Source organism: Mus caroli, unplaced genomic scaffold (assembly GCF_978045245.1).
Source record: "Mus caroli unplaced genomic scaffold, Mus_caroli_1 scaffold_9, whole genome shotgun sequence".
Lineage (NCBI taxonomy): Eukaryota > Metazoa > Chordata > Mammalia > Rodentia > Muridae > Mus > Mus caroli.
This window is the reverse complement of record NW_028227264.1, coordinates 89,025,414-89,079,410: the sequence shown is the minus strand read 5'-3', so window position 1 is coordinate 89,079,410 and position 53,997 is coordinate 89,025,414. Positions and strand designations below refer to the sequence as shown.

General features: G+C 42.8%; 1 protein-coding gene across 1 annotated transcript; it reads left to right on the top strand.

Moving 5' to 3' along the window:
• Positions 1–553: 553 nt before the first annotated feature.
• Slc17a8 (solute carrier family 17 member 8) lies at positions 554–52,049 on the top strand. Its single transcript, XM_021174719.3, has 12 exons — positions 554–995; positions 14,708–14,960; positions 28,317–28,435; positions 29,849–29,963; positions 31,062–31,149; positions 35,566–35,652; positions 36,357–36,496; positions 37,222–37,371; positions 38,899–39,031; positions 45,224–45,334; positions 50,126–50,253; positions 51,511–52,049. Exons 1-12 carry the CDS (start codon positions 895–897, stop codon positions 51,853–51,855), a joined length of 1,770 nt encoding a protein of 589 aa, XP_021030378.1. The 5' UTR covers positions 554–894; the 3' UTR covers positions 51,856–52,049.
• The last annotated feature ends 1,948 nt before the right edge of the window (positions 52,050–53,997 follow it).

Genomic DNA, 53,997 nt, shown 5'->3' with positions numbered 1-53,997 from the left:
ACAAGGGTCAGGGTCGTTGGAACTGTTTCAGGAGCCACAAATGAAGTTTTTACTTATCTTGAGGACAAGTGGTGAGGAGCTCAGAGCAGGTGGTAGGACAAGCTCAGATATCCTTGCTTGGTCCTAAAGGCATCTGTGTACCGTCCCTCCCAGATGTTGTGACCTGGGGTACACAGTCAGCTGTTTCTCGAACCACATCCATGCTTGTGCCCAACTGAAAAACCCCCTCCCAGTTACCCTGAAGGGACTAAAAGGCAGGCCGTGGTGACTGAGAGCCACTGGGGCTGGACCTTAGAAAAGCAGGAGACTTGTAAATATTTCATAAACTTCACTCTGGGCTCCTGCCCTGGCTGAGAGCCCATTCATAAGGCCAGGCTGCAGAAAGGGGCAGGTGTGCTGGTTTCTATAGCATCGCCCCTGGGAGAAGCTGACAGCGCCACCTGCAAGCTGAAGGAGGCAGGAGGGGCCAGGGCTGGCTTCAGAAGCTGCTGCTGGTATCAGGACCCCTCGTGCACTGAGCTCACTTTAGTTTCTCCCGCTGCAGCCAGGGATACAGGCTGTGCTCAGTCTGAGCTTGGCTGCCCGAGACAGCGGCCACAGGCTGCGGCTCAACCAGTAGCTTTTTGCAAGGGGCTGGATTCCTCCCCAGCAACTCCTCACTCAGCTTTGTTGATTCTGGATCGAGAGGAGAAGGGTTTTTCTCTTCTTGGAACCCCTGAGCTGGGGTTTTTACCTCCTTTCTGGTTTTAAGTAGTTCCCTCCATGAGAACTGAATTTCAAGTGTTCCTCAAGGGCAAACGCAGTGCCCGTGGGCTGGAGTTGAGAGAGGATGACAGCTTCTGAGGTTGCCTCCTAAGGGCTCTGAGGTGCCTCCTCCATCGCCCCCCGTTCAAAATGCCATTTAAAGCATTTGATACCTTCAAAGAAAAGATTTTGAAACCTGGGAAGGAAGGAGTGAAGAATGCTGTGGGAGATTCGCTGGGCATCTTACAAAGGTAAACTCTGAACTCAAACTTTAGGTTTATTTCTGAGTAGCGTCACATTGCTAATGTCTAAGATATTTTAAATCAGGTTTATAAAACCGCATTTTAATGGGGACGGGGTGGGTCACGTTAGACTGTTTCTGGAGCCTTTTCTAGAGCCAAGTTTATGTCTGGACAAAAGGATGGGTGGAAAGTGTTGGGTCTTACTAAGCATGCACAAGTTCCCAGGTTCAAACATCAGCTCCAGGATGTGGCGTGGAAGGGTTTCTTCAAGTCAGGAATATACCAAGGCTAACAGTCTGTTTTATCTGTTAGAATTACCACTTACCTGTTTATCTGTTAGGAATATCACTCACTGCTGGTGGTATTATTATACATATGGTTGTTATAGAATCAAAAAGAATTTTGGAGTCAGAATTTCAAGTTAATTCAGTAACAATGTTGTAGTTGTGCTTTGAACTGAAATAACTTAAGAGAGTTTGGCTATAAGTGATAACCAAATATTTGCAGTATTTTTTTTTTTAGTTTTAGACCCATATATATATATATATATATATATATATATATATATAATACATAATAAACCCAGATACATTTAAACCCAAATACATAATATAAAACAAGTGAAATGTCTCTTCATGATATCATTCTCAAAAAGGAGAGCGACTGCCAGGTAGTTTGAAGATGGTAACTTAATACATCAGCATTCTGTAAGGGAGAGAATCTTACTAGTAGCAGCAGGAAAATTCCAAGACCGTTAATGAATTCAAAGAGATATTTAGTCTGTGACAAAAGTCAACATTTTTAATATGAAATATATTACTAATAGCAGGAGAGTTTGCCATGTATGAATGAATTGGTGCCACATTTTAATTTGCTCCTTTTCTTAGACAATAGTAAATGTCTTCTTGGGTTTTGTGGGTGAGTTAGTCAGTAGTCATTACATGCAAGCTAACATGATTCTTTTATCGTCTCAGATACAGGAAATGTGAGCAACAGCCTTGGTATCTTTTGTGTGTGTGTGTGTTTGAATAATTATTTCTGATCCTAGTGTGAAAAACGACACTTGGCTTCCTCTTTGAGCTTTTTTTAAAAAACAAATTTCAAAGCATTAGTGCTCAAGAGACCACTTCTAAGTAACCTGGATGGTGTCTGAGAGGCTTCCTGGCTCTCGTCTTTATACCGCATGTTCCTCTTGATGCTGAGTTTTTCATTGTGTCTCTCCTGATGAGGGTTCATCCCATAAGAGGATAGAGTTAGCAACCGTCTCACTTTAGTAATTAGAAAGCTTCCCTCTGAGATGCCGGGTCATCACACGCAGGGGAGAACTCAGTGAGAGCACGTGAACCAGCCAAATATAGAAAACTATTATAATAGTTTTAAAATGAGTCTTCCATCCTTCTGCTGAGCACTCTCCAGGCAGCACCTCACTGCGGTGGCACTCACTTGATTATAAAAGCACATTAGTGCAATTGGCTGATCCAAGGGATAACAAAGAAATTTGGCAACGTCAGGAATGAAAACCCTGGCTTGGACCAGGGTCAGCACTGTCCTCCCAACCTCTGCTGAGTCTGTGAAGGTCTGACAGAAAGTACTTAGTCCTTAGAAATGGTAACTTTGAACTCCAGTTAAGTTGCTATCCATCATCTCTCCCATGATTCCATTCTTCCCATGAGAGACATATGGTCAGATTTTGTCTTCTATTACACATTTAGTTTCATCAATAAGAAGGAGGGGCATTTGTTTTTCATCTTATTATAAACATATTTAACCTTAAGCAAACTTCCACTTGATTGCTTTTGGTGGTGGTGGGGGGGAACTTTATAATTTTTGAAAATAGGAAACGTCAACCATGAGAGTTATTTCTACAGTTTGGTTAGATGATTTGTATCGAGAGATTTTTGTTTACGAAGCCAGTAGTCAGGTTCATGACTGAATTGGTAACTTCCAAGTCACACAGCCTCTACTTGAAATGAAACTATGAGTCTGGGGCTCTTGGACCAGCATCTGAAGCAGTGACCCTCAACCTTCCGAATGCTGTGGTCCTTTAGTACAGTTCTTCATGTTGTGACCTCCAACCATAAAATTATTTCGCTCATACGTCATAACAGTAATTTTGCTACTGTTATGAATTGTAATGTACATATCTGATACGGAAGGTATCTGATATTCAACCCCCAAAGAGCACAAAGATAGGGGGAGAGTACACTGAACATATTCTGGACGGCGTCATTGCTGACACAATACAGGATGGCTTTAGAGCAAACAAACCAAATCCAAGAATTGGTGTGTTCATTGGTGGACCTTAGGTGGATATTTCTGGCAGGGAAAGGGGGAAAGAGAGGAGGGAAAGAGAGTACTCCATCCTCAGTCTTAGCGATCCCCATGTCAGAATTATCCAGATGAGCTCTGCCACAAGTCTATAAGATGGTTACATGCAAAGTGTCTTACCGAGAGAGCCCAGCATACAAAGGGGCGTTTCCTCCTTATGTCTTGGCAACTAGGTGATAGAATCCAAGCTTAACAGTAAAACAAAGTATATTTTCTGTTTCCAAGGACACTGGAAGGCCAGAAGCCCTGCTTTTAACTCTGCAGGTGTAGGGAGCCATAGGTGTGGTACTGTCAGAATGTTTAAGACTGTGAGTGCCATCTCAATGGGGTTCTCAAGATTCTTCCTCCTCCTCCTCCTCCTCCTCCTCCTTCTTCTTCTTCTCCTTCTTCTTCTTCTTCTCTTCTTTAAATCATGCACTGCTCCTCCTGGTTCTGGGAGTGGCCATCAAGCAGGGAAGCCTTTGAGAATTAGCACTTGGGATTAATCACCGTCAGCTTTCGTGGAGAATGTTTTCTGTCCAGAAGCAGCTGAACAATTGCTCAGCTGGGGCATGATAAGAGTTTAGAAGTTTGGAGGGAACAAAGAGGCCCACACTTACAGTGTAGCCTTGGACTGTGTAGTTGACACAGAAGGCATTGAACTTGGGGGTGTGTGTGTCCCAAAATTAGCATGCAAATTTGTTCAGCTTCACTGACAATGAGGGCATTCCATGACTGTTCATCAATAAAAATATAATAATCATGGCCAGTGCATACCATATTCCAGACACTGTAATTTATTTAATATTATTAAAAAAAAACCACAAAGAGGAGACTACCACCATTGCAGTTTTATAGATGAAGAAATCAAGGCACAGAGAAGTTGAGTATGTTGTCCAAGGGCACATAGCTTACAGATAGCTTAGGTTTCAAACAAGAAGTTGTATGTCAAAATTCTTTCTTGCCACCTTATTTTTAATTGACACATAATAACTGCACATTCAGGGAGTACAGTGTGATGATTTGATGCATTATACAATGTAACTTTCATACCAAGATAATTAGCATTCCCATCTCCTTAAGCATCCTTTGCATTAGGAACTTTGGAACCCCTCTTTGCTTGTTCTTTATAAGATAGACAGTAAGCTGCTGTAAACTATGGCCGCCCCTTGGGCTGTCCACTACTCCTCCCTGTTTTCTCTTCCCTTTCTAGTTTCTGGTGAATATTATTCTACACACTGCTTCTGTGACATCACACCCCCTCCCTCCCATCTCCTCTCTCTTACTGTGTGTGTGTGTGTGTGTGTAGCGGGGATACTGGAACTTGAACCCAGGTCTTCACAGATGCTAGTATTGCATTTGTGTAATAAACAGATGTACCACACATACATTTACTGTCCCACCAGAAAGAACTCTGTGTTAAGGATGCTCTGAGATGACAAGAGCCTATGTCCCAACTACTGTGATAGTCTTCATCTGCATGACCTTAGGCAAACAACATGGACACCAGGTGATTATTCTAAGCCATGCCAGACCACACCCCATCAATGCTCACAACACTCCCCAAAGTTGGACTTCATTCCACCAGCGTCTTCTCAGTCCACTCTGTTCTACGTAGACTTGTTGGATATTTTTCAAGACAGACCTTCTCTGTGTAGTCCTGGCTGTCCTGGAACTCACTCTAGAGCAGGCTGGCCTCAAACTCAGAGATCCCCCTGCCTCTGCCTCCCAAGTGCTGGAATTAAAGGAGTGTGCCTCCACCACCTGGCTGACTTCCTGGTTCTTATTGGAGTTCCCCAAACCTATTTCTGTCCTGGCTTTCATAAGGCCCATTCCCAGGGAGAGCTAGTCTAGCTTAACCTCCTCTGTCACCCACTTCCCGGTGCCTCTTGCTTCATTTTACTTATTCTACCTTCATTAGGCAGGATTCTCTAAAACCAGAGTGTGAATCAGGGAGTTTGCAGGAGCCTGAACTATAATTCATGAAAACAAAACTAATTCATGAAACATGTGATGGAGGAAGTAAGGCAGTGCAGGAAAGCAGTGAGGACTATGCAGAGCTGTAGTCTCAGGCAATGGGCAGGGGCGGCTGGGGAACTTAACCAGCACGGAGGACCAACCTGGTATATCGTTGCATTAGTCAGTCAGTGGCTGTGGGCAGTTTTAGAAGGGACAGGATGTGTTCTCTTAGCAGCCCTGAAAGCAGGCATGTGCCGGCCTGATCATCTTGCTCATGCACCGAAATGCCTGAACAGCCAACCATCACATGACCCAGATCTGCTTGCTTCTCTCACGCTGATGAGTTCTTTCAGGTTCATCTGCATCCTGGCTCCATGCTCTTAATCTCTGAGATATCTTCCAGAGAAGCTGCCAGAACAAACCAAAGCTCCCACTGTCATGACTGGTCTTTCCTCTTCAATTATTTTGATTCTTTTCACTTCTTTTGGTTTCTCTTGGAAGTTGACCCTGACTGTCAGCCCCAAGGGATCTGAAAGGAAGTTAATATTTCCTTCCCTGGTCTTGGTTAATGAACCTAACCCACTTGTAGGCCTTACTTGACCAAAGAGCACCAGGGGATGTCTCAGTAGGTATCTGGGTGTCAAAATATTTCTTCTTTCATGATAAAGCCAAAGTCCTAATCTCTCCTCAGGACCAAGATCCATTCTGCTTGTTGCTGTGGTGATCTTTAGTCTTTCTGTAGTCTTTCATGAGGGCCTCAAAGTGACCAGGCAGTAGTCATAGCTCTTCATTTAATGAGAGGTCCTTTGTGTTCCACACATGATCTTAGCCAAGAGGTCAAGAAGCGATTCCAAGTTGCTGGAGAGATGGCCCAGTGGTTGGGAGTGTCTGCTGCTTTTGCAGAAGGACCCAAGTTCAGTTCCCTGCCCCCACATCTGGATGGAAGCTGCCTATAACAGCAGCACTAGGGGATCCAATACTCCCTCTGGTCTCTGTAGGCACTGCACACATGTACAAATCCACACAGACACACAAAAATAAAAATAAAATCTTAAAAAAGAAATGATTTTATTGAGTTCCAAATGGGGACGTTCTTCCTGATGAACCAGGATCTGTCAAGCCATGAGCTGAACTCTGAAGAGCTGAGTTATGTCCCAAGTGTGATTGAGGAGCAAGGGTAGACAAGGGCACTTCTCTCATTTTTTTTTCTCAGACTTACTCATTCCCATTGTTGTCTTAGTCACTGTCCTATTGCTTTGAAGAGACACCATAACCAATGCATCTCTTATAAAAGAAAGCATTTAACTAGGGTCTTGCTTGCAGTTTCACAAGGTTAATCTATGATTATCATGGTGGGATGCAGGCAGGCATGGTGGTGGAGCAGTAGCTGAGAGCTTTACATCCTGATCTATAGGCAGCAGCCAGAGAGAGAGAGAGAGAGAGAGAGAGAGAGAGAGAGAGAGAGAGAGAGAGAGAGAGAGAGGAACAGAGGAGAGGGGGGAGGAGGATGGAGAAGGAGGGGAAAAAGAGAGTTGGGGGAGATGGGGAGGGAGAGTGTAGGGAAGGGGAAGAGAGAAGAGACAGAGACAGAGAGAGATGGAGAGATGGGGAGAGGGTCAGGGGAGGAAGAAGGAGGGAAGGAGAGAGACACAGAGAGAGACAGGGATAGAGACAGAGAGAAGGAGAGAGAGATTGGGCCCGGTGTGAGCTTTTAAAGCCTCAAAGCCTGCCCCCAGTGACACACCTGCTCCACCAAGAACACATCTCATAATTCTTCCCAAACAGTTTCACCAAGTGGGGACTAAGCAGGCAAATATCTGAGCCTATGGGAGCACTTCTCACTCAAACCACCACACCATCTCTCCAGCCTCCCACATTATGTTTTCACAGCTTTGATCATGCCAGCTCATGAAAGCTACTTTTGACTACATTGTCTCTTGATATTCTGTGATGAGGTGGTCTATGTACCCTGCCCTGCCCTACCCCACTCAGTTGCATGCCAGGAGCTGGGCCTTATTTACTAGAGAGGCATGGCCTCATTCTAGAATGCATGTTCATTGAGATTTTGTTAGGAAGCTCATATGATACTTTCCTTCCTATGGAACCATAGGTGTGCTAAATAATATGTTTCCAGCAGTGAGATGGCTTTTACTGTATCCTGGGTAAGTTGTGGGACACTTTCTTGTTTTTGGATCTTACCTAAAACTAACAGTTTTTAGTGTGTAGATTGTATCATGGAATAATTATGTCAGAACAATATTCCCTAGTATTCAATACTGTGTGTCCAAAGCTCAAAGAAGGCCACTAGGCTTTGTATGTCTTTAAATAGTAGAAAATACTGAGTACAGCAATATTTCCTTTACTTGGGAGGGAGTATTCTGGAATGCCTGAACCAAATTTGTGTGTGTGTGTGTGTGTGTGTGTGAGTGTGTGTGTGTGTGTTTACGTGCATGTGTGTACACACCTATAAATTCTTGAAGCATCTATTTGTCATACTCAGAAGGACATGTATTTTATGAGTAATTGGCATCATTTTGCTAATGAGCTCTATAAAACACTTTATCCACTTGTCATAATGGACCACTGTGATATTCTATGGAAGGTCCTGCAGGTCTGTGACTACAAATCACCATGTAATCTCATAGATCCCACTGGGATTTGCCTCGGAGATGCATCTCAGGAGGCAGGTCCCAGATGTGAACCTTTAAGATTTGGACTCTCAGGTCTCTTTTCTAACCATAGCCAGGAGATAGATTCCCATTTCTTCCTCACGTCTCTCCCTTTTCCTATCTTCCTTCTCCTCTCTGCTCCACTCCCCCACTCCTCCTCCTTGCCCTTCCCTTCCTGTTCTTTTCTCCTTTCTCATCCTTGCTTTTCCTCTTCTTCATCCTTCTCCACTTCCTCTTTTCCTTTCCTCTCACCCACCCTCTCTCCTTCTTGGCCTCTAACCACCATCCTCCCAGCTCCTCCCCCTCCTCCTCTTACTCTCTCATTCCTCCCACCCTCTCCTTCCTCCTCCTCCTCCTCCTCCTCCTCCTCTTCATAGTAGATGGACCCAGGTCCTTGTTCTTGTGAAACGCGTGCTCTACTCTAGGGCTCTGGGCTAGTCCTGGAAGTTTGTTGTTGCTTTGTTTCTGAGACAAGGCTGACTTCAAACTCAGTCTTCTGGGTAGCTGGGGTAATAGGTTCAAATGATAGTACCTGCATCCCACCCCCACCAAATCTCCCTCTATTGCCAAGTCCTAGGCTCAGTTCTCCTACACTAGTCTTTCGAGTAGATGTTTTTATAGGTGCAGGCCACTGTCCCTGGCTTTATTTTCAGGTCTAAAGGGTCTTTTATACATTTTTCCAAATTCTCCAATACATATGTATAATAGCTAAATTCTTTAAATGCTTGGTTTAGGCACACTATGTAAAGAACCTGCAGAAGGTCATGTTTCAACTTTGGACATAGACATATGTAATGTACTAACAAATAGAAGCTCTCTTGGTTTCCTTGGAGCAGCACAATGCACCACTCAAAGGGCATAGTTACAATCAACAGATGAATAAAGGGTATCTGATGGATAAAGTGGACAGGAAGGCAGGGCCAAGCCTGGATGCTGGACCTGCAGAAGGAAAGGAGGGGAACATACTATGTGATGCCACTAGATTGTTCTAGAAGGAACGACATCACCCTGGCCATGTCTGCTGATGCCAGTTATGGTTTGCTGTGAGTCCTCTGACTGTGCCCGTAGGGCAACAGCTGCCTCTCCATTGCACAGCCACCATTGGCATTGTCCTTCCTCCTGCCTGTGTCATCCTCTTCCTCCTTTCTCTTCCTCTTCCTCCTTTCTCCTCCTCTTTCTTCTTCTTCTTCTTCTTCTTCTTCTTCTTCTTCTTCTTCTTCTTCTTCTTCTTCTTCTTCTTCTTCTTCTTCTTCTTCTTCCCCTCCCCCTTCAAGAGACTACCTGGGACTATGCAGATAGCTACCTGAGACTCCAGAAACAGCAACAGAAACAGGCAAGATCAGAGTCTTGATACACAGTTAAGACACCGGGCAGCTATGAATGCCATTTAATTACTGAATTTATTTGCTACTAACTAGGATTTTTATTTTTATATTTTTCATAATGACATGGGTAAAAATGTATTTTTTCCTTTTGACTTTTAACTGGAAGTATAGTGTGGCAATAAGGAATGGTGGGGACTGTAGCAAAAGGGAGAGTCATGTGTAGCCAGGAGAGAGTGTGGACTTAATAACACTAGGTATTCAAAAGTTTCAAAAGAAACGAAGCCTCCATTAATTTCTAGACCAAACTACGATTTTTAAATTCTGGAAATTAATCCAGATTCCAAATATACTCTCTCCACACACATCATACATGCCAGCTGTGACTGCTGAACTTGTTGGTGTGTCACCAGTGACCTAAGGTTTTAGAATTAACAAGGATAACAGCACAGAGATTAAAACTTGTACTGGGGCAGGAGCCAGCAAGTCTGCCTGAAAGACAGGGCAGGAAAGGAAAAACTACAAAACATCATGGACTGACCCCCAAACTCTGAAATCATTGGATGCTATGGTGGATCCTAATCCAGTGTGATTGTGTATGGTTGGTGTTCTTGTAAGAAGACATTTAGAGACACTCCAGGGAGCAGACCAGTGTTCCCCAACCTCCTTAACACTATGACCCTTTAAAACAGTTCCTCACATTGGGGTGACCCCCAACCATGAAATTATTATTATTATTTTTGCTACTACATAACTGTAATTTTGCTACCGTTTTGAATCCTAATGTAAATATCTGTGCTTTCCGATGGCCTTAGGAGACCCCTGTGAAAGGGTCATCTGACTCCCAAAGTGGTTGTGATCCACAGGTGGAGAACCACTGGTGTGGGTAACCAAATACTCACTGAAAAGCAATTTAAAGGGGGAGAAGAGTTCTATTTTGGGTCCTGGATTCAAGGTATAGTCTAGCATGGTAGGGAAAGCTTGGGGGCTAGAGTGGATTGTGGCTGTAGAAGTCCAAGAGCAAGGCTGCTTGTTCACATCTGGGTAGATCAGGAAACAGACATGGAGCAGGAAGCAGGAAGCAGGACTAGGTTATAAACTTCAAGGCTTAGATTGCCTCTTACTTCAACTGTACTATATAAATAATGTGTATATATATGTTATATGTAACATATTACATATATTATAAATGTATTATAATATACATTTACAATATACAATAATGTATATAATATAAAATGTAAATATGAAACTATATATATAATACAAATTACTCACATACACACCTATCTATCTATCTATCTATCTATCTATCTATCTATCTATCTATCTATCTATCTATGTTATCTTAGTCAGTGTTTCTATTCCTGCACAAACATCATGACCAAGAAGCAAGTTAAGGAGGAAAGGGTTTATTCAGCTTACTCTTCCACATTGCTGTTCATCAACAAAGGAAGTCAGGACAGGCAGGAACTCACACAGCACAGGAACTTGGGGGCAGGAGCTAATGCAGAGGCATGGAGGGAGGTTTCTTACTGGCTTGCTTCCCTTGGCTTTCTCAGATTGCTTTCTTATAGAACCTAGGACTACCAGCCCAGGGATGGTCTCACCCACAATGGGCCCTCCCCCATTGATCACTAATTGAGAAAATGCCTTATAACTGGATCTCATAGAGGTATTTTCTCAAGGGAGGCTCCTTTCTCTGTGATAACTCCAGCTTGTGTCAAGTTGACATACAAACCCAGCCAGTACATGTGTATTCCCTTAATTCACAGCACAGTCTTGAGAGGACTTACCCCATCTGACTTGGAATCTCACCATAAATACTAATCCAACACTGGCAAGTGAGTGGAGTTTAAGCACTCATAAAGTGATCTGTGGGCTCTGCTCATTGCATGTGACCCACATTGAGCTTGTTTCTTCTCTAGTGAAAAACCCTCTCCATAGTCCGTGGGGCATTTGGATTCACGGGCAAGCTAACTGTTCTGAAAATGCTTGAAGACTTCTCAGGGTATGTTCTCAGCCAGACCCTGGGGTACTTAGGCTCTTACTAGACAATCATACATATGAACAATGGAACGGACCTTTTAGTGTGTAAAAGGCCCCAGTCCACAGTCTGCAGCTTTCTATATCTGGAGAAACAACAATGCTGGCTGTCACCCTGGAAAGAACGAAGATTCTCTGAGCTAAACCAAGAACCACAGGCAAACATGGAGAGATGCCAGAGTGGTCTAAACAGCTATTATGGATAATTAAAGCCCTCAATTTCATAAGAAAGGAATTCTTTTTTCTCCCTTATTCGTGACCAAGTGTGCCCTCCATCCTTCATAGAGAGATTATATGGGGGTATGAAGAATATATTCTCACCCCATATATTCTCTAAGGGCAGCAAGTCTGGAGTGATGCGTGGACTGACCCCCGACCCCCAATTCCATTCAGTTGAATGAAGATTCATTGTCTACATGAATTGTGCTAAGAGCCCTGGGAACAAAGACGAGGTGAGGGCTTCTGCCCACCAGGGCAGGTCTTCAGTCATTTGTGCACACAAGCATGATGTGGGGGGATTTACTCTTTATCCCTACTCTGAAGAAGACAAAAAAAATTCAAATCTCTAACTTTCAACATGATGAGCATCCAAAGAGAGGAATACCAAGTCTCACAGTGGCATGGGATGCCTTCAGAGTCCTGGAATTAAAGGCATGTTTCACTCGGCCTGGCAAATTTAAGTTTTAACTGTATCACTGGTATGTTTCTGTTTTGTTTGTTGGTTTTTTTCTAGCATAGAAGATGAAACCCACAGCCTTGTATACACCAGGCATGTGCTTTCTCACTATACTACACCCTCCCATTATTTAAATATTTTTGAAATAAATCAATCTGAATTTTTTATTTCTTACCTGATAAAAATGAAACCTTCATCACTTTGATGTCTCCTCACCTCCATCCAGGGTGAGCAAATGCCTCACACACAGCTCAGGTTTCTCTAGGATCCACATTTGCTTCTGACTCTGTGGTCTCAAAGTGCTAGCTCAGCAAGGGAGACTGGACCTAGTACCCAGTGTCTTAGTTGTTCTGTTCACTCAGTCTCTGCCTCTATTATGGGGAAGTGGCTTCAGATTAGCCAGTTCTAGATCCTGTTGTTCAAAGAGTCCCCCCTTTCTTCATCTGGGGATTGTTACCCTTTTTACATTACTCCTGTGACCTCTATACTGTTGTGCATTTTCTTGGGAAAGTCTCAGGCTATCTTAGCAGGTACCATGAACAACAAGATGCTCATGTTGATCTCAGGATGTCTTAGCATGTACTGTGTACAAGAGGATGCTCCTGTTGATGTCTGGATGTCTTAGCAGGTACCATGCACAAGAGGATGCTCGTTTTGATCTCAGGATGTCTTAGCAGGGAGTGTGTATAAGAGGATGCTCCTGTGTTGCTCTCAGGATATCTTAGCAGGTACCATTCACAAGAAGATGCTTGTGTTGATCTCAGGACATTTTAGCATGTACTGTGTAGAAGAGGATGCTTGTGTTGATCTCAGAATGTCTTAGCAGGGAGTGTGTACAAGAGGATGCTTATGTACATTTGGGTTCTCTAGGCAGCAGACTGAAAGACAGGACTAGACATAGGAGACACATGCTGAGAGAAACTGAGGAGGCAGTGGGGCATGTCTGGGGAGCATCTAGACCACATGCTGTCTGTGGACAGAGAGGGAAGGGAGCCAGGTTAGGGAGAAGGGTTTCAGGTCACAGTACAAGGCTTCATCTAATGACTATGACCGTGTATGTGTGCATCTTCTTTCTCTACCAGCATAGAAGCTGGAGGAGAGTGGAGAACATACCACATTCATCACTGTTCTTTCTCAGCAGCACAGGGTCTGGCATGTAGTAGGTGCTTACTTAGTAGAAGTCTGCTGGGCTGATCTGAATTTAAGAACTGTATGTTTTTCTGTATATGTGCTTTAAACCTTATCAAAAGAAGCTGCCAAAATTATCTTCTGTATGGATTAGTAGGGAAAGGAAAGTACTTTGTTTTTTTTTTATATAAACTAACTGTTTTGTTAACAATTATATTAGCTACTTATATTAATCTAATATGTATGAAAACTGAGAATCATACTCAGAAGGGTTACAGTGTCACAGGATATAAATAGGTCTTCTTTGTGTTGTATGTGTGTGTACATATGTGTGTGTGTGTGTGTGTGTGTGTATGTGTGTACAAGTGTGCCTCTGTGTGGTGTGGGAGTGGAGGTCAGAGGTTGATTTTGAGTGTCTTCTTAGGTCACTATCCACTTTGTCCTTTGTTTTGTTTACTTATTTATTATGATTGTTAGAGTATGTGTGCACGTGTGTGTGCACATACTTGCATGTGTGTGTATGCACATGCATGCGACTGTGTGCATGTGAAGGTAAGGGGAGTTGGTTCTCTCCTCCTACTGTGGGACTTGGGGACTAAACCTAGGTCCCCAGGCTTGCCTGGCTTAGTACTTTTCCCTTCTGCAGTTTCTTGTCATTCCTCCGCCTTATTTTTGAGATAGAGTCTTCAATGAAGTGTGTGTGTGGGATCATCAATTTGTCTAGGTTGCCTTTATTCCCTACCCTAATGTTATAGTTACAGACATGCTCTACAATTTCTTGATTTTGTATGGATGCTGGGGATTCACACTAGGGTCCTCATATTTGTATGACAAACACTTTACTTACCGATTCATCTCTCCACTACACAAACAACTCTCTTTTCTTACTTGACACTGCATAATTTGCTCAATTACTTTTATTGCTTGAGAAGAAGGTAGTCAGCTACAAGGACATGCCATCACTTGAACCTATAGAAATTGGTGGAGATAACCTGCAAGTGGTTCCCCACCCCCTTGGATATAATCTTCACAAGCTTCAAGTGACTCTAAAATAAAGGTTTCCCATAACAGGTGGTTGGGCCACACCATGAGGTTGTCCCATCTCTCTTTCAGCAGGGGTTCTGTACGGTGTACTGTTAAGGACACAGACTCTGAATCTTGGTTTGCACAATGTCTCAAATGAGATCTTCTCTTCTATAAGTGGCACTTGGCTCTGTATGAAATTTAAGAGACATTTTTCCTTTGTCTATAGTGCCTCACTCTGCAGTCCAGATTGGAATCAGACTTGCTGTGGTGTTCAGGCTTATACTTAAGACCTTCCTGCCCTCACCTGCCATGTGCTGGGATCAGAGTCGTACGCCGCTGACCCCAGCAGATTTGGATGATTTCATACCTATGAAATTCCAACACAATATCCAAAGCATTAGTAATTTTAGTCACAATTCTCTACTTCAATGATGATAATGATGATAGTAACTTTTACAGCACAAGCTGAGCCCCTCTGTAGGTTTTCCTCTTTTTGTTGCTTGGTGCCATTTTTTATTTATACTTTGTACATCTTGCCTCACCTTGAATACTGGCTTTTATTCTCTGCCTGATCCTTTGGTGATGAAGAAAAATCGATGGGACCAATGAAGAGGAAGGTGCCATTGAGCTGAATGAAGAAGGAAGGCCCGTGCAGACGTCCAGAGCGCATCTCCCTGTCTGTGACTGCAGCTGCTGTGGCATCCCCAAACGGTACATCATTGCTGTCATGAGCGGCCTGGGATTCTGCATTTCCTTTGGAATTCGGTGCAACCTTGGAGTGGCCATTGTGGAAATGGTCAACAATAGCACTGTGTATGTGGATGGGAAACCAGAAATTCAGGTCAGTATGGAGCTACAGCAAGAGGGTGTGTGTGTGTGTATGTGTGTGTGTGATAGTTGTGAAAAAACAAACAGAGCCATTCATCGATTGATGTAAGAAACACACAACACACAGAGTGACACCCATTCTGGGTCCAGGACATGGGGATAGAGATAGAATGCTTCTAACACCAACTGGGACCTTGGACTCCAGGAGACATACAGCATAAGTGACAAACTGGTGTGCCAGCTGCTATGTGAGTATGGCTGTACTAAATTGTTGGGCTCCTCTAGTAGTAGGTATTCTATGATTTTGGTATTGTGACTTTCCAGAGGAAGTGATGGCTCAGCCAGACAGATATTTGGTGGGGCAGGATGAAAAACCTTTGGGGAAAAAAAAGGGAACATTGTATGTAAAGATCTGTAAGAGAGAGAGACAGACAGGCAAACCAAGATGTGTTAGGAACACAAGATCCTCACTTTTTGTGCATGTGTGTGCTATGAACCCCCTTGATCCCTGTGGATAAGTTGATGTGAACCTTTGGTCAAAGATGATGTTTGAAATTCTTAGTTTAATAGAAAAAAGGATTATACAGGAAGGCAATTATATTAAAATGTAGAATAAGTTTACAAGTCAAATTTATGGTGTAGAAACCTGGAGTTCCTTACTAGTACATCAGATGGCAAAACCTAGCAGAGTGCCTGAAATTGCTACAATTTTAAGATTAAAGTATAAACAATAGCTTCAGATCATGGCAACAACTATAATGTGATTTGAATGTGTTTCTGGCTTTTCCCTCATGACACAGTTGTGGGACAGATATTACCATGTTTTTAAACTATGTTTATATTCACAGACATTCTCACTTTCAGTCAGCAGGTAATAAAGAGAAAAATACTGACTTTTCTTATGGTTTATTAGAACACTCTACTGAAACTTGGAAAATGGCCCCCTGATATGGAATTGCAGAGGAAAGGAATGTTCTAGAAATGTGAACCAAAGCAACTCACCCCAGAGCATTTTATTCTAAAGTTTTACCCCAGATATTATACAAATCAAGGAGTTGTTTTGCCAAGTATTTTCATGAAAGCAGACTCTTAATAAAAATACTATATATTAAGCTTTAAAAAAATCCTGACTTTTCCCCATCCTAGTTCTCAGACACACAGGATCCCTCCACAGATCCCAGGATGATCCCTGCTCAATGGGAAGAGGCCCGTGGACATGCGATGTGCATGGGGACGCTTAGGTTCTGGTATTGGGCTGGCATTGTCATATGGAAGTATGTAGTTATTTAATAAACTGTTTTATGCATATTGGAAACATAAATCTAGTTTATTTTATACCTAGACTTCATAAATTATGGGATGAATAAATAAAAATGCCCCCCCCACCCCACCCCGCATGGACCATCCCATAACTGTCTGGTGCACTGAACTGAACACACACTCAGAACTGACTGTGGTAGAGATTGTTCATCTTATGGTTCTCTGGATGCCTGTGTTTACACGCATGCGTAGATCCGAGTTTCCCATGTTAGCGTCAGGGAAGCTGTGGATGCTGTGCTTACAGGGTTTCATAAGAAGACATTGTGTGACATGAAGCCTGGACTGTTCCTGAGTTCTGTGTGACTCTGAGGCGAGGACATGGGGTACGATTTCCTCAGCTGACAACACAGTAGTCTTCTCCTCTTTGATGTCACATCTGTTAGTATCACCTAGAATAGTCTCCTGCCAAGGACTGCCTTGGGGACGTTTGGTATCAGTTCATGAAAAAGAGGTCTTTACCTGGCACGCAGGCTTTCCCTTTTCTTTCTAAGAGATTGTTCTGTTGGGGGGAAACTGCACCATGGAGACGCTTCAGTCTGCTTTTGATGGCTCAGCTGAGCCTGGCTGAGAAAGATAGCCTGTTTAGTCTGGGGGATGGTGGTGGAAGAAGGAGGTGAGACAGAGGGAGAGGACATTGATGACTTTAAAATAAAGACTATGGATGGGGTTTCAGATGTGCCTCACATGCATTCTTTCAGCCTTTTGTGAGCAAGGCTAGCTGACAAGAACATGCCTGCAGAGACAAGTCCAAAAGGGACAATGTTCGAATTTGTTTGTTGCCTGAGAAGACAACAGGTCAACAGAGTCTGATTTAAGGCATATAAAAAAGACGTTTTGATAAAGGGAAGGATCAGTGCTCCTGTGTGCTCTCCAGTTCCTATGATTTTGCTTAGAGGGTCTGATTAAGATTTAAAATATGCTTTGTATCATTCTGTCTGGTGCCAAGGGTAGGAGTTTAGGAACTAGATATGGTGGCTTATACCTATAATCCTAGCACTCAGGAGACCAAGGCAGGGGAGCAGGGCTGAGCTCAGGCTGGCTTTAACTAAATAGTGAGTTCAAAGACAAACCAGGTTAGCGAGATCCTGTCTCAAAAAACTAACCAAAGAAAGAAAGAGAAATAAAAGGGAAAACATAAACCTAAAATAGTACCCCCCGAATAAGAAGAATAAAAAACTCACCAAACCCAACCAAACAACAAATGTATACGCTCTAGCAAGCAAAACTAGTTTATGGCCTACTCTTCCTCTCTTGTCCACACAGAATAAGTTAGGTATCAGGTGAGTGTGACCAACAGGGTGACAGGGCTCTGGATGGCTGACATTTCTGTTTCTGTGTTTTGCTTCATGGGAAAACGTAATTATTTTATGCTGAGTTTTTTTTTTTTGGAAGCCTCATTTGAGGGGCTGGATAAGTACCAGGAACAGAAGAGACCTATGTGGCATGCTTCCTGCAAGTGGTGCGAGGGATGGTTTAGCTGGATAGTCACGTTTTCAGCTTAATGCCATGAGTTACTGCTAGGTTAAAGCTCAGTGGAAAAGTGCCTAGCATAGGTAAAGCCCTGCATTCGACCTTGGCACTCCTCGCCCCACACTGATACGTTAAAGTAACTGTGGTCCTTAGTAGCTGGCATATGGTAAGCAAAGAGCAACGGAAGGTTGAGGAACTTTGCAATGATTTCTCACTATCCATGAGTCTTGCAGGGTTTTAGTGATGGACTTTAGGATTCTCCAGACCTGCTCTTAAACATCACTGCTCATTAGCTCTGAGACCTGGGAAAGGCATCCTTGTGTCCTGGCCAAGGATTGCTGGTTGCAAAGAATAGAAGTTCAGTGAGAGTTACTCAGACTAACCAGGATTGCAGAAGACTCAAGTAGAATCTCATGAAAGTGAAGAGCAGACAGCAGGTTGGGTGGGCAAGTTTGTGTGGATGATCGATCTATCTTGTGGATGGGGAACTGAGGTCCAGAATGCCCTATACCAACCTGGGAAAGGCATCTTTATGAGTTCTTGAGACAGGAATAGCCCCCCCCGCCCCCGTGGGAGATGTAGACTCTGCTTTATCCCAGGGGACCTGGAGAATACTTTGCTAAGGTTTCCAGCTTGCTGGTATCACAGGCTCTCTCATCTGCATCTTCTTGTCTGCTCCAGCTTTCCATGTCTCCTGACAGACTGCTTTCTGTCTTTTGCTGTGGCTTCTTCCTGCCCCCCATGACTAAATCCTGTGATTCCCATGGCTCGGCTCTCTATTCTAGTGTCCATCAGCTATGGTAGACACAGGGGGAATATCCTATGGCTGGGGAAACAGAAATCTCTCAGAAGGAGGCTGAACAGGACAATAGAAAACAGCACATCTAGCAGTCTTTTGTTAACCCTTATGTCCCTTACTGTATTGAAAGGAAAAGGCCTTCTTGCAGACCAAACAAGAGTGCTTCTATTAAGTACTCACATAAGCATCCTAAGACAGCATGACCAGCAACTTGGTATCTTAACCCTTGGTCTTTTCCCTTTTAAGGACACCTGTTTTTTGATTAAGGGTTTAGCTGGCTAACTCTGAATATTTCATTTTGAGACCCTTGGCTTTTTCACATTGACAAAGACATGTTTTCTAAATAAAGGAACATTGTCAGGGTTTCGACATGGGTGTGCTTTTGGGTAGATAAAGTACTCTACCTCCAAGCTATATTTCTGGATATATATATATATATATATATATATATATATATATATATATAATCACTCTTTATTGGAGACAGGATCTCACTAAGTTGCCCAGGCTAGCTTTGAATTTACCCTGTAGGCTGAGTAGGTCTTGAAACTTGATCCTCCTGCTTCTGCCTTCTGAGTTCTCAGCTGAGACTACAGGCCTGTGCTAGCTGGTCCAATTGAAAGCAACCCTCTTGATAAACATCTATCATTAGCTGTAGGTGCAGTACCGATTTCCAAAGCTTATTCACTAGACAGATGAGCCTATTTTACCCATTGATTAGTAATTCTCCCTTTCCCTCCTCCCAGCCCTCTTGAATTCTATTAATTTGACTATTTCAGGTACTTCATGTAAGAAAGATCATACAGCATTGGTTTTTCTATGGCTGGCTTATTTCTCTTGACATCTGTGTCCTAACCTCATCCAGGTTGTTGAGTGTTATGTAATATCTTTTCTTTTCATCGAAAGGACACATCACAGTGTTCAAGTTCATCTGTCAGTGGGCATCCGGCTTGCTTCCATATCTCAGATATTGTGACTGTGGGAATACAGACGTCCTTGAGATTCTGATATCTTTTTGGATAAATACTCCAAAGCATAAGTGTTGAGTCTTTTCTCGTTAAATCTTTAGCTCTGTTTTTTTTTTTAAGATTTATTTATTTATTACATGTAAGTACACTGTAGCTGTCCTCAGATACTCCAGAAGAGGGCCATCAGATTTCGTTACGGATGGTTGTGAGCCACCATGTGTTTGCTGGGATTTGAACTCGGAACCTTCGGAAGAGCAGTCGGCACTCTTTTTTTTTTTATTACATATTTTCCTCAATTACATTTCCAATACTATCCCAAAAGTCCCCCATAGCGCCCCCCACTTCCCTACCCACCCATTCCCATTCTTTTGGCCCTGGCATTCCCCTATATTGGGGCATATAAAGTTTGCAAGTCCAATGGGCCTCTCTTTCCATTGATGGCCGACTAGGCCTTCTTTCGATACATATGCAGCTAGAGACAAGAGCTCCAGGGTTCTGGTTAGTACATTATGTTGTTCCAACTATAGGGTTGCAGATCCCTTTAGCTCCTTGGGTACTTTCTCTAGCTTCTCCATTGGGAGCCCTGTGATACATCCAATAGCTGACTGTGAACATCCACTCCTGTGTTTGCTAGGCCCCGGCATCGTCTCACAAGAGACAGCTATATTTGGGTCCTTTCAGCAAAATCTTGCTAGTGTATGCAATGGTGTCAGCGTTTAGAAGCTGATTATGGGACGGATCCCTGGATACAGCAGTCTCTAAATGGTCCATCCTTTCATCATAGCTACGAACTTTGTCTCTGTAACTCCTTCCCTGGGTGTTTTGTTCCCAATTCTAAGAAGGTGCACAGTGTCCACACTTTGGTCTTCATTCTTCTTGAGTTTCATGCGTTTATCAAATTGTATCTTATATCTTGGGTATCCTAAGTTTTGGGCTAATATCCACTTATCAATGAATACATATTGTGTGAGTTCTTTTGTGATTGTGTTACTTCACTCAAGATGATGCCCTCCAGGTCCATCCATTTGGCTAGGAATTTCATAAATTCATTCTTTTTAATAGCTGAGTAGTACTCCATTGTGTAAATGTACCATAATTTCTGTATCCATTCCTCTGTTGAGGGACATCTGGGTTCTTTCCAGCTTCTGGCTATTATAAATAGGGCTGCTATGAACATAGTGGAGCATGTGTCCTTTTTACCGGTTGGGACATCTTCTGGATATATGCCCAGGAGAGGTATTGCTGGATCCTCCGGTAGTACTATGTCCAATTTTCTGAGGAACCGCCAGACTGATTTCCAGAGTGGTTGTACAAGCTTGCAATCCCACCAACAATGGAGGAGTGTTCCTCTTTCTCCACATCCTCGCCAGCATCTGCTGTCACCTGAATTTTTGATCTTAGCCATTCTGACTGGTGTGAGGTGGAATCTCAGGGTTGTTTTGATTTGCATTTCCCTGATGATTAAGGATGTTGAACATTTTTTCAGGTGCTTCTCTGCCATTCGGTATTCCTCAGGTGAGAATTCTTTGTTCAGTTCTGAGCCCCATTTTTTAATGGGGTTATTTGACTTTCTGGAGTCCACCTTCTTGAGTTCTTTATATATATTGGATATTAGTCCCTTATCTGATTTAGGATAGGTGAAGATCCTTTCCCAATCTGTTGGTGGTTTTTTTGTCTTATTGATGGTGTCTTTAGCCTTGCAGAAGCTTTGTAGTTTCATGAGGTCCCACTTGTCAATTCTCGATCTTACAGCACAAGCCATTACTGTTCTATTCAGGAATTTTTCCCCTGTGCCCATATCTTCAAGGCTTTTCCCCACTTTCTCCTCTATAAGTTTCAGTGTCTCTGGTTTTATGTGAAGTTCCTTGATCCACTTAGACTTGACCTTAGTACAAGGAGATAGGAATGGATCGATTCGCATTCTTCTACATGTTAACAACCAGTTATGCCAGCACCATTTGTTGAAAATGCTGTCTTTCTTCCACTGGATGTTTTTAGCTCCCTTGTCGAAGATCAAGTGACCATAGGTGTGTGGGTTCATTTCTGGGTCTTCAATTCTATTCCATTGGTCTATTTGTCTGTCACTATACCAGTACCATGCGGTTTTTATCACAATTGCTCTGTAGTAGAGCTTTAGGTCCGGCATGGTGATTCCACCAGAGGTTCTTTTATCCTTGAGAAGAGTTTTTGCTATCCTAGGTTTTTTGTTATTCCAGATGAATTTGCAGATTGCACTTTCTAATTCGTTGAAGAATTGATTTGGAATTTTGATGGGGATTGCATTGAATCTGTAGATTGCTTTTGGCAAGATAGCCATTTTTACAATGTTGATCCTGCCAATCCATGAGCATGGGAGATCTTTCCATCTTCTGAGATCTTCTATAATTTCTTTCTTCAGAGACTTGAAGTTTTTATTATACAGATCTTTCACTTCCTTAGTTAGAGTCACGCCAAGATATTTTATATTATTTGTGACTATTGAGAAGGGTGTTGTTTCCCTAATTTCTTTCTCAGCCTGTTTATTCTTTGTGTAGAGAAAGGCCATTGATTTGTTTGAGTTAATTTTATATCCAGCTACTTCACCGAAGCTGTTTATCAGGCTTAGGAGTTCTCTGGTGGAATTTTTAGGGTCCCTTATATATACTATCATATCATGCGCAAAAAGTGATATTTTGACTTCATCTTTTCCAATTTGTATCCCTTTGATCTCCTTTTGTTGTCGAATTGCTCTGGCTAGGACTTCAAGTACAATGTTGAATAGGTATGGAGAAAGTGGACAGCCTTGTCTAGTCCCTGATTTTAGAGGGATTGCTTCAAGCTTCTGACCATTTACTTTGATGTTGGCTACTGGTTTGCTGTAGATTGCTTTTATCATGTTTAGGTATGGGCCTTGAATTCCTAATCTTTCCAAGACTTTTATCATGAATGGGTGTTGGATCTTGTCAAATGCTTTTTCCGCATCTAAGGAGATGACCATGTGGTTTTTGTCTTTGAGTTTGTTTATATACTGGATTACGTTGATGGATTTCCGTATATTGAACCATCCCTGCATCCCTGGGATGAAACCTACTTGGTCAGGATGGATGATTGTTTTGATGTGTTCTTGGATTCGCTTAGCAAGAACTTTATTGAGGATTTTTGCATCAATATTCATAAGGGATATTGGTCTGAAGTTTTCTATCTTTGTTGGGTCTTTTTGTGGTTTAGGTATCAGAGTAATTGTGGCTTCATAGAATGAGTTGGGTAGAGTACCTTCTGTTTCTATTTTGTGGAATAGTTTGTGAAGAACTGGGATTAGATCTTCTTTGAAGGTCTGATAGAACTCTGCACTAAACCCATCTGGTCCTGGGCTTTTTTTAGTTGGGAGACTATTAATGACTGCTTCTATTTCTTTGGGGGATATAGGGCTGTTTAGATCATTAACCTGATCTTGATTCAACTTTGGTACCTGGTATCTGTCTAGGAACTTCTCCATTTCATCCAGGTTCTCCATTTTTGTTGAGTATAGCCTTTGGTAGAAGGATCTGATGGTGTTTTGGATGTCTTCAGGATCTGTTGTTATGTCTCCTCTTTCATTTCTGATTTTGTTAATTAGGATGCTTTCCCTGTGCCCTCTAGTGAGTCTGGCTAAGGGTTTATCTATCTTGTTGATTTTCTCAAAGAACCAGCTCCTTGATTGGTTGATTCTTTGAATAGTTTTTCTTGTTTCCACTTGGTTGATTTCACCCCTGAGTTTGATTATTTCCTGCCGTCTACTCCTCTTGGGTGAATTTGCTTCCTTTTGTTCTAGTGCTTTTAGGTGTGTTGTCAAGCTGCTAATGTGTGCTCTCTCTAGTTTCCTTTTGGAGGCACTCAGAGCTATGAGTTTTCCTCTTAGAAATGCTTTCATTGCGTCCCATAAGTTTGGGTATGTTGTGGCTTCATTTTCATTGAACTCTAAAAAGTCCTTAATTTCTTTCTTTATTCCTTCCTTGACCAAGGTATCATTGAGAAGAGTGTTGTTCAGTTTCCACGTGAAGGTTGGCTTTCTATTATTTATTCTGTTATTGAAGATCAGCCTTAGTCCATGGTGATCTGATAGGATGCATGGGACAATTTCAATATTTTTATATCTGTTGAGGCCTGCTTTGTGACCAATTATGTGGTCAATTTTGGAGAAGGTACCATGAGGTGCTGAGAAGAAGGTATATCCTTTTGTTTTAGGATAGAATGTTCTGTAGATATCTGCCAGATCCATTTGATTCATAATTTCTCTTAGTTTCACTGTGTCCCTGTTTAGTTTCTGTTTCCATGATCTGTCCATTGGTGAAAGTGGTGTGTTGAAGTCTCCCACTATTATTGTATGAGGTGCAATGTGTGCTTTGAGCTTTACTAAAGTTTCTTTAATGAATGTGGCTGCCTTTGTATTTGGAGCATAGATATTCAGGATTGATAGTTCCTCTTGGAGGATTTTACCTTTGATGAGTATGAAGTGTCCCTCCCTGTCTTTTTTAATGACTTTGGGTTGGAAGTCAATCTTATCAGATATTAGAATGGCTACTCCAGCTTGTTTCTTCATGCCATTTGCTTGGAAAATTGTTTTCCAGCCTTTCATTCTGAGGTAGTGTCTATCCTTTTCTCTGAGATGAGTTTCCTGTAAGCAGCAAAATGTTGGGTCTTGTTTGTGTAGCCAGTTTGTTAGTCTATGTCTTTTTATCGGGGAGTTGAGTCCATTGATATTAAGAGATATTAAGGAAAAGTAATTGTTGTTTCCTGTTATTTTTGTTGTTAAAGTTGGCATTTTGTTCTTGTGGCTGTCTTCTTTTAGGTTTGTTGAGGGATTACCTTCTTGTTGTTTCTAGGGCGTGGTTCCTGTCCTTGTATTGGTTTTTTTCTGTTATTATCCTTTGAAGGGCTGGATTCGTGGAGAGATAATGTGTGAATTTGGTTTTGTCGTGGAATACTTTGGTTTCTCCATCTATGTTAATTGAGAGTTTGGCTGGGTATAGTAGCCTGGGCTGGAATTTGTGTTCTTTTAGTGTCTGTATAACATCCATCCAGGATCTTCTGGCTTTCATAGTCTCTGGTGAAAAATCTGGTGTAATTCTGATAGGCTTGCCTTTATATGTTACTTGGCCTTTTTCTCTTACTGCTTTTAGTATTCTATCTTTATTTAGAGCATTTGTTGCTCTGATTATAATGTGTCGGGAGGTATTTCTTTTCTGGTCCAGTCTATTAGGAGTTCTGTAGGCTTCTTGTATGTTCATGGGCATCTCTTTCTTTAGATTTGGGAAGTTTTCTTCTATAATTTTGTTGAAGATGTTTGCTGGTCCTTTGAGTTGAAAATCTTCATTCTCATCCACTCCTATTATCCGTAGGTTTGGTCTTCTCATTGCGTCCTGTATTTCTTGGATGTTTTGAGTTAGGATCTTTTTGCATTTTACATTTTCCTTGATTGTTGTGCCGATGTTCTCTATGGAATCTTCTGCACCTGAGATTCTCTCTTCCATCTCTTGTATTCTGTTGCTGATGCTGGTATCTATGGTTCCAGATTTCTTTCCTAGGGTTTCTATCTCCAGTGTTGCCTCATTTTGGGTTTTCTTTATTGTGTCTACTTCCCTTTTTAGGTCTAGTATGGTTTTGTTCATTTCCATCATCTGTTTGGATGTGTTTTCCTGTTTTTCTGTAAGGACTTCTACCTGTTTGATTATGTTATCGTGTTTTTCTTTAAGGATTTGTAACTCTTTTTTCAGTGTTCTCCTGAAATTCTTTAAGGGATTTTTGTGCTTCCTCTTTATTGTCTTCTGCCTGTTTAGCAGTGTTCTCCTGCATTTCTTTAAGTGTGTTATTAACGTCCTTCTTGAAGTCCTCTATCATCATCAGGAGATATGCTTTTAAATCCATGTCTAACTTTTCCGGTGTGTTGGGGTGCCCTGGACTGGGCGAAGTGGGGGTGCTGGGTTCTGATGATGGTGGGTGGTCTTGGTTTCTGTTAGTAAGATTATTACGTTTACCTTTCGCCATCTGGTAATCTCTGGGGTTAGTTGTTATCGTTGTCACTGTTTAAAGATTGGAGCAGAAGCTGTGTTCCACTCACCAGCAGTCTCTAAATCCTGCAGCGGGGGTCGTGGGTAGCTGATGGTACCCTGGTGCTGGTCCAGCCGGAAGAGGCCTGTGGTCCTACTCAGGCCGTTTTTCTGCTTCCCTAACTAATGCCGTCTCTGGTCCCGCGTGCAATTGGATTGGAGCAGAAGCTGTGTTCCACTCTCCAGAAGTCTTAAGATCCTGTGGTGGGTGTTGTGGGTAGCTGGTGAGTGTCAGCCGACCCTGCGCCCCAGCTGCCCAGGTGCTTTTCTGACCGGAAGAGGGTTGTGGCCCTATGTAGGCTGGATTTCTCTCTCCCCAACCAGCGCAGTCTCAGGTCCCGCGTGATTGGACTGGAGCAGAAGCTGTGTTCCACTCACCAGCAGTCCCAAAATCCTGCGGCGGGGGTCGTGGGTAGCTGGTGGGTGTCAGGCAACCCTGCGCGCTCCTGCTACCCTGGCACTGATCCGGCTGGATGAGGCCTGTGGCCCTACTCAGGCCGGTTTCTGCTTCCCTAACTAATGCAGTCTCAGGTCCCGCGCAATTGGATTGGAGCAGAAGCTGTGTTCCACTCACCAGCAGTCCCAAAATCCTGCGGCGGGGGTCGTGGGTAGCTGGCGGGTGTCAGGCAACCCTGCGCTCCTGCTACCCAGGCACTGATCCCCAGTCGGCACTCTTAACTATTGAGCCATCTCGCCAGTCCCTTTAGCTCTCTTTTTAACTGTGTGAAAAAACTCTATATTGCTTTCATGAGTGACAGAGCCATCCTGCATTCCCATCCGTAGCATAAAACATTCCAGTTTCTCCACATCCTCGCCAACTCTCTTCTCCTCTTTCTATAAGTGTAAACACACACACACACACACCTGTGAGAGGATATACATGCCATCCTGATAGATATGATGAGCTGATTCTATTTCCCCTAATGTTAGTGATCTTTCCAATTTCCCAGTGGTTATCTGTATGACTATTAGCCATTTGCTTGTTTTATTTGGTGAAGTTTCTGTTCAAGCTGTCTTCGTGCTTATAGCTCAGTAGGGTCAGGTAATGCTGAAAGTCACTTCTTAGCAAGTCTCGGTGTGCTTTGTCAGGTATCAGTTCTTTCAAAGATGACAGAAGCATCACCTGCTCAGAGGACAGGATGGTGTTGCTGACAGCAGCTGGGTGAAGAAGGTAGAATGGGTTTTGTCTTTGGAGTGCTTGCAGACAGGAGCCTAGCATGGCTGCCCAACAAGAGAGGCCCAACAGGCAGCTGAAAGAGTCAGATGCAGATACTAGCATCCAACCAATGGACTGAAGCCAGAGACCCCTGTGGTTGAATTGGTGAAAAAGCTGAAAGAAGCTGAGGAGGAGGGCAGCCCCATAGGAAGACCAGCAGTCTCAACTAACCTGGACCCCTGAAATCTCTCAGACACTGAGCCACTAACCAGGCAGCATATACCAGCTGATATGACACATATACAGCAGAGGACTGCCTGGCCTGCCCTCAATGAGAGAAGATGAACCTACACCCTTAAGAGACTTGAGGCTCTAGGGAGTGTGGAGGCCTGGTGGGGTAGGGGTTGGGGGGTAGGGACATCCTCTTGTAGATATGGGGGAAGGAGGTATGGGATGGGGAGCAGTTGGGGGCAGACTGGGAGAGGGATGAAGTCTGGATTGTAGAAAAGGATTAAAGAATAAAAAGAAAAGAAATTTAAAAAACAGGAAAAAAAAAAAGAAAAAGAAAAAAAACGTGGGACTCAGCCAGACATGGCAGTACACACCTCTAACAGGAGTCTGAGGCTGGGGGATCACATATTTGGGGTCAGCATGGGTTACTCAATGAGACTCTATCTCAAAACAATGACAAAAGAGGATTTGTTTGTTCCTTATTTATCCTGAGAAATAAATCTAGGGTCTCACACAAGCAAGATAGTCACTCTACCACTGAGTTATATCCCTAGCAAAATACATTTGATCATACAATGATAACTTTGCTTTTTTTTTTTTTTTTGGCTATTCAGAGAAACCAGGCAGCATACACCAGCTGCCTGGTTTCTCTGTGTAGCCCTGGCTGTCCTGGAACTCATTCTGTAGACCTGGCTGGCCTCAAACTCAGAAATCTGCCTGCCTCTGCCTCCCAAGTGCTGGGATTAAAGGCACTGCCCCAGCTTTTTGTTGTTGTTTGTTTGTTGTTGTTGTTGTTGTTGTTTTTGGAGATTGAGCATAGGGCCTTCTTAATGTAAGGTGAGTGCTTTAACCACCAGACTATGTATGTAGCTCTTAAAAAGAAAGTAAAAAAGAAAAAAGGAAAAAGAAAAAAAAAGAAGGGCTTGAAAGACTTAAGACTGTAGTTATCTTTAGGCTGTCACTACACTGATATCTGAACAACTCAGGAAATTGCATGCTAAGTTCAGAGCTTGTTTGTTTTTATTTTTTGTTTTGTTTTGTTTCTTTCACAACCTGTTTCATTTTCTTCTTAGCACACATGGCCCTTTGGAATATCACATTTTACACAAGTATGGTATGTGTGTATACTTAAATTTGTGCATCTCTTTCCTCTCCCCAGAAGGTAAATTTGTAAGACCAGAGACCCCTTTGGTCCATGTTGCCATGGCTGCAACCCGAGTATTCAAGGTGTCTTCCAGAAATTTACCAGAAAGGGGAGGAGTGCTGTCACGTGGTGACACGTGGTGACACGTGGTGACACGTGGTGACACGTGGTATCAGCTGTCCCCTAAACACAGTTGCATCTGATTCTTGTTTCCAGACAGCGCAGTTTAACTGGGACCCAGAGACGGTGGGCCTGATCCATGGATCTTTTTTCTGGGGATATATTGTGACACAAATTCCTGGTGGCTTCATTTCAAACAAGTTTGCTGCTAGCAGGTAAGAGTGATGGACATGACAAATCCTGCCCAGGTTATCCTGGGGCCTTGTGCCTTTATTCGATCTCTGTACTTGTTCTCAGGGTAGGGGAGCAGAGAGGAACACGGGAGCCACACAGGCAGATGCAATTTGGAGATATTGATCCCCCATGGCGCTGTTTGTTAAGAGTCTCTCTGGATTTGCTTCTTTCCCCCCTCACAATATAATTTACCTTGTAGTGCATTAAGTGGTGTTGTAAACAGAGTAACTATTTGAGAGTCTGGGGAAGCAGTTCACAACCCCTCACTGGCAAACTGGGGAACAAAACCATCGACTCACTTCCCTTTTGGGGGCTCAGTTTCCTCATCTGAGAAATGAAACATTAGGTTAAGTTGTGGCTTAGAGCAGTGTTGGTTGGTACTCCTATGTGTTTATGCGAATATCAGCAGCACAATAGAAGTGCTGTCGTGTGAGCACTGAGGACTTGGCTTTAGACCACGGGATGCTTTCAATGTTCTTAAATGACCCAGCAGCTGTCAGAGGAGCTAACTCTTCAGAACAGGGTGGACTGTCACTAAAGGAAGTGAGTTTTCTGCCACTACTAGTATTTGATGAAGACAGTGTTCACTTGAGAAAGATGTTGTAGACTGGATCATATTGCAGAAAATGAGTGAGTCAAATCTCCAGGTCCTTGCCAGGATATTTGTCACGGGACATTGTATGAGTCAACTTTGTAAAAGAGATCAAAGTTTGCAAGGCAGCTTTTTTTCTCCCATCTCTGAAATCACAACTCACATGGTTGTGAAATCAGCATAGTGATTCACCAATGGGATTTTTATTTGAAAAAGAGAGGAACAGAAGGGAATGTAATTAAAGGGAATAAAGACAACGAAACATCAGAATATATGGCCTATAAGAGTAAGTATTGGTTTCTAAAACTGGTCTCATTTACATTTGTGCATGTAAGTATGGGCTGGGTGGTAATATGAAATATATATATATGTATACACACACACATACACACATATACACACAGCACATGTGTGTCAGGGCCTGAGGTTGATGTCAAGTGCCTTCTCCAATCACACACCATGGCCCTATTTTATTGAGACAGGGTCTCTCACTGAATCCAGAGCTGACTGATTGAACTAAACTGTGTGGTCAGCAAATTCCAGAGATTCTCCCATTCTCATCTCTCCAGGGCTGCACTTACAAGCTCACATGGCACTTGGCTTTTTATGTAAATTCTGCAGGATTGAATTCAGGTCTTTATGCTGCCTGAAAACACTGTACTGACTGAAGTGTCACCTCCCAAGCTTAATTTGAAATGTATTTTTAGGGGCCAAGATCAAGATGCTTGAAAGCCACCATCATAGGATCTGAATATTTAGCCAATGTCATCCTGGACAATAATGCAGTGCTTTGATCCTCTAGGGTCTTTGGAGCCGCCATCTTCTTGACATCAACTCTGAACATGTTTATCCCTTCTGCGGCGAGGGTGCATTACGGCTGTGTCATGGGTGTGAGAATTTTGCAGGGTCTGGTGGAGGTAGGAGAGACACTTTCTTTACAGTTAAGAGTGTAGTTGGGCTCAGTGGTGCAGACATGTTATCTCAGTTACTGAAGAGGCTGAGACGGGGGATCTCAAGTTTCAAGATTTCCTGGGAAGCTTAGTGAGGCCCCACTGCAAAATAAAACTCCAAAGGGGCTAAGGTTGTAATAGTGATAGAATACTTGTTTAGCACATGCAAGGCCCCATGTTCAGTTCTGAGTTACCCTTCATAAGAAGAAAAGAAAGAGAAATCTAGATTGCTGTTGAGACATCAGTCCAACTTTAATTCTCTTATAGAAGGACATATGCTATATGTCCATAGCCCCTGATATGGCAGAAAGTATGTGACATTTGTAGCTGTGACAACCAAGGTTAAGACCCACCCTTAACAAATAGGAGCCTCAGATTCTGTGCCTGGAAATGAGGGGACAAATAGGTTGATTGTGGAAGTCACTTGCTACAAATTAGTCTTTCATAATGTGCAATATAAGATAAAATATAATATCATCATAAAATATCATGAAATATAATATCATAAATATAAGTCTTTTGGATTCTCCATGGTCCTTATATTTGAATCCTGAACATCAGGATTGCTGATGAATCAAAATTAGTTACATAATGTGATTCAATGTCTTCAAAAATCTGTTTGGGTGTCAGTAATACAGTACTATACACAACAGGCACTTATTTCTCACAGTTATGGAGGCTGGGAAGTCCAAGTCCTGTGCTGTCAACATAGTCAGTGACCGATGAGGGCCTGCTTACTGGTTCTAGACTGACGGTCATATCTGTGTTCTCCTCTCACAGGGAGCAACTGTTCTACCAGATTCTCTTTTCTAAGAGCACTAATTCCACTCATGAGGCCTCCGTCTCTATGCCCTTGTTACCCCACAATATCCATATTCAAACACTATACCAACAGGGATCTGATTTCGACATAAAAAGATCGAGGGGACACAGGCTTTGTATTTGGCAATGTATACAAATTATATTTTTGTACTCTGGTTTTGTGAGGCAGCAATATTTGCATTTTTTAAAAACGAAAAGAAATTGGAATAAGATGTGACCATCAATGTTTAATCTTTCTGCCAGGGTGTAACCTACCCTGCCTGCCATGGGATGTGGAGTAAGTGGGCGCCTCCCCTGGAGAGAAGCCGTCTAGCCACGACTTCCTTCTGTGGTAAGTGTGTTAAAGTGATAAGTTGTAATGTGAACTCACCAGAACTCCAGGAGCTCCCAGGGACTAAACCACCAACCAAAGAGTACACATGGAGGGACCCAAGGTTCCAGCTGCATATGTAGCAGAGGATGGCTTTGTGGGACATCAGTGAGAAGAGAGGCCCTTGGTCCTGTGAAGGCTCGATGTCCCAGTGTAGGGGAATGCCAGGGCCAGGAAGTGGGAGTAGGTGGGTTGGTGAGCAGGGGAAGGGAGGAAGGGATAGGGAGTTTTCGGAGGGGAAGCCAGGAAAGGGGATAACATTTGAAATGTAAATAAAGAAAATATCTAATAAAAATAAAGGAAAAAATTATAAGTTGTTTATGGAATGTTTTTGGCTTCAAGTAACTCCGAAGTCTATTAAGAATCTTCAAAAGAACTTTTTTCCCTCATCTGACAGAATCCCTAAGGTGAGCAGTTGATGGTGCTGGGTCTACAGCTCACTGGGCTGTCCTGGGCTATAGATGTGTCCAATCCCTGGGACCAACTTCCAGAAGTTGTCCTCTGACCTCCACTCCTGTTCCATGCCTGGCGTGTGCCTCTCCTATGCACATAAAATAAGTATTTATAAGATAGAAGAGATGGAATTCCCAAGCTCTGCCTCCCCCTTAATTTCACAATGAAAATACACAAAATCATATTTTTCATGAGGGTTGTAAAGACCCTCGGCCACGGAACTGAGCTGACCCCACTTGGCTCAAGACGTGGACTTTCCTTACTACACATAACTACCACGTATAAACTATCACCGACTTAATTAATGATGTGGCATTGTATTTCATCTTACCTGAAAGTAGATGGGTATCTACGACTACGCCAAGGCATGACCTGACTTCAATTCTTGGGCAGCACACTTGCTGCACAGGCATGAGGATCTGGATTCAAATCCCCCAAACCTTCATAAAACTAGGAGGTTGTCTCATCCCATGTCATCTCTTCTATGCATGGCTTAGAGGAATCAGGGTCTGGAAGGGTTTATCCCAGTACAGACCTGGGAGAGAAATCAGAGGCAGCAGTACAGATAGAAGATTCATTTAAAATGCATTTTATCCATAAATGTTTATTATAGAGGAAGGGGCCCACCCTAGAAAAGTTACAACCAAGCCCAGAAGCTGCCAGAGCGCCCCACTGACAGTGGGTGGTGTGACCCTTGGCCTGACTTTCTATGACAGGTGGTGGGCAGGACCTTTCATTTTGATTTGCCAGCAAAATGAGAGTGGTAAGCAGGCACTCCTTGCGTTCAGAGTGGTTTTATAGCCCCGATTTAAAAATGGATCGACTCGAAGAAAGCTGCCTGGTCAAGGTTGTAGGCCTCATTACATTTCCCAGCTAAGGTGTGGCTTCCTTTCAAGGAACAGTTGAGGGACAAATGTCACTAGAGAGAAATTTAAGCTTGAGCTTAATTCATTCTTGTCGCAAAAGATACTGGAGTCAGGAGAGACTGACTCTTGAAGGTATGGGGTCACAGGTTAGAGTTGAGGAAACTGGGGAGGAGAGATGAAGTTGATGTGGTGAGTGAGAACAGCTAGGAGTCTCTTCCACTCAGCGTCATCTTCATTTCTTCTCCATGGCACACCACTCTCTGCCAGCTTTGTCTGCCCTCAGTGCTCATGGGTGTGGATGTCCACTCTGCTCTCTGTGGTAGTCTGAGGGCTGGGTATCCCACTTGGAAGAAGCCCAAGTGTCTGTGAGTGCAGATAGGAGATGATGTTGGAGCTGTGGCTGAAGATGAGGGAGAGTCTGATAGGCAGGGTAAACAGTTTGGGTCACTTATAGTTTCTCCAGGGAGAGAATGCTTTTTTTTTAAAAAAAAGATTTATTTATTTTATGTATGTGGGTACATTGTTGCTCTCCTTAGACACAGCAGAAGAAGGCATCAGATCCCATTACAAATGGTCGTGAGCCACTATGTGGTTGCTGGGAATTGAACTCAGAATCTTTGGAAGAGCAATCAGTGCTCTTAATGGAGGAGCCACCTCTCCAGCCACAAAAATGCTTCTTACAGTGGGGGCTTGATTGTTGGCATTTGATGATGAAGGAGGCAGGGTTGCAAAACCACACAGTAAGATCTGCTCTCGGGTCTTACATCCTGGCACCATGGGCAAGGCATGCTCCCCAGACTTGTTTTTTCTTATAGAATGAGGGATAACAGCGATATCTCCCTCATCAGGTTGAAAGAAGTGGAATACAAAGCAAAGGCTCAGAATGCTTGGCCCAGGACTTAGCATGCAGCATGTATAGTAACCGATCACTCTTTCTGATTTTCTGTTTCAAGGACACTTTTGTATCATGGGAACTTTGCCTTCCTGCTACATGGGGCAGAGGGCACGTTCTGGGCACACACACACACACACACACACACACACACAGAGTGTGAAAAAGAGACAGACATAGAAAGACAGATAGAAAGAGAAGGAAGGAAAGATTTCTTTGCTAATGTCTAATTTGCTTTATTGCTGTGAAGAATTCTGAGCTTTAAAATGCATGCATTTCAGAACTAGGGTTGTAGCTCACTTGTGGGAGCCTTTACCTGGTTTGCAGAAAGACCTGGGTTCTATCCCGATCCCATCTAAGATCAGATGTGGTGACACATCACCTGATAGGTGGAGACAGGAGAATCAATAGTTCAAAGTCATACGTGAATTCAAGGCCATCCTAGGCTACATAATAGCCTGTTTCAAAATGAAACGTGTGCTTTTGCTATTCTGTACACAATAAAAGCATTAGCAGTTGGCATTCAGGTGGCCATTTCCAGCTTACAGAGCATCCTTGAACACACAGCGTAGTTTACCCTTATACTACCCATGAGGCAGAGACTTCATTCCTATCTTATCTCTGAATGAGTCTTTCTACTTCCTCATATCTCACAATCACATTCCAGGGCTTGGCTGCACCGGTCTTAGAGATAAGACCAAGCTTAGGCAGGTGTGATATTTTCCTATCCTCCCCCAACCCCCCACCCCAAGAGCCTCACCCACTCCCTAAAGATCTGACTTAGAGTTGGATTTGATTTGAGGAATGGACTTTCCATTCATGTTGCTTGCTGTTTTTAAAGGAGCCCCATAGTTGTCTCCTTCAGGACCCAGGGGGAATCACAGAGAGGGACTTTTCCATTCTGTTAGCAATTACCGGAAATGTACAGGGCTTTAGTTTCCCTGGCAGATGTCCAGCAGCTGCAGCAGATAGGGAATCCAGGTGACCGCCTCCAGTCCCCACCATCTTCTCCAGACAAGACAGATAACCTCACACAAGTCCACAAAGTTCAGTATTTACAAAGCAAGAAACACCAAAGGACAAAATCACCGAGGTCCAAGTTTAAAGATCTCAACTAGCTTTTTTTTTTCCTTTCTAGAATCATCGACAGTTCAGTTCCTACGACAGAATGATTGTTGCAAAAGGGCTAAGTGGGAGAGATTAGCTCATGGGCAGAAACTGAGACTGAAAAGCAGATAGACCATTTTAGTGACTTCCTGTGCATGGCAGCAAGGCAAAGACCCAAGAGAAGAGAAAAACAGCCCAGTTGCATCATGTGATTTATTTAAGGATCAAGGATCATTTATTGTAAGGATCAAGGCAGGGATATTCAGAAGTCTGTTGTCACACCCAAGGAAGAAACTAGCCTGTTATTTTTTCCTGGCTTCTTAAAAGAAATCTGTTAAACAGCTTAGCTTTTGCCTTGGTGATGTAGAACTCTGGACATTGTGACTCCATTTTGATTTTTAGTTTGGTCTGTTTGGGCCCAGTGTAGGAATCCCCATCACCTAAAACACTGGTCTCCTATAGTTGTTATTCAGTAGAAATGATCTTTAAAATGTACCTATTTAGGAGACAGTTGTTCTGCCATCCTAGAATCCAACTGCTTCCTAAGTTGTGTGTGTGTGTGTGTATGTATGTGTGTGCATGTGTGTGTGTGTTCTTTTACTTAAGAAAAGACTACAAAAGCATCTGGGTAAGGCCCTGGGCGCTCTGCAAGCAGGTTCTAGGCTTCTTTAGTTGCTGTCTTTAGCATCCAACACTGTGCCTGGCTGCATTAAAATTGTTCTTTTCTACTTTTCTCATTTCTGGATTCTGTTTGCTCAAGAAATTCTAAACTGTGATGCCCAAAAACCTTTGTCGAATCCCTGAATTTATCTCTCAGTGAAGTTAAAAAGCATCTTGAAGACATTCCTTTCATGGTTGCTCTGTTTTAAGGTGTGCTTGGGGGCTGGGGTAGATAGCTCAGTTGAAGAAATGTGGCTTTAGCCGTTAACAGCAATAACGTTCACTGGGAATCCCAGACTGTTGTCATGGAGACATCTGACTTCGCCACACACACTTTGCCTGGACTAACAAGCCTTGAACGGTGATTGGCTGGTGTCCCTCAATCTTTTCTGCTTGCAGGTTCCTATGCCGGGGCAGTTGTTGCTATGCCTCTTGCAGGGGTATTGGTGCAGTACATTGGCTGGGCCTCTGTCTTTTACATTTACGGTGAGTGGTTTGGTTTCATGAGTTCATGTGTTGACACAGATATATATTTACTATATAAGGGCATGCTGTGTGAAAATAGAAATACAAAAACTCAGTTCATTGTCAAAATGGGAACATTTACAATCAATTTAATGCTGATATTAAACTTGGCATTTTGAAAAGCAGAATATTGCCTTGTGTTAGGTCTCAGTGAATACGATGAAAATCAACAAGATACTTCGTAATGAACATATATATATATATATATATATATATATATATATATATATATAAATTTAAAAGTAACAGCCAAGAGAGGAAGCCATTGAAGAGAACACTTAAACATTGTGACAGGGATGCTGAATTATAGCTCTCCACAGCTGATGGCTTCTGGTGTGTGTGTGTGTGTGTGAGGAAGAACTCAGTTTTCTTTAATGGGTTGGCCACTGGGAGTTTGATCATGCTCCAGGAAGAATAGGCCAGTATAAATAAGACTTAAGGGATTTTCTTTTGTTTGTTTTTCTGTTTGTTTCTTTTGTGTGTGTGTGTGTGGGGTGACAAGGATGGGGAGGCAGACCTGGGAGGACTGGAAAGTGTGATCAGGGTGTATTATGTGAAATTCCCAAATAAACAATACAAATATTATTTTGGGAAAAACCTGGACAATTATAGAGATGGAAGCCAGTGAGGCCATGCCACTGAACCTTTTGGTTGTTTGTCTGCAGGTATGTTTGGGATTATTTGGTATATGTTTTGGCTGCTGCAGGCTTATGAGTGCCCAGCAGCTCACCCAACAATATCCAATGCAGAAAGGACCTACATAGAGACAAGCATAGGAGAAGGGGCCAACTTGGCCAGTCTGAGCGTAAGTACAGGCAGAAGGTAGGCTCTGATCTCTTTCCTGTATGTGTTTCCCTCTGTGACCGTACTACCTGCAAAAGCTACAGCTGGCAGAGGAATGATCCATGCAAAAGCAAGAAGGAAATTCAGTTCAGGACAGTTCAGTAGCCGGTGTGGGCTCCAACCTCTAGAGTCTGACACTGGGCCATTTATGTTAGAAATATTTAAGTACAGAGCACTTTTGGGAAAAAGTCCCTGGTAACAATGATCTCAATCCCACATGCACATCAAAGCTTAAGGCATGATGACATCGAGGCTCTTTTGCAAAAGTACATGTGATTTCTACTGTAGAGATGTGTTCTATAGTTTAAGGGTCTAGGATCTGTTGTGGTCTCAGTCTTACAGATAGTGTAGAGGTTACCTGGCTATAAAGTACATATGACATCTCCCATAAGCATAGTCTATGGAGGGAGAGTCTTTGATAAGCATCATAGTCTGGGAGATTGCGGTGAGGTCTGGCCCTACAGCTAGCAAAGGTCATCATGTTATTAACTGTATCTACTCCCAGCCTTCTGGATGGGAAACAGGTATATACATCCCTTCTACTGAAGGGAAAAGTCTGTGTGCTTAACATGCCTGGTTTCTCTAGTACTTATCTGAGCACAAAGACCTCATGCTCTCTATGCCTTCTTACAGAAGTAAGATGTTGGTGCCTTTGCTCAAAATTTCATGGTCTTTTTTACTCCCTAGAAATTCAACACACCATGGAGAAGGTTTTTCACATCCTTGCCTGTCTATGCCATCATTGTAGCAAACTTCTGTAGAAGCTGGACCTTCTATTTGCTCCTAATAAGTCAGCCAGCTTACTTTGAGGAGGTCTTTGGATTTGCAATAAGTAAGGTAAATGCACAAATGCTTCTCAGGTTCTTAAACTTTAACTGTCTTGATCCAACTAAGAATAATTTTGCATGATGAAATAATTAAAATGGCTATCACCATTCATAACAGTTCTATGACACTTAGCATACCAAAGGACATACAGTTGTCTATTTAATTTCTTCTTAGTAAGGATCAAAGATATATTAACCTGCTTTTAAAAACCATAGCTCTATCTAGTCTGAGAGTGTTTCTGAAGCTAATGCAAACATCGAATATTAGTTCAAAGGTAAAAAGAATTCAATGGAATGGATTTTTCTCTTTATAAACTACTCATTGTTATTGTGTACAGTTTTATGCTCTATCTGCTTTTGCCCTGAGAAGGGGCTGTGCTACCAGTCTTCTCCCAGTTTTCCTTGAATCCTCAAATAAACACATACACACAGTTGTTCACTTTCAACTTGCCTTCTTGGCACAATTGCTGGGTGCTACCATCGTCTCCCGCCTGGAGAGGCATGCCCTTACCAATTTCTTATTTCAATCTCTCCCAAGTCCCCTAAACATCAGTTGTTAAACTCTCCTGACCACCTGCCTGTAGGAGTTGTCACAGTGTATTGCTACCTCACATGGTTGCCTTGTTCTCCTCTCTCGTAAGCATGTCAAACTCCCTCTCCCCTTCCTTGCATCCCGTTTCCCTCCTGGGACCTGGAAGTCACGACTGTACCTTCCACCCAGCAATTAGCCTATGGCTTTCTTTACTAACAGATCAAGAACCAATTGGGCAACAGGACTTTGAGATCAGCACTGCCCCCGACACATTGTGGGCTAGCAAGATGGCTCATTGCTAAAGGTGCTTATGCTCAAGTCGGATTACTCGAGTTTCGTTCCCTGGACTCAGACCATAGAAGGAATGAATCAGTTCCTGTAAACTGTTTTCTGACCTCAACGTATATGCTCTGACTAGACCCCTCCCCCCAAATAAATAAATGCAACAACCTGATTCTTAGGTGGCAGAAAGAACACTGAGGCTAAGTTTCAGACCAACCAGCCTTTTTTTTTTTTCATAATGGTGAATATAGCCATAGCAATGGTTGTTTATGACTCAGGGAGGTTTTGACACTAGATTACCTCCTGTGACTCAGGGAGATTTTGATAGTGAAATAAACTAATCATTACGAGACCAAAAAAAAAAAATTCCTTTCTTCAAGAGAAAGAACTGCAGCCAGGCAGAGGTAGATGCCTGACTAGCTTCAGGCTTGACAGCAAGCAGAGGTTGGGAAGAGACAGCATAATCTGGATACCTGTACCTCTGTGATGAGTAAGAATTGTCTCTGACCCCAGGGAGCTTTCAGTCTGGTGGGGAAGACAGTTGGTCCATACACAGGCTCACTCTACCTTTCACTGCTTAATGGTTAATGCAGACCTCCTGGGATCCCACATTAGATGATTGAACTTGGTAATGACTGTAGGGCTGTGTAATAGGGGTGAGCAAGGACTTCTAAAGACCTCTCAGAAGAATGGAAGGCAGCTCTTTGTTTCTTTTCCTTCCAGGTGGGTCTCTTGTCAGCTGTCCCACACATGGTGATGACAATCGTGGTGCCCATCGGAGGACAACTGGCTGATTATTTAAGAAGCCGAAAGATTTTGACCACAACCGCTGTCAGAAAGATCATGAATTGTGGAGGTACCATATATGACAGGAGGTTCAAGTGGTTTCTGTAGAATTAGAGCAAATAGAATTCAGAGACTACTTTACAGCCAGCCCTGACATGGTCTCCTATCCAAGTGTTAACTCAGCTCACCCATGTTTAGCTTCTGAGATTAACTTCTATTAGGCGTGGTCAGACTGAGTCGAACCATTGTAATGGGTCTCAAAGACCTCTGAGTCCATCTCCTTGTATATAACTGAATGTTGTTCTCCATATTCCTGCCAAGTGGTCATGTAGTACTTGTGAGATCTGGGACAGGACAACTTAGTTGATTGCTGATGAATCAGGACACGCTTAAAACCAAAGAAACACTTCCATTTATTATGAGGCCAACATAATATAACTTCTGACCATGTATCTGCTTGCTATTTATATTTTCCATATATCTATCCACTTATTATTTGCTTACATAGTTTATTTTCTTTTTTTCTTCATTTTATGTGTACATATATGTTTGGGTAAAACACAAAGGACATGTAATTATGATCAGGGAACCTGAATGGTGAGCAGGAAATGAAGATTTAGGGCATTGTGTTTAGGATCACATGTCAAACATGACTTGGCAGGTGTGATTAGGTTAAAGAGTTTCTGTTGAGATAGTGTCCCATGTATCACAGGCTGGTCTTAAACTCAATGCATTACAGAGGCTGGTCTTGAATCCCTGATATCCAGGCCTCTATCTTCTGAGTGCTGAGATTAAAGGCATGTATCACCACACCCAGTTTATCTGGTGCTGGGGATCCAACCCAGGGCTTTGAGCTTGCTAGATAAACAGTATACCAACTTAGCAATATCTTCATGCCCCAAATTAAAGAGTCTTGAGATGGAGAGATTATTTTACATTAACTAGGTACACTCGGTATAGCTATATGCTTTCTTGAGACAGGAGGTGGTAGGTTAAGGGTCATGGCAGTGGAACTGGGAAGAATCTCAAGCAGACTCTAGAAGCCAGCAGAGGCAAGAACAGACTCACCTCTACAAGTTTTCTCAATGAACACAGCTTGGTTGGCAGCTTGCTTTCATCTCAGGATGGCCCACTTAGGACGTCTGACTTATAGAACTGTATGATAATAAATGTGTGTTGTTTTGAGTTGTTAAGCTTATGGTCATCAGCGACTGTAAGCTAATAAAATAGCAGATATCTCGCTCCACACCAGCTCATTGTCCTCCTAGACAGATGTGCACATATCCTCTATGACATTGCTCACTCACAATCTCCCCACTGTGAGCTCTGCTCGCATTCTCTCCCTACTCCATTCTTCTCTACAAGTATGCAAGGGTGTAGATACGAAAGACCTCAGAGGATGATGTGTTGGAGGTGTGGTCCCCAGCTAGTAGCACCATTGACAAGTGATTGGGGCATGAAGTTACAAATTTCATGAGTAGGATAATTCACAGATGAATAAATGAAATTTTCTTCTTCTTCTGAGTATAGTATTCCTGTAAGTATTTTCTGCAATGCCAGCATGGTGGTCATAGTGCCGTAGTTTGTGTTTATCTGGGTGTCTTATGGAATATGATTTTTCCATCAACTAAAAATATTAATTTGTGGGATATAGCATGCTTGGTTGGAAGTTACCTCCAGGGCTTGAAACATCATCTGTTGCCTTCCTGTGTTTTATGTTTAATGCCAAGAGATCTAATGTTATTCTGATACATTTCCATTTGTAGGCAACTTGACATTTCCTATAATATCATTTCTTTGTTTTGTAGTTTTGACATCCATCTATGACATGAAGAGATTCTTCTCTGGCTATACATGCTTGAGAGTCTAGATACGACCTGGATTTGGATACCCACTTCTTCTTCTAGATTTGGGGGCCTTTTTGATATAAATTTAATCAAATACATTGTCCACTCTTTTTCACTTTATCTTAAGTGCTTCTTTTGGTCTGTGGGCCCTTAGGGGTTTGTTCTCTTGAATGCATCTTAGAGTTCCTGCGAGGCTTGCCCAAGCTCATTTAACTTTGTTTCCTTACCTGTGTCTGATGTATTATTGTCTTGACCCTGTCCTCTGTCTCTGACATTTCACTTCTGCTTGGTCTTGTCTGTTGATGTTTTCCACTGTATTTTTAAATTGGCCAATTGATTTATCTCCAGCATTTCTGTTTGCTTCTTCTTCAGAATCTCAATTTCTCTCCATGTTTTAAAGTTTACCTTGCCATTTGCCAGTAATCCACCTTGGTAACTTTTAAATCTAGGTCCTGAGTGTCTTTCCTGGCTTCATCATCTGCTTATTTGAGTGTTCCTTGTGCTCACCCACCCTCTTTCAAAGTATAACTCTGAAATAGGTTTTTGGCATATCAACTCTTTTATTATCTTTTGTTCCCACTATTGAGGAATGTCAGTTTTCTTTAAGGATGTGGGTCCAGGTAGGTTAAACATGCTTTGGTGGATGGTCCCACACTTAAAAGTATATGGACAGCACAAGTTAGAGTCCATAGGTGTCCAGAGGATGGGGATGGGTTTTGCAGGAGTTAAAGGGAGGAGTTGGAATGAATATGATCAAAATACATTGTATGACATTCTCAAAGAATTAATAAAAATCTTTATTTTTTAAGACAAATATATTATGTCATTATAGGGGTAATTATTTCCCCTACCTCTTCAACATAGTTTAAGGTAGATCCAACTTTCTGATGAGTGGTCTCTTAGCCAGGTGACTGACTTAATTTTAAGTCTGCCTCATGCCAATAATTCTATGCTCTTGACCAGAAGGAAACATACCAAATTTTCCTTACTGAACCTTTACTGTTACTGTAACATTCTCTGTTCTTCAGGAGTAACTATAAAATAATTTGGGAAATGGGTTTTAATAGAGGAACAGATGTAAGTCATTTTTGCCATGAAAATCTGAAGCTCTGGTTCCAAGACTGATCCCCAGAAGGGTGTAATGCCTGGACTGGAGTTTTAATCTCTGCCCTCACATGTAGTGAGACCCAGGCAAGCGACTACCACTGAGTTAGTGTATCCCAAATACAAATAAAAAAATATTTGTGTTATTTGTGTGTAGATGGTGTGTGTGTGTGTATGTAGCTTGTGTGTGTCCATGTATGAAGGGCAGGGGTCAATGTTGAGTGTATTTCTTTATTATTCACCAGCTCAGTGTTAAGACCATAGATTTAGGGTGGAGAGATGGGTAGTGGTTAAAGTGTTTGTCATAGCAGTGTGAAAGTGATCTGCTCAGATCTGTATCACTCATATACAAATATCTGGGCAGGCATGTCTGCTTGGCAGAGCATCTCTAAGGCAAGATAGCAAGCTAGACTAGCTGAACTGTAGGCTCTGTGTCCAGTGGGACAGCCTGCCTCAGTAAGTAGAGGGTGACTAGGGAAGTCTTTCAGTATCAACCTCTGGGCTCCACATGCCGGTGTATATGCATGTACCCATGAACATGTGAACACAGAGATGTGCATGCACACCACACATCAATCACACACACACACATGCCAAAAGGAGTGTAACTTTGTAATTTGGGTGTTGTGAAACACACCTATAATCCTAGCATTCCAGAGTCTGAAGTAGAAGAGAACCTGGTCAGCCTAGACTACATAGCAAGAACTTGTTGCAAAGAGCCAAGGATTAGGGTCATAACACAGTGCCTAGATTGTTTAACATGCATACAAATTCATAGGTATAGATTCATAGGGGAGGTGAAATGCAAATAAAAATGATAAAGCATTATTGACAAGTTCTAGAAAATAAGAGAAAAGGAAGATGAGGAAGAGGAAGACGATGGTTTCATTGGTTGTCTTAGGGTTTTACTGCTGTGGCCAGATACCATGACCAAGAAAACTCTTATAAGGACAACATTTAATTGGAATTGGCTGACAGGTTTAGAGGTTTGGTCCATTATCATCAAGGCAGGAGCATGGCAGCATCCAGGCAGGCATGGAGCAGGAGGCGCTGAGAGTTCTACATCTTCATCTGAAGGCTGCTAGGAGAGTATTCTTCCAGGCAGCTAGGACTGTGGTCTTAAAGCCTATACCTAACGTGACACACCTACTGTAACAGGGCCACACCTCCTAGCAGTGCCACTCCTTGGCCCAAGCATATACAAACCATCACACTGGTTGAGAACGAGGATGCTGTGAACCCATAGGAAGTGGCTAAAGGGCTGTGTTGCTACCACATAGAAGCCTGTTTTGAGGATTGGGTGGAGAGCAGAGGTGTGGCAGAGAAGACTCTAGAGGAGTGAGAAGGTCTGCCATTAGATTGTACTAGTGACACTCGACCCTTGGCAAACAGAGAGTCTCAGTGAGCATGTCATTTAGAAAGACTTCGGCAAATGCATCAGAAGTCAAAGAGGGAAGGCCACCAATCCCATTAAGTGACACAGGTGATGGAACCCAGAAGTAAGGCCAAGGCAGAGGTGACATCTGACAGCAACGTCTAAGGCTGAGCACGCGCAATTTCATATGGAAGCCGAGGAGTCAAGAAACTCTGTGATGGTCCTGCAGTTTCTGCATGGCTATCTGCGGCCACATGTGCACCTATGTGCACTTCAGTGCCTTGAATACCCAACTTCCTCTCCCCATCCATGGTTCCTTCAGACTGTCTGGCTCTGCTTTTTAACATGAGGCGATGAAGAGATGGTCCAAGGTTACATGAGTTGCATTTTGAGGCAGAATCTGATGTTCGGCCTTTCTGACTCTGTAGTCTAAGCCCTAGACATGGGTAGGCTGTTGACTGACCTAGAGAAAGGGAGAGGGAAGTGGGAGCGGTGGTTTGCTTTGGGATTTTGGGGAGTGTAAAGAAGAGGAACAAACACTCAATTGGTCCTGTTGACTTGGAAGCAACTATAGGATAATTGTGTGGAGATGTGCGGACTCAGCAACTGGTTTCCAGAATGCAGCCTCCGCCCTAATTATCCCCTACCCTCTGTGTATTGCAAGTCATCTTTCTGTGTGATGTTAGATGAATGCTTTCTCTCTCTTCCTCCATCCCTCCTTCCCTCTCCCGTTAGGGAATACACGTCTTCATAATTTTCTCGACTTTCTTTTTGTTATGCTGGAGTCATTTATTCTGCATGAGAAGAACTGAGAGTACGCTCTTCTGCTAGGCTTTCTGTGCAAGTGTCTCTCTCATGCTGTTATGAGAGGCCTGAAGACTTGGGGACAGGTGGTGAAAGGGAGGAATGTTGACTTTGCTTCACTAGTAGTGAGGCATGACTTTATTTATTTATTTATTTATTTATTTATTTACTCTTCCCTTTTTCCCACTAGAGATGGAGCCTAGATTCTTGTGCAAGCCCCTTGAACATTCAACTACTGAGCTATCTCCAGCCAGCTTTTCATTAAAAGGCTCTCTCCCCTCCCCTCCCCTCCCCTCCCCTCCCCTCCCCTCCCCTCCCCTCCCCTCCCCTCCCCTCCCCTCCCCTCCCCTCCCCTCCCCTCCCCTCCCCTCCCCTCCCCTCCTTCCTTCTGTTCTCTTTTCTTCTCTTCTTCCTTGCTCCTTCCCCTCCCCCTTCTCTTTCTTTCCTTATTTCTTTCTGAGACAGAGTCTCACCATGAAGCTCTAGCTGGCCTGGCCATTCACTATGTAGACCAGGCTGGTCTTGAACTCATAGAGCTGTACCTGCTCTGTCTTCCAAGTCGTGGAATCATCTCAGTTTCATTTTTTAAAAATTGAAATAGGATTTCACTATTTGATAGATTTACTTTAAACTCATATAGCCCAGGCTGTTCTTAAATCTGTGCTCATTCTAACTTGGCCTTAGTCTCCAGGCCTGAGCCACCTCATCTGACTGAGGAATTTTTATTTCAGAGGATAATTATAGCTATTTGCTTTGGGAAGAAAATATTAGAGGAGTGTTGTCATGTAGGAGACCACAACCTACGTAGTCAAAGGGGGTCGATCACCAACTAGATATATGCCACTCAGGACCAACTACTGAAGGATTAACTGTTCATATCCCTCATCCCAAGGCCATCACTGAACCACTAGGACCATTTGTTGTTCAAGGTCACCAGGTAGCAAGGTAGAAAGTTCACAGAACACCTAGGCAATAGCATAGTCACGCAGTCGTGATCATTGGGGAATAGTGTAGATACTGAGCTAGGATGTATGCACTAAAACTCAGGTTTGTGAATGTGGGTGAGTTTCATGTGTCAAGCTTTGGCAGACAGACAGAAACGTAACAATTCCTCTTCTGTTTCTATTTGCAGGCTTTGGCATGGAGGCAACCTTGCTCCTGGTGGTTGGATTTTCCCATACCAAAGGAGTGGCTATCTCCTTCCTGGTGCTTGCTGTAGGATTTAGTGGCTTTGCTATTTCAGGTAAAGCATTCTCTGGGGTTCGGAGTCATGTGTGTAGATTCACAATGAAGGAAGGACAAGGAAATTAGAGCACGTTCATTTAATAACCCAGGGATTCCCAAGGAACAGGGCCACTGCACAGAGCTTCATCGTGTGAGGCGCCATGAGATTCACCAGGGATGAGCTCAGAGCCCACACAAGCTGGGATAGCCCGTCCTAGCTCTGCCATGGGAAGGTACATGAGTGCAGCTGATTTCCCTGAGGTAGACACAGAAGCCAGGCATGTGTCCCAGGCTAGCCCCAGGTCACCCTATCTGACAGACTCACTTCCTGCTGGAGGACTGCTAATTTTAGCTCAAAGGGCTGTGCCGTTTGACACCTGGTCACATGCACTGGTAGCGTTTAGAGCAGTTTCTATTGTTTTCAATAAGTTTTTGTCTACTTTATTGTTTTTATTTTACAAGCAAGAAGGTGCAGGTCTGGGGTGGGGTGGGAGTTGTTCAGAAGTGATAGTAATGATGATGATGATGGTGGTGGTGATGATGATGATGGTGATGATGGTGATGGTGGTGATGATGATGATGGTGGTGATGATGGTGGTGGTGGTGGTGATGATGGTGGTGGTGATGATGATGGTGGTGGTGATGATGATGGTGGTGGTGATGATGATGGTGGTGGTGATGATGATGGTGGTGGTGATGATGGTGGTGGTGGTGATGATGATGGTGATGGTGATGATGGTGGTGGTTGTGGTGATAATGGTGGTGGTGATGATGATGGTGATGGTGATGATGGTGGTGGTGGTGGTGATGATGATGGTGGTGGTGGTGGTGATGATGGTGGTGATGATGATGGTGGTGGTGGTGGTGGTGGTGATGATGATGGTGGTGGTGGTGATGTTGGTGGTGGTGGTCATGATGGTGGTGGTGGTGATGATGGTGGTGGTGGTGGTGATGATGATGGTGGTGGTGGTGGTGATGACAATGATGTGGGTTTACTATAATCAAGCACAAGTCCCATGCTGAGGATGTTTTTACAAAACTCTCTGCGTGTCACTCTCACAACTACCCTAGGGGCTTTCCATGCTATTTAGTCTCCATCTCACAGGAGCAGAAGCCAGCTGACTGTATGGACAGGACAGTGTGCAAAGCACCGTGCTTACAGACTCTAGCAATGCCCAACGTGAAGCCCAATGAGAGTGTATCTGTTTATGTAATTGCCTCTGTCCCACAGCTTCATGAAGCAAGTAGCGATAGCAACGTTTTACTGGGGTTTTCACGAATTTACTGAATGATCATAGTAATAGTAATAGTATTAGTAATAATAATCTTCCCATTGCTTCACAGTTAGCAGTAAAGGAAGGACAGAGACAGAGGTCTGCCTACCTCCAAGTTCTCATTGTCCCTAAGCCACTTTAAGTATCGAACAGAATGGAAATATACCAGAACAGAGAAATATTGTATCTGTTTCCTAAACTACCCTGACAGAGAGACCGGAAGTGTCTATCAAAATAGAGCTCATCAGAAGTACACTAGGGAAAAGATTGCTTTCAAAGTGTTTGTAGCCAACAACTTGGATTTGGAGGTACACAGAACTGGGTCTGAGACCCTTCTTGACTGCTTTTTTTTGTGAATAAATAATGTGCTAGATTACTCAACTTCTGATCTGAAGACTGGAGGCACGTGATGGCAGTGTCTATATGTCATCGGGAGGATGCTCGGGGGTCTTTCATGAATCTCTCACAGTACTTGCTAGATCAGGGCTGTTCTCATCAGCACGGGGCATTCATTAGTGCTGGGTTCTCTCAGCACTGCAGATATTGCCGTGAACGGCATATACTTCCCCGTTCTCTTCCAAATCCACAGCCTATTTGTCTTACTAATTCTTATTGCATGCATATATGTACATGCATATACATATACACTCCTATATAGTATAACTGATCAGTCCCTATAATTATACTTGTATGTGAGTGTTCATGGCCGATAGTTTGGTGCTGGACAACCCGTTGGTGTGCTCTTCCCTGGAGAAGGCCACATCTCCTATTTCCAGCCATCCCCAGTTACCTATAGCTCTCTCAGACTGCATGTCATATTTTCACGTGCTACAAAAATCTATCTGTGCCCCAGTTTCTTGGTGACTTTCCCATCGGAACACCATCATTGTGTAGATAGGAACCTAATGGATTTCCTCGAGCTCTCTTTAGCTGTATGCAGTGCCTAGACTGGCTTTGTGTCAGAGCAGAATGCTCCCTAATCCCATTAATTGCCTCTTATCTCTGGTTTCTTTTCTAATAAAGTATTTATTACATTCAAATCACAGTAAGATTAACGAATCGTGCAGTTGTTTTATGTTCTAATCGTCTGGTACTTTGAGCTGAATGAGGTGTATTTAATTACAGAATAGATTTTTTTAAAAAAAAATGTCTCCCTGAATGTAGGTTAGAGAGAAAGTTAAGCAGATTGAATGAAAATTTTATTTTGAAACCGATTTTCAGGGTTTTCTTTTGGGTGGGGTGGGTACAGAACAGAGAATTAAAAACCAAGCCAACAGCAAGTCATGAATGGTTGAAGGGCTAACAGGCCCTTCCTTCACTCCTCAACTATTTGCTACACTGACAGATTCTGGGAGAGGGGAGTCATTACCTGAGCTGAGCACTGATCACTGAGCCCTCTGGGCTTCATGGGATAGCTCTAAACTCACGTTCAGATAGAGAGCCTGTTTAAACTCAGCAGGCTATAAAAACAAACAGACAAGAGCTCGAGGAAGGGATTTGTAGGGCAGAGGGAAGACAGGTAGGGGTGGCAGAGGAGACTAATCAGCATATATTATAAACAGGGCGGGGCTTGGGGAGATGGCTCAGCAGTTAAGCGCATTTGCTGAGTTTGGTTCTGAGGACCCATGTCAGGGGCCTCAGATCTAACCATACATAACTCCAGCTCCGGGGAATCTGATGCTACCTTCTGGCCTGCTGTAGCTATCTGTGCTCATGTGCAGACTCATGCACACCCCTACAGAGAGCTAGAAATAAAATAGCTGAGCTCCAGTTTTTAAAAAAGAGTGTGTCAAGGGACAAGTTTCATATATGAAAAGTAACCCATTAAACAAAAGGAAGTGGCGTGCAACCGAACAAAACCCAGAACCTTTTGCTATGCGTTCAGTAGCTTAAACTGGTGAGTAATCACCAGTGTCTGAGGGATTCCTATTGGGCAGAGACAGGACAGACAGCTGCCTATGCCTTACATCCACACGTATTGCTAGATACCAAGTATGCCTGTGAGTCCAGGTATTCAGGAAGCTGAGGCAAGAGGATAGCTTAAGTCCGTGAGTTTGAGACTAACCTAAGATGTTATCACCAAATGAACAAAATAAATGATCAGAAGGTGAAAATAAAACAAATTTAGTAGAAAAGAGGGAACCTGGCTTTCACTTCCAGTTACGATTTACTTAACACACTATTTAGTTTAATTTCCGCTATAGGAATTTAGGAATTTAGGAATTTAGGAATTCCGTTATAGGAATGACCACTCCAACCTGTAGATGAAGGAACTGAGGGCCAAGGATGTTAAATCTTTAGTCCAGATTAGCATCTCAGTTAAGCTATCAGAGCTGAGGTCTAATTCCAAAATGCAGCCCTCGGTTATATGGCCGGGGTTGGTTTCTGGGGACTTGAGCTTCTTGCAATGCTTGCCCATCCTCTGCCGCCTTCATTTGATCTACTTTTCCCTTCTGGTGGTGGATTAGCAGTGGCAATTTATTTATTTTGCTGCTTCCAGCAGCATCTTCTCTGATAGAAGACCTGAATGATGGGGAGACAGGGCGATACTTCTCAGTAACAGCAGCAACAGCTACAGCCCAGCAGCTGTTGTGTGGTTAGAGTAGTGTAGCTGTTCACATGGTGGTGTGTGGTTAGAATGCCATAGCTTTTTTTTTTTTACCATGGTGTGTTATGGTAAATCTCCATCCCAAGTATGCCCTGGCAATGAAAACACGATTCAATTAATATGAATACATGCTGTGCACCTAGATTGGGCAGATCTACCGCTACACTACCATCTTCCACATCTATGAGACCCCTTAGAACTTGTGGTTTCTCCAGGCCATGTGCTTCTGCTCTGCTTTTCTTCTTCTTCCTCCTCCTCCTCTGCATCCTCTCCCTCTTCCATTTTCTCCTCCTTCTCCCTTCTCTCCACCTTCCACTCCACCTTACCTTTATCTGCCCAATCACCAGCTCCTCTTTATTTTACAAATTAAGGTAGGAAGCAGGTTTACAGGAAATCACCTGAGTACTGACTTGTTCACAACCACTCACAGGAGAATTGACATAAAATATAATTAGTCCCAGGCCTATCCACAACAATGGTGTTGGTGTTGTGTAGTTAGAATAGTGTAGCTGCTCGCCATGGTATTGTGTGGTTAGAATAGTTCATATATATATATGTGCATACACATATATATTATATGTATAATATACATATATACATATGTATATATTCTATGTCTCATGTCACAGCACCTTTTACAGATAAATAGTAAGATTATTTCTCTACTTGATTATATGAAGGAAATAAGCTTTGAGCCCAAAAATACAGACTTGAAAGATGAAGATCCTTCATAAGTTAATGAGACTCCTGCTTGTATTTATGCAAGTTGCTAGAAAATGTCCTTTGTAATACATCACGTGGCCACCAAGTCAGTCTCTTTTAGGACCTTTAGTGGTGTGCTGGGAGATGCCACATTGGAAGGCCAAGTTCCATTCTAAAGGATTTAGGGCTTTTGTGCCAACTTTGAGGTTTTGCTTTTTTACCTTAGGCTTCAATGTCAACCACCTGGACATTGCTCCACGCTATGCCAGCATCCTCATGGGGATCTCAAATGGCGTGGGGACTCTCTCTGGAATGGTTTGTCCCCTCATTGTTGGTGCAATGACTAAGCACAAGGTAAGGATCTCCTTTGTGGCTGTGGGCTGCAGTATCAGGGAGGAAGCCCCACATGAGCTTGAGAACTGGGTGACTCACCCCATTGTATCAGTGTGTGTGTCCCTGCCCTTGACTGGGTCCTGAACAACTGCTCTTCATTTTCTCCTGCTTCACTGGTTACTGATGGCAGTGAGACTAATTGCTATCTAGTTCCACATTTTCTTAGCTGAGAAATAAATGGAGAGACGTAAAGGCCATAGAGTTTGTTTAGAGACACAAAGAAGCAAGTTAGGCAAGCCAAGATGAAAGATTTATTGAAGTCTGCTTTATGATTCTAAGTGCTAACATTGGGTAGCCCGTTTCCACTCATTACACATTATAGTTGTAGTGCAACTTCCCTCCTCTTTATGAGAAAATAAACAAGACATTAATGAACTTCCTTAAGGATCTTTGAGGGGATTAGAGAGATGGGTCAGAAGCTCAGAGCACTTGCTGTTCCTTAAGAGGACTGGGGTTCAGTTGCCTGCACCCACATAGCTCATAACCATCAGAACTCCAGTATCCCATCCTCTGGAGCCCGTGTTACAGATGGTTGTGAGCCATGCTGTGAATGCTGGGAACTGAATTTGTGTCCTCTACAAGAACCTCCAGAGCACTTAACCACGAATGCCCTCTTCGGGGTTCCCTGGCACCAGCACGCATGTGTTTCACAGACCTACATGTAGACAAAATGCTCACCAACATACCTTAAAAAACCCTGAACCTTCAAGGATGTGGTACTCAGTCGTTATTAAACCTTTGTGTTTTTTAAACTTATTTTTAACTTTAAAAAGATTTATTTTATGTGAATGAGCATTTTGTCCGCTTGTGAATATAAATACTACATATATGTCATGGAAGACAGAAGAGGGCATCAGATTCCCTGGAGCTAGAGTGACAGATGGTTGTGAGCTATCATGTGGAAACTGGGAATTGAACATGGATCCTCTCTGCAAGGACTTAACCTCTGAGCCATCCCCTCAATTCCATGTGACCTGTACTTTTTACATATTTATTTTAATAGTTTAAGATATAGTTATATTTATATTAAAATGATGCTCATTGTCATTTTCATTTTCAAGCACTCGAATGAAGTATAGGCTCTGGATGTTGATTCTAATACAAGTCTATGGTCTATGTGGAAGCGTAATGTGGTCTCTGAGAGGCAAATGCTTGGGGCTCACTGGTAACCTCTGTTTTACCTTAACATGCTAACTGCCACTACATTTCCTTTGTTAGACCCGGGAGGAGTGGCAGAATGTGTTCCTCATAGCAGCGCTGGTACACTACAGTGGAGTCATCTTCTACGGAGTCTTCGCTTCTGGGGAAAAACAGGACTGGGCTGACCCAGAGAATCTCTCTGAGGACAAATGTGGAATCATTGACCAAGATGAGTTAGCTGAGGAGACAGAACTCAACCACGAGACTTTCCTAAGTCCCAGAAAGAAGATGTCTTATGGAGCCACCACCCAGAATTGTGAGGTCCAGAAGACCGAGTGGAGACAACAGAGAGAAGCTGCCTTCGACGGGGAGGAGCCATTATCCTACCAGGCTGAAGAAGGAGACTTCTCAGAAACATCCTAAAATGTCTAGCTTCACCTCAGCTTACAACTGGAAGTATTGCACCCATCGCCTTTCCCATACCGCGTCTTGTCAGGGGGCCAAATCGTGGGAAAGGGAGAGATTAAATTAACAACAGAGAAAAGAGACACACCTTCTTACAAAGATGGGAATATGGACCTTGGTCTCAGTCGATAAAATAGTTGATCATATTTGGGGGCGGGGTGTGGATTAGGCATTGGCCGTTGAGCCTTCTTTCAAAAGAACTAGTTATTCAGGAATTAATGGTGAGAAGAATAAGGAGTAGCTTGTTGCTCAAATAAACACTGGAAGAAATCCCTCTTTGGTCTGGAGAACATGGTGGTTGCCATCACATCTCTTAGGCTACTCATGGAGAGGAGTTTCCTAAACCTAATGAAGGGAATCACTCATGGGGCCCTTGGTTGTGTCAGGTGCTTTGTGAACATCATTTAACACTCACACCCTAATATAGTTATACCTGTTTTACAACAATAGGTTGGTCTACCCAAGGTTGTCCTCTCAGGACCAAGGCTGAGGACTGGCAGATGAGTGGGAGTTATAGGAAGGAAGGAAGGAAGGAAGGAAGGGAGGGAGGGAGGGAGGGAGGGAGGGAGGGAGGGAGGGAGGGAGGGAGGAAGGAAGGAAGGAAGGAAGGAAGGAAGGAAGGAAGGAAGGAAGGAAGGAAGGAAAGAAAGAAGGAAGGGTCCAGCTCATTGTAGAGACATTTTTCAATGACAAAAATTAAAACTGAAGTCAGCTGTTTTGTAGGTAATTCCATGTTTGGTCAAGGGCATGTGTGTATGTGTGTGTGTGTTTGTACATATGTAAATATTTAAACTAATATGGCAGAGGGAATTCAAACATATGAAATTCTAAAAGCAAAAAACCTTAAGATATTAAATTAACTGTTGGATCAAACAATTTGTTAAACAATGGCCTTTTTATTTTTTAAAAAAGTCACAGACTAGTAAAATACTTAAAGCTAAGCAAGAGCCGGGCGTGGTGACGCACACCTTTAATCCCAGCACTCGGGGGCGGGGGGGGGGGGCAGAGGCAGGTGGATTTCTGAGTTCAAGGCCAGCCTGGTCTACAAAGTGAGTTCCAGGACAGCCAGGGATATACAGAGAAACCCTGTCTCGAAAAACCAAAAAAAAAAAAAAAAAAAAAAAAAAAAAAAAGCTAAGCAAGATAGCTCAGTTTCCAGGAATGGTTGAAAAGAAGTATATGAAGGAGTGGCCATTAAATTTAAACCTCCTAGAGTATCAGGAATTTGTTTAAATAATGTCTCAAGTTAACTATGAACCCCTAAGGCAGTTAATCCCTAAGAAGCAGGTTCAGAGGAGACTATTACGTAAATAGTCTATTTACTATTTACGTAATAGTCTCTTGAAAAGAATCTTGTTCAAACAAATGGGTGTCTCTAGCTTTCTTGGAAAGTATGGTCAGGTGATATAAAGCTATGCCCAAAAGACTCACGATGACTCCATCTGGAATGTTCATAGAAAACGAAAGCACAGCAGTAGTTTCATAGAGAAATATTTCAGTCAAAATATTTGAGAGAACCAGGCCTATAATAAGTATTGGAGAATTTATCTGTGATTGTGTAAGGCAATAAACATGGATACTCTCTAAATACATTTAAAATGTAATGCTAGCATGTAAGAGCATTAGAAAATAAAATTATTTTCTTGCTCTTCAGTTTTGAAAATTTTATTTCTGTTTTCAGGAGGAAAATTTAATATAATGATAAAATATAAATTTACTTGCATAATATTTATTTTCTAGGTTCTTTTCCATTTTATTTCTGGACTCCCCTTGTTATACTTAAGGAGTTATAATGCACTTTATAAAAAGACTAACCATAGATTTTTAAAACTTCCCATTAAATAATATTCTTTATATCATTTGTAGATAGTTTGTGTTATCAGATGCTGTTAAATCTCCTTATTGTGTGAATCCATGTAAATCCCCTAGAACAGTTATGGGCATAAAGAAGCACTCAAGAAATAGCTGTCACATCGGCATTATCTTTAACTCTTGTGTGACCATGTCATCTGTGAAGAGTGTTGTGTCATTTCATGCATTGGCCACAGAGTTTATTATGAAAATTATACTGTTTTCTTAGAAAAAAAATAGGAAAAATGT

What these genes read in the sequence shown, in the direction of transcription:
- Slc17a8 (XM_021174719.3), top strand. Translation starts at nt 895, where the DNA reads ATGCCATTTAAAGCATTTGATACCTTCAAAGAAAAGATTTTGAAACCT. An exon ending in ATGGGAAACCAGAAATTCAG is followed by an intron (nt 14,961 to 28,316) that starts GTCAGTATGGAG and finishes TCTTGTTTCCAG; the next exon opens with ACAGCGCAGTTTAACTGGGA. An exon ending in CTCTGTCTTTTACATTTACG is followed by an intron (nt 35,653 to 36,356) that starts GTGAGTGGTTTG and finishes GTTTGTCTGCAG; the next exon opens with GTATGTTTGGGATTATTTGG.